Here is a 70616-nt window from a genome sequence, read left to right on the forward strand (position 1 = left end):
TATACTTCAAGATAGAAATAACAACAGGCACAAGGCAAATTACTAAAATTTGTCTTCTGTGGACATGTTAAATAATGCTAATGGCAGGGGCAGAAAGGGGCTAAACCCTGCTTGAGCAAAAGACCAAGAGATCGTCTACTACCCATTCTAGGGATCAGGGAGACTCCAACTCCACATGTGCAGAAAGAGCCCTCTGGGTTAAAAAGGGAGGGGGTGCCAGGCCATAATAAGTCCTGATAACCTCCCCATAACCCTTTGCTCTGAAATCCATCTAGGCCAAAATCACTGCATATCAGGGAGGGCCCAGGTCAGGTGTGAGAAATAAAAGAAGATAATTTGCCATAGATAAAAAAAACACCCAGAAGAACTTTCCTATATAAGTGATTTAAATCACCTCTCTGATGTACTTCTCATTCAGGGGGATGCCCACACCCCCACTCCTCCTTTGGGTTCATCTTAGCACTTTGCTTCTGCCTTAGATAAATAGACTACTTCTCTGTGTGCTTGCCCACATGTTGTACTGGGTTTCTAACAATAAACTTTGTACCTGCTTTTACAGTCTTTGCCCTCGGAATTGTATCGTTCAGGCAAGCTTCCTTCCTCGGCTTCTTGTATTTTCTCGGCTCCCTGCAGTCTTTGACTCCTTGAAACATTCTTGCTTTCAACAGAGGGCAAGAATCAGGGAAATTCTGCTTTTGGAATCTAGTTAGTCTAGTGGCTAGGATTCCTGGTTTTCATCCGGGCTACCCAGTTTCAATTCCTGAGCAGAGAATTAAGATCTTGCTGGCTTCAAGCCATCACTCAACTGCTGTCCCTCTGAGATCATTGGGAGCTTGGTTGTCTCCTTCCTCCTGTCAGTCCCTCCCAAATCCCCTGGTTAGTCTTCAGGGCAGCACCGTGTTCCTCATCAGGACCTCCTTTTTTGAACCGATTCATGCAAGAAGCTATTACCGTGCTTAGCCAAGGTGGGTAGTTTCAGTCCATGGTCCCCTAACACTACGTCAAGCATGCACATCCCACACCAAAGCAGTGGAACCCTCCTGGAACTAGAAGCAAGATGTGAGGGGAGGTGCTGTCAGGTTGCAATGCACCAAGTTATGTAAAGCCTGTGCAGAACTGGTAGCCTCACGAGAGCTGGATTCGGAAGTGGGCTGACAGAATCTGAAGACGCCCACAAGAGGAATCCAGCACATCTAATCTATGACACCCCCTGTTGGTGGACTGGGGAGAGGAGCTGCCCTCCAGTTTCCTTATATGCGTGCTAGCTGTACAAAGGGAACATTGGTCTAGTCCTCCTGTCCTAAGTTTTCCTGGGGCAACACCCCACACTGACAACCTAGGAATCCTTGTGACTAGGCTGTACACTTGTTTCATTCTGGGGACCAGAATCAGAAAACCCATTGTTGGCTCATTCCTAAGTCCTGTCTTTCAACCTATCTTTATCTGCCATAAATATTTTGTCCTCCATCTGCCTGAATTTTGCTATTCCTCAATATTTTTCAGGACTGAGTGAGGTAAGAAGTGTTATTTATTGGACCTCCTCAGCCTGGGACAGGGAGCAGGGGCTGGAGAGCCAAGCATAGTCTGGATTTCTGCCCCCAGCTCTTGCTTATCTTGGGCACCACTAGCACCACCTGTACCTGGTGGCCTTCCTCGGAAGGTAAAGGAGGAGAATTTCAAGAAAGAACCTGGAGGCAGCCAGGAGGGCAAAAATGATCTTAGCAGAAGTTGCTTGAATGGTGTTCTAAGTGAAGAATCCAGGATGCAATGCATTGTAGAACATATTAAAAACACTCCCTTTAAGCAAAGCTGTGACATAAGACAATGTGCAAAGGTGAAGAGACGTCTGCAAATTCAGTTTATTCAGACAGAGGAAAAAAAACAATGAATGGTATGTATTCCCAGCCTCACTCTCTCCCTGACTTCCCAGAGGGAGGAGATCAATGAGAATAGTCAGTTGAGCCAGGACCACTTCTGCGGCTTCAGTAGGGATAATGTGTGAAGGGTGGGTGTGGGGACAGAACAGAGAAGCAAAAGATTTACTGCGGAACTGAGAGTCTCTGGCAGGATGAAGCCAAAGCCAGAATGTAATTAGATAAAGAGGAGGCTGTTTAGACTGAGTTGGTTGTTCTTGGGAGCCTAGAATGGGAGTGAAGGGGAGGTGGGCTTTGAGAGCATCTGCTCATATGTGGGAGACAGAAAAAGATAATGTTCATCTTGGGGGAGTTTTCATTTGCATTATGAATGTCATTTTCTTTTATAGGGTTGTCAAATTTAGCAATTAAAAATACAGGATACCCCAGTTAAGCCTGACTTTCAGGTTAACAATGAATTATTATTCTAGAATAAGTATATCCCCAATATTGCATGGGATGGATCTATACTATGCACAGTACATATTCACACTAAAAGGTTTGTCATGGTTTATCTGAAATTCAAATGTAACTGGGCATTCTGTAATTTATCTGGCAACCCCACCTCTTTGGCATTTTCTTGAGAGGCTATAATAAATAGAAACATTTACTGACTTTTATTTGAACCAGACAAAGAATTTTAAAAGGTCTGCAAGGCAGCTCAATGTGATGCTGGGTACTAAATGTATATACTGAAGGATAGAAAATGAGCAAATGGCTATGAGAGAAAAGAAAGAGAAAAATTGATGAGAAAAGTTACTTCAAGAGATGTGAGGCAGCAAGTCACAACACCAGTGGAAGAACCAACCTTACTCAAATTGAGAGCTGGCCCTTACCCGACACAAGGGTGGAGTAGAGAGGTTGGATATGTATTTAAATAAATTTGCACATATAAGAGTTAAAAGTTTTGTATAGGGAGTTCTCTTCATGGCTTAGTGGTTAACGAACCCTACTAGGATCCATGGAGATGCGGGTTGGATCCCTGACCTCGCTCAGTGGGTTACAGATCCGGCATTGTTGTGAGCCGTGGAGTGGGTCACAGACATGCCTCAGATCCCGCGTTGCTGTGGCTCTGGTGTAGGCCGGCAGCTGCAGCTCTGGGTGGACCTCTAGCCTGGGAACTTTCATATGCCCCAAGTGCAGCCCTCCCCAAAAAAATAATTGTCTACATTGTTAATTCCTCAGGGACAGGGATAATGTCTTTTACATTTTGTAAGCACTCAATAACCATTTGTTACACTAAATTTGTTCCGCTTTTTATTAAATGGAGGGGAAAGGGAGGCCCTTCCAGTTGGGGTGAGGCAAAAGATGAAGATTTGGAAAGGCCAGTTTGGAAACTGGGAGAAGAAACTGCCAAGAACACACGCAAGGCTTTTTCACTGACTGCCGGTTGGGGCTGGAACCACACATGATCAGTAACATAAGGTGAGAACGATATTCTAGCAAGTACATTTTGCTGTGATTCAAAAGTTCCCACCTCCCAGGCTCCCCAAATCCTTAAGATGTAGTCCCCACAATTAACCTCTATTTTTTGCAAAAGTTTGTTTTTCTATCAGGGCATTTTAAAATGATGAGTCTTGATGAAACACTAAAAGTTTCCCATCCATAAAGCAACTCTTTCAAACAAAGCCAGGTCACGTGAAAATTAAGAGTTTTGAAACAACACCTAGAGCACTTTCCACTTAGTCAGAAGAGCTCTTGACAAAGACTCAGTTGCTACAAAATGGAAAGAGTGTTAAGCACAGACCCAAGAAAAATAATCAACAATGCTACTGTTTATCTTCCAGGATGCCCAGAAGGAGCCTTTCAACCATAATAAGCAGCTCCAGGTACTAGAAGGTGGATACTTGAAGCCTTGGATAGGTATCACTACTTTAGTCTACACTTAGATTAAGTCAAGAGGAATTCACTACTTGAAACACAAACTAAAAGAAAATGGGTCTTTTAAAAAAAATCTCTTAAGTCTCATCAAAAAATGCTCTCAAGGAGTTCCCTCATGGCTCAGCAGGTTAAGGATCCAGCATTGTCCCTGCAATGGCTCTGGTTACTGCAGTGGTGCAGGTTCAATTCCTGGCCTTTTATGGATCACAATTTTGATGTCAAGTCTAAGAATTCTTTACCTAGCCCTAGATCCCAAATACTTCTTTTTTCCTAAAAGCTCTGTAGTTTTATATCTACGTTTAAGACTATGATCCATTTTCAGTTATTTTTCTTTTGTATGAGGTTTAAGTCAAGATTCTTTTTTTTTTGGAGAGGTGTGTCTATGGCTATCCAATTTCTCCAACATCATTTGTTGAAAAGCTATCCTTTCTCCACTGCTTTTAATGTTTGTCAAAAATCTGCTTTGTCAAAAATATCACACAGGCTTGATTACTCTACCTATATAATGCCTTATAATAGAGTAGGTTGATCTTTTATACTTTATTCTTCCTCTTCAAAATAGTTTAAAAACATCTCGAAGGGGTGTTAGGCTTAGGGTTAATATTTTATTTTATTTATTTTATTTATTTATTTTTTTTATTTTTATTTATTTATTTATTTTTGTCTTTTTGCCATTTCTTGGGCCACTCCTGTGGCATATGGAGGTTCCCAGGCTAGGGGTCGAGTCGGAGCTGTAGCCACTGGCCTACGCCAGAGCCACAGCAACACAGGATCCAAGCCACATCTGTGACCCACACCGCAGCTCATGGCAAGGCCAGATCCTTAACCCACTGAGCAATACCAGGGATTAAACCCACAACCTCATGGTTCCTAGTCGTATTTGTTAACCGCTGAGCCATGATGGGAACACCTAGGGTTAATATTTTAAATAATACTCTTCCCAGCAGAATTTACAAACCTGGAGAAAGTCACCAAATCTTAGTGGCCCTGGCACAGCAGGAAGCATCTGGAAAATACATTGCAAATTGTAGTTTCTGGAGAGGATTTGGGGCACAGACACCAGTTTGTTTGGACCACATCCACAAGGCTTCCCTCTGCCCACAGTTGAAATTAACTTCAAGTATTTCTTGTAGGGCTTCACCAGTACTGCACAAGCCAGGACATGAATGAAAGGAGGCTCTTGTGCTCTCCTAGTGTTCATGTGTATAAATTACATCTATAGCGTGGGGATCTTTCACATTGGTGGCCCCCAATGAACCTCTCAATATTCAAACCTTCTGTAGCCTCTTCCCCTGTGACTTCCTTTAAATGTTAGAATGTGTCAAAAATGATGTTTTTTATATAAATTGAAATTAATTATTTTCTTTTATCTTTTTATGGCCACATCTGCGGCATACAGAAGTTCCCAGGCTAGGAGTTGAACGGGAGCTGCAGCTATGGGCTTACTCTACAGCTACAGCAATTCAGGATACGATCCTTGTCTGTGACCTACACCATAGTTCACGGCAATGCTGGATCCTTAACCCACTGAATGAGGCCAGAGAATGAACCCACATCTTCATGGAGACTATATGGGGTTCTTAACCCACTATGCCAAAATGGGAACTCTGAAGTTAATTCTTTCTTTCCCATATACTAGCAACGAGCAATTGGAATGAATCCTAAGGTGAATTATGGTGTTTAGTTAATATATTAATATGATCATTGAATGTCACAAACATGCCACACGAAAGCAAGGTGGTAACAATAGGGGAAACTGTACAGAAAGAGGGTGACAAAGGTATATGGGAACCCTCTGTACTTTCTGTTTATTTTTTTCTATAAAACCAAAACTACTCCATAAAATAAGTCTATTTACTAAAAACAACAACAACAACAACAACAACAACAAACTAACAATGCTGTGCCTGTTCTGGGCATAAGCCTTACGAAGATCTGGTAGCCTTGACATCTGGGCTCTGAGGAGCCTTTAGCTGCCATATAAAAAGCCCCACTACCTTGCTGGAGAGAGTGTGGGGACCACATGAAGGGATCAAGTGGCTAGAAAGAGGCCCTGAAACAACAGAGAAGAGCTGGAAAATGCAGCCAACAGCACAACACGAGGTCCAGCTCTTTACCCCGGTTAAGTCTCAGCTGATTCCAGCCCATCTCAGAGATCCCAGCAGAGGTACTGGATGTGGGGGAAAGAGTCAGACTTTTCAGCCGCAGCAGATACCACACAGAGTGGAGCGAGCCATCTCCACTGAGCCCTTCATGCCTTCCTGACTCACACAACCGGGAGCTAAGAAAAGGGTCATGTTAAGGCACTTGGTCTTGGCATCATTTTCTGTTCAGTAGTAGAGAAGTAGAAAGATCAAACAAATGGAAAGCTATGGCAGAGAAGCAGATATTTTCCGTTGCTTCTCTTCCCCATAATGTTTGGCTCTATGCCGTTAGAAAGGAGAATCGATTCATAAAACAGAAGACCCTGTTAAGGCACACGGCCTTCATGCTCTGCCTGTTCTGCCAGAGCCTTGGCGGCAGTCCTTAGGGGAGATGACTCTTAGAACTTAAACTTAGAACTTTATGAGTAGAGCCGAGGAATAAACGATCTCATTCTGTGGCATGAACATATTTAGTTGGCAAACATGACTACATAAAACAAAGGAGGAGTGATGGATGGTGATTCCCAGCCTTCATTTCTTTTTTTTTTTTTTTTTTTTCCCTATGGCCACACCTGAGGCATGTGGAAGCTCCTGGACCAAGGATTGAATCCATACCTGAGGCAACACTGGATACTGGATATTTTAACCCATAGCACTGGACCAGGGATCAAACTGTGTCTCTTAGGCAAACCAAGCTGCTGCAGTTGGATTCCTAACCCACTGCACCTCAGCAAGAACTCCCAGCCTTCATTTCTTCTTCTTTTTTAGAGCCTAACCTTCAGCATATGGAAATTCTCAGGCAAGGGGTCAAATAGGATACAGCTGCCAGCTTACACCACATCCATAGCCACAGCGATGCAGGATCCAAGCCGCATCTGTGACCTACACCACAGTTCACAGCAATGCTGGATTCTCAACCCACTGAGCAAGGCCAGGGATCGAACCCTCAACTTCATTGTTACTAGTCAGATTGTTTCTGATGAGCTATGGGAACTCCCCAGCCTTCATTTCTAATTCTTCCTCACTAGGAATTTGTTAAAAACCTTATTTGGATATTTAACAAATATTTATGGTGCCCACAGATGCCAGCACTGTTCTATCGTGCTGTACACAGCAGGGAATATCAAAAAAAAAAAAAATCTCTCCTATAATGATCATATGGGAATTGATGGATTGGGCTGAACTGAACTATACTGATCATATTGAGACATCTAGGTTTTGTTACTGTCCTTCTGCCCATGTTCCAGGTGGTTCCTGAGGTTCGTATTAACTAAGTAGACAGATAGATAAATGAATAAATAGTTTTAGAAAAGCTCTTATTACTTATTCATTATAAGACATTCCTCTTTTTTCTTTTTTTTTTTTTTTGTCTTTTGTCTTTTTAGTGCCAAATGCTTGGCATATGGAAGTTCCCAGGCTAGGGGTTGAATCGGAGCTACAGCTGCTCAATGCCAAAGCGACAACAACGCTGGATCCGAGCCACAACTGCAACCTACACCACAGCTCACAGCAACAGTGGATCCTTAACCCACTGAGGGAGGCCAAGGATTGAACTAGGATCCTCATGGATCCTAGTCAGATTTATTAACCACTGAGCCACGACGGGAACTCCTCATTATAAGACATTCTGAATTTCCATCTGTAATGCAAATATTCAATGCAGCCTCCTCATCACCTATAAAGATGAGAGCTTTCTCCCCCACCAGCCTAATCCCTGCTGCTAATTATCCTTTATCCTGGGAAAGAACTCTCTTGCCATCTGCAGACCTACAGCTTCTGTCTGGAAACATAATCTTTCATTCAGCTGCTTTTCTGGATGTATCATAGCTAGAGCTGTGGGAGGTTGGGTCTGAAATGAAATGGAACATCCACAGTGATAAAACCTCATGTATTTGCTACTCTGTAGAACCCCACAAAACCCTTCTCTGGTAGCCCAGGCCCTGGATTTTAGAACACACTTGGTGGTTTGCTTACCAAGGCTGATTTGCCTCCTGGGTTTCTCAACCTCTCAAAAAATCCCCTCCATCCTAGCCTGGCACCTCCCTTCTCATCTCCATGTTCCTTAGAAACTGCAGTCCAGTGTTCGTGTTAGGGGGTTCGGGAGGCAAAGTTCAGCTTCTCAAAGAAAGGCTTACCCAGAAAATACACAGCTGGAGAGTTGGGACTTACTGTACACATTCTGTTCATGTTCTGTTTTTTGTTTGTTTGTTTGTTTTTAGTCCCCCACCTGCCACATATGGAAGTTCCTGGGCCAGGCAGTCAAATCAGAGCTACAGGTGCCAGCCTACACCACAGCCATAGCAACTCAGGATCTGAGCCACACCTGCAGCTCACGACAACACCGGATCCCTAACCCACTGAGCAAGGCCAGTGATCAAACCCTCATCCTCACAGACACTATGTCAGGACCCTAACCCACTGAACCACAATTGGAACCCCTACTGCAGATGTTTTGGATTTTCAACCTATGTACTGAGTAATGCTGAGACCAGGAAAGAGTGGACAGTGTGTGCTATAAGCGTCTGAGGTCTGTGTATACAACAGAGACTTATTTGGAGGGTTAAAAAGAAAAGCAACTTCTCCAGGGTAAGATCCAAGAGGAGCATCTGGAGCAGGAAGGGAAAGAGGTACTTTCTAGGGGGTATGAGGAGTGGAGTTTGGTAGTCAAATCACAGAGGACATGCAGGGACACTAAGCAATTTGATTAATGTCCCCTTTTTTAGAAAGACAAGTACAAAATATTTAACATATCCACCTGTAAAATAATAATTAAAAAAAGGATTCAAAACAGAAAACTTGATTTAATTAGTATGAGAATACTAAAAGTCTTCAAAACATACCAGACAATAAAAGAAAGGTGAAAGGGAGTTCACTGGTGGCCTAGTGGTTAAGGATCCAGCATTGTCACTGCTGTGGTGCAGGTTTGATCCCTTGCCTGCAGATGTGGAAAAAAAAAAAATAATGGAAAGTATCATGGTCTATGTACATGGGTTGGAAAGAATAATTTTCTAGATTCAAAGCAAGGTGAAGAAAAGACAAGTTTATTGAGGCAAGAGACACTGTTAACACAGCTGGCTGGCTTCTTGATAATCAGGGAAAGCCAACAACAAGCAAGTGTGTAGTCATGTCTGTTTTTATAGCCCAGGGAGAGGAGAGGTCTCTGGCTACACCTGCTGACCTGCTAATTAGTTGGGGCAAGAGGGGTCTTATGATACACTTGCTGGTTGGTTGGGGGCATAAAAGGCCCTATAGGGGCATGGTGAGGAGAGGGACACATACTTTTCTTAGTAGGGGTAGGAAGGAGTAGGCCAGGTGGCTCAAGGTGGGGGAAGGGACATTATAGTGAGACAGGTGGGGTGATGCTAAGAGTCTGGTCATTCTTGTCTTGGCCAGAGGCTTTGAGTTCTATCTCCTTGAAGGGGACTTGAAGTCCAACAGAAGGAGCCAGAAGTCAGTGTGAAGGGATTTAAACAGAGAGAGGAGGAGGATAGGAGAACCGGAGGAAAAAAGTTAAGTTGGAATATGAGCTCTAGGAAAGCTTGGGAAGGAAGAGCCCACGTCTGTCATGTCCCCCTGGTTGAGGTCAGCGATGAGTCCCAGTGTCCTGAGCAATCTTGAGAAAATCCTCTGGGCCTTGTTTTCTGGGGTTGCAAATCAGGCAGTTGGAGCAAAGGATTTTTTAGAGTCCCTTCCCTGTCCTGATCTCATCCCATCTCTGAGGCCTGAAACTGGCCCCCCGCAGTGGCCAGAGCTCAGCAGACCTACTTGTGCTGCTATTCTTTTCACTAAATGTTTAGCTTGTATATTTTTCATCCCATAAGTATAACTTGTCATTTATTTTATGTTTACTGCTGATTTTGCTTTTAAGGTACTTTTTAGTTCCAAGATGTTGGAGCCAGTGGTTATCTCATTACTTGCTTCTCTGAGGTTATAGTACCAGCTATTATTAATGCTCTTAACCAGGCAAGAGAGTCTATGAAGTGTTGAAACCTGAGATTCTGTCACTGTCCCAGTACAGATGGAGAAGTCGGCTCTGGTGCTCCATAGGGAAGAGGCAAACTAGGATTGTTTCTTCCAATTACACAGCACAATGAATAGTGACAAGGTGACAGCAATTGTACCTCATGTTTGTTGAACTCATTAAAGAACAAAGACTACAGAATCCCTGGAGCTCCTTTATGGGATTCAAATAGTGCAAAGGGTACTCAGGCTTTGAGATGTACTGTGTTTAAACAATGGTCCCAGGTTCCCTAGGCAGCTTCACAGAGAATCCATGTCACTGTCTCGCACTTGAGTCTAACCACGTTCTATGTCTGGGCTTCTCAAGTTACTTACTCACATCACTGAATGCGTACTTATCGGCAGATATTGCCAAATGAGTGGTTGAGCAACATGAGGGCAGAATCTGCCTCTCGTTTTACTTTTCATCTTTTAGAGAACCTCAGATAAAAATAGCACCAAGTAACCAAACAGAACATACTTGATTAATCTGTTGTGAGGTACCGAATGAACCAGTAACTAATTATAAGGAAGTTGTGTTTGTAGTGCAAGCAGATGCACTAGTACTGGTCTCTGTCTCCTGTCTTCCCCAAATCCAGTTGGCTCAAGTGTTGGGAGAAATTTGTGGAGGAAACTTGGCTCATCTCCCTCATTGGACTGTAACTGTAAAATGAATGGATTTCAGCTTATACAAATGAGAGCTGAAAGACACCCCTAAGTTCACTGAGGCCAAACTGCTCATCTTACAGAAGACAAAAAAGAGAAGCTTAAATGTGGCTTATTTGGTTAGGATCTGACTAGGACTAGAACTGGTTAGTAATCAGTTTCCACCTTGACCATTAGAACTCTTTACTTTGTTGACATCTGGATCTTCCTTTCTTTTAACTGGCTACCTGTGCCCAAGCAAATAAATCCCGTATGAAATTCTGGGGGATATTCTACTGCCTTTCTTGCTGAAATACATCAGCATATGCTGCAGTGACAACTCCAGTTCTGTAACCCTCTGGGCCGCAAGAGAACTCCCAGTTTGCTATTACTTTATCAGAACTTTTGTATTACTATTTTAGGAGGTATTGGTATGTGGTTTTCTCTCTGTAGCTTTGATATCAAGGCAAGGCTGCCTCTATAGAACAAGTTAGGAAGTACTCTCTTGTCTTCAGTTTGTTGGAAGAGTTTGACAAGGATTTGTGTTAAGTTTTCGGAATTCACCAGGGAATGCCATTTAGTCCAGTGCTTTTCTTTGTCGGGAGAAACAATGATTTTTTAGTTAATACAGAAAAAGACCACATTCCTTTTCATGATCAGATGAGATAATAATCCATCCACCATCCTATTAAAACATTATTCTTTTTCCCTATATCCTCCCTCTCTTAATAACTTTAAGAACCCTAGGAGGTTTACAAAGTTGGGATGGAGGGAGGAGGGGAGGCGAGAGGGGATCATAATTACTTCATTGGGTTTTGTTTTGTTTTGTTTTTTTGCTTTTTGGGCCACACCCGCAGCATATGGAGGTTCCCAGGCTAAGGGTCAGAGATGCAGCTGCTGGCCTACACCACAGCTTCAGCAACGCCTGACCCTTAACCCACTGAGCGAGGCCAGGAATCGAACACAAAACCTCCTCATGGTTCCTAATCGGATTCATTTCCACTGTGCCATGATGGGAACTCCCCCTTACATTTACTTTAAAGAGGAAACACCAGGAGTCTGTTGTATCCTCAGGAAGTCTTAGACTCCTTGTTGCAGTCACTACCACATGGTGTCACTAAAAGTGTGGCCAGAAGGAGGCAGCACTTGGTAACATACAGCAACTCCATAGCCCTAGATTGAACGCTACAAGAGTGATGTCCAAACTCTTTGCTCAAGAACAGCTCAGAACTTATATTTCAGCCCTCTCACAGTTTTTAGTTGACCTTTAAAATGTTGTCCATAATGGAAATAGTTACAAAAGATATAATTTATGTCCTACTATGAATGCTGCTATTTTAAAATGAAACGGTTATACCACACTTTTAAATGCATCTGGTGAAATCTAACCCTATGATACTCACTATCAAACATTTTCAAAACACATAAGTTGCTTAACTTTTGAATATTGGATATCATTCCTTCTTACATATAAATTGTATTTTCATTCCACCTTCTCCAAAGACTTTTTACATGTTAAAGTCTTTTTTAATATAAATTTGTCATCCTTCTTCCCAATGACAATATTTATAAAATTAAGATATGAAAGATTGTTATTTCCCATGATCCCGTTTCTCTAAATATTTCATAGGTCTCTTTTTTTAAGATTTTTACTTTTTCTATTATAGTTGATTTACAATGTTCGGTCAATTTCTACTGTACAGAAAAGTGACCCAGTCATACACACACACACACAGACACATTATCTTTTCTCACATTATCCTCCATCATGTTCCATCACAAGTGACCAGATATAGTTCCATGTGCTATTCAGCAGGACCTCATTGCTTATCCATGCCAAATGCAATAGTTTACATCTACTAATGCCAAACTCCCAGTCCATCCTACTGCCTCCCTTGGCAACCACAAGTCTGTTCTCCAAGTCCATGAGTTTGTTTCTTTTCTGTAGATATGTTCATTTCTGCTGTATATTAGATTCCAGATATAAGTGAAATCATATAGTATGATGTAAAATGAAACAAGAATGGATTCAGCTGTTGCCAGTAAAATGTCCCCCAGCCCTGAAAGCAGTTAGGACAAAGTGGAAAACAGTAAAGGGTGGAGAGGTAATGGATTATTAATAAATATTAAGGAATAACATACAAGATGGAAGGCAGGCATATGATGAAATACCTGGAGGGCCAGAAACTTAGAGTGTTGGGACAGCTAAATAACAATGGCTAGAAAAGGCAGTAGGAATGAAAAAAAGAGAGAGAAAAGAGCATGTTTCCAGGTTCCATGGCATGAAGATGAGGTAGTAAGAAGCTGCCTCTTAGAAAACGTCAAGTGACATGAAGTCATGGGGAAAATCTATATTTCAGATAAAGCGAGGAAGAAGAAAGACAGTGCTGGGAAAAGGGAGTGCCTGCCTTGGTTTTTCTGGGCAGCAGAGTAGGAGTGGCAAGATGAAACAGGGAGTTATAAGAAACCAACAAGGAACAGCAGTGGGTTTCACTGGAAGCGTGAAGTAGGATGACTATCTTGGGTAGAATTGGAAGCGTGGGAATGGGGGGGAGTTATATGAAATTTTCTCAGTCATCTTTGATAAACCTACATATGAGACCAATACCCTAATGCTTTCTATATCTCACTGTAGTTGGTTCTTCTCTGAGAAAATTAAAGCTTTTTAAATCCCTTCTGATGTTATTCCATGTCTACATGTAGCTATAACAATATCTGTATCTATAGGGAATACAGATATTGGCAGATATTCTATTATTAGTTGCTTAAAGGATCTCCACTAACCAGTTCCCCTATGACAGGCATAACCGCATATGTGGTAAGAAGGAAGAAATGAAATGCCCCCTACGATGTGCAGTTTAATAATGCTGACCCATCTTCATGCCCTTCACAAGGAAGTGAGGTTTAGGAAAACAGAGGCATTATTTCTTAATCAACCTATAAAAGTATTAGAAATTGCAGGATGGTTCCTGAAGGTGTGATTTCCTCTTGAGTTTTATTGGGTTCCTGGATACCTGGGGCCAATGTGTTGGTGTATATTTAGAAAATTCCCAAAGATATAAGTTGGAAATTACTGACTTGCAAAATCTCCTGAGAATGATGAGTCTTCCATGACAATGTATGACATCAGGGTGTCATAATCTTGTCTGTTACATGCCACAATTCAAAGACAGGAGAAGAAAGTATGATATGGTTTCTTTTTGAACCAGCCCAATATCTCCATAAATGTAACCAAACTTCTGGTCTTTATCAATTAGTGCCTTTTCCTCTAAGACAAACTGCATGAAAAATCTGGAAGTTAATTCTCAGAAGAATTCAGTCCTAGTTGAAAGTTCCCCTGAAGTCTGTTTGTCCTACTCTGCTCCCCTGTTTCCTTCCCTGGGCCCAGGCTGAGTGCTTGCTGCTCTCCTATGGGGGACGGATCCCTTTATCTTTGAGCCCAAAGAAACCCATCCTGGCCCAGGAACCTCTTCTCTCTCTGTGACAGTGCCTGGTGATGCTACTTGACTAGAAGCTCCTATTGCTCATGTTTGTGATTTTTTTCATCCTGGGTCTTTTCTCTTATATTTTCTTCTATTTTTGGACTTACTCCTTCATCAGAATTCCAATAGCCTTCATCCTCCCTCAGCTCCATCCAGTATCAACTAGGGAACTTTCATCTATAGCATCATTCAGGGATCACTAGACACATATTGATAGAGGAGACTTAAGCGCAGCAGGGCTTGGAGTCAGGGGATCAGGCAGAAACTTCTTTCACTTTTAGAACAAAGATCCTCTACTCTCTTCACCTCGTTTCTCCACCCCTGTGCTCCTGGAACCTTGTTATAGGTGAATCTTCCTGTGAATACACAGTGGGCTCAGATAGAAACTCTGCTCCTAGCAGGTGTTAAAAAAGACCATAGACAGTAACAAGTGCTGGAGATGTGTAGAGAACCAGAATTCCACACAGACGACTTCTGTCTTATTCTGGTGGGAATATAAATATAAAATGATGCAGAGACTGTGGGAGGCAATCTGGCAGTACTTCTAAATGGAGATGTGCCATAAGACCCAGAGATTTCACTCTTAAGTGTATGTCTAAGAAATTAAAGCATAATGGACACAATGAAATTTCTCCATGAGAGTTCGTGTCAGCATTATTCACAACAGCCAAGGACTAGACACAACCCATGTGTACATCCACATATGAATGGATTTTTGAAAAAGAGGGGTATTACCCAATGGAACATGATGTAGTCATATAAAGAAATGGAGCACAAATACACACTGCAACATGGAGGAACTTTTAGAATCTTATGCTGAGTGAAAGGAGCCTGATATGAAAGGCCACACTCCCATTTATATGAAATATCCAGAATAAACACATCCATGGAGAGAAGCAGACTAGTGGTTTCCAGAGACTGGAGAGAAGGAAGACTATGTTGGGAGAGTCTTTGGGGAGTGATGAAACTGCTCTGAAATAGATCGTGGTAATGATTGCACAACCTTGTCCATGTACTAGAAGCCAGTGATTTACACATGGTTAAAAGATGAATCTTAAACCACAGACATCTCCTGGAATAACAGGGGATTGACTCAAGCACACCGCCAGGATTCCCAAATGCAGAAATGCTCAAGTATCTTATACCAAATGGCAGATACCCTACATACATTCTCCTCTATACTTTAAATTATTTCTAGATTTCTTATAACACCTAATACAATGTAATGGCTTTATAAATAGTTGTAACTGCAATGTCAAATAGATACTGGTGTGGCAAATTTGAGTATCATTTTTTGGAACTTTGTGGAATTTTTTCCAAATGATTTCCATCTGGTGGATTGAATTTGTGGGTGCAGAAGTCCTGGACACAGATGGCTACTGGGTGTGAATTATGTTTCAATTGGAAAGTCAGTCCAGAGTATAAACATCCTGCTCCTGGTGGCAGGGGAGATAATGGGCCAGATGCCCTGGAAATACAGCCCTCTCCCTATGAAAGCCACGTCTCAGGGTGCAGGGTACTCTAGGGGGGGGAATTTTGGGGTTTTTTTTGGCCACCTCTTTTCCCTCTCAAAGTTATTCATTTCTATATATCCCAGCTGGATAGAGCGGTTTGGGAAAATGGAGGGTTGGGTAGGATTTGATTCTTTGTCTGAGATATACACTGAGAGAAAACCACACAGTTCCATTCCCCACTCACTGGTCCTGGTTGTCTCTGGATGGAGCCTGAAAGGGTGTCTGAATCCCCACCTTCCCTCCTACTGACTGGGGGGCCCACAGAGAAGAGTTTTAGAGATACATTCCCGCCCCCTCAGATTTTGTATCAGGACATTATTTCTTTTGAGAGTGAGGAAAAAACAGGTTTTCATTTAGACACAAGAAGATATGTCATTTAAAGCCCAGAGTCTGTCTAACATAGTGTGGGCAGTGAATACACAGTTACTTTCTGAACCAGCTACCTGTCTGGATATCTCAACTGTGCAATTCACTACCCATAGAAACCCAGGCATTTATTCAGCCATTCTGTGCCTCCTTTCTGTCATCCAGCAAGTGGGGAAAACAAAGGTACCAGCCTAAAGAGGGTATTAAAGAGGAATATGTGTAAATACAGATCTCTTCTCAGTAAAATTCAAAAAAATTTAGTATTATTCTGCTACTGGAACACCAAGTACATGAAAAGAATGAGGCTCCAGTGATGAGAGCCTTAACCACGACACACAAAGAACTCCTTTTCCTGCCTTCTCTCACAGGCATTTGACACGGTTGTCCAGACCATGAATCTGAAGCTGGCTTGCTAATTGGCAAGCAGACTGAGAAATGTCATGATTCTGGGGCTCCGATGAATTTTCTCTTTCTTTTATTACTATTATTTTTTTTTGGACTTTTCTAGGGCCACACCCGAAGCATATGGAGGTGCCCAAGCTAGGGGTCGAATGGTAGCTGTAGCTGCCGGCCTACGCCAGTGCCACAGCAATACGGAATCCGAGATACATCTGCGACCTATACCACAGCTCACAGCAACGTAGGATCCTTAACCCACTGAGCCAGTATTGTAATTTTAAATACAAGGATGAATGAGAGGAGTTCCTGTCGTGGAACAGTGGTGAACAAATCCGACTAGGAACCATGAGGTTGAGGGTTTGATCCCTGGCCTCACACAGTGGGCTAAGGATCTGACATTGCCTTGAGCTGTGGTGTAGGTCGTCAATACGGCTCGGATCCCGCGTTGCTGTGGCTCTGGTGTGGGCCGGCAGCTACAGGTACCATTCAACCCCTAGCCTGGGAACCTCCATGTGCCATGGGTGCAGCCCCAGAAAAGACAAAAAAAGAAAAGAAAAGAAAAGAAGATGACTATTGCCACCCAAATGGCCCCTGCTTGTATCAGAAATTCCTCTCACTGAGCACATGTTAGCACTGCAAGGGAAATGGGCTTCCCACTAACTAGAAATCACAGAACACCTGAGAGTGGCGGCAAGGGGTGTGGAGGTGGCGGCGGGGGACGCTGCCAAGGTCCAGCCTTTAGGGGAAGGCAAATCGTACCTGTTCTCCACTCGTTGCTGAGACACTTCGCCCATATCACTCAAGCTGAGACTTCAAACTACCTTCCTGATCCGACAGAACAATGACTGAGGCAAGAGACGGGTTGACCAAGACCTTTCAGAACATAACGTAGAAAATGCAAGCTTTTTAATAGTCTGTGTTGTAAGCGGCCTGAAAGACAATTCCGCACATAAAAGAGGCAGATTTGGTTCAAGGGTTGTTTTCAGTCGAGCGTGGGAACTCAGGGTATGTGAGGAAGCTGGAGATCTAACTTTATTCTCATTGTTATTAGGAAGACACCTACCTGCATTTTCCAGTGAGCCAGTGATTGCAGGTCGCAGTTGCTTCTGCCAGAGAAAAGGAAATACGAGGTCGTCTTTCCTCATGGAGACCTCATGCTCACGAAGGTGACGGTAACCTGGTGAAGAAATCAAAAGTTGATGCACTTGAAATTCCACCTGCTCTGAGGAATGGGAGGTGGCAAGAGGGAGGTATATATTCCGAATCTGACTGTTCACTACGCACAGGCTTACAGGCTCCCTGCCCGCCTCGGCTTCCTCCAGGAATACAGGTAAGGGCTTCCTGCAGCTCTGACAACTACAGGAACCATTTCTGAAAGTAACGCCCATAATGTGTTCTCTATCATGCATCGACATGATTATGCATGACTGTATGTTACTTCTCCTGCCACGACAGTAGTAAAATAATAGTTTCATCTGCTCTAACCTTTAGGGACCTTATTTACTTCCAAAAACCCTCCCAATGCTCCCTTGGGAGCATGGGCGATGGGGCTGGAGCGTGTTCTGCACCCACAGATCCTTCGAGAAAAAGGCGGAGAGGTGCCTGATGAGACGTGGCTGGATATTGTTACATCAACCTTTGTCCTGGTGTCTGTAACAAAGCATTTTCTACCCAGGATGGGCACAACCGGGAAAGAAGAAACGATAAAGATGTTCGATTCGTTTTTCACAAACGTTTACTTTAAATGCCAATTTCAGGAGTCTTCTGGCAATGAGATATTCACATGCACATTTTTAAAGGCTTGAAAAGTAAAGAGAAGAAAAACATTCGTTGCCAGAAGGCCACAACCCCCATGGAAGGCATTTATTTTAGGACAGTTTCATCGCAGGCTAAGCTTCCCTTCAGTAAATTTCATTGTAAAAGGAATCTGATGCTTTTCCAGGAGTTCCAGACCACATCGAGCCACCCACCATGAGCTCTCTCAGTGAATCGATCATCCAGTTTGCAGTCGACCTGTTCCAACAGATCAGACGATCAGAGGGCGGAAACATCTTCTATTCCCCTCTTAGCATTATGTCAGCCTTAGCCATGACTTACTTAGGGTCCCGAGGACACACTGCATCAGAAATTCGAAAGGTGGGTGGCAGCTTCCTTTCCTTTGAACACTTGGCATTGCTTTCTCTGTTGGCTCGTGTGCAGGGATCACAGATCTGGCTGTGCCCAGGGGTCCCCCGGAAGGCTGCAAGCATCCCCATGACTGGGTGGCTCAGAGCCGGGGGGAGGGGGCATACGCTCTCCCCCAGTGGCCCCCCCCCCATCTGCTTCCCCGTGCCCAGCTTCCTTGGAGGAGCTGGGGCGAACGCCTGCAGTTGCCCGACAACCAGTGGTGAGGCTCATCAAATGGAAGTGTCCAGGTAGAAACAGGCATTGGCTAAAGTCCGTGGGTGACATCTTTTCATGTTTCCTCAGTAATGGATGAAACATAAGTGAGGATTCTTTGAAATGGCTGGCGATCAACCAGCTTTGCTCTGTCGTTCAAGGAGCAAATGCTCAAACTGTGATTTATTTTATTCTTCTGTCTTTATGTCTTGATTATTTGTATTCTGGTTTGGCTTGGGCTTTGGCCTTGCTTGTTTGCCTGGCTCCATCCTTCCTTCCTTCCTTCAATCCTTCCTTCCTTTCTTCCTTCATTCCCTTCGTTCTTTCTTTCATGTAAATACAAATTGGCGTAAAATTTCTTTGTCCCTCTTCCTGTCTCCTCCAGGTCCTCCACCTCAAGGAACTCGCGGAGAATGCAGAAGGAGCTACCGCAGACCTTGTGAGTCACAGATCACTTGGGTCTAGAAGGAGGCCACATGTCCAAGAGGGTCAGAGTTTAAACGGAGAATTTCAGATAAACTGGGAAAAGTCTATTTCTAAGGAACTCTTAGGCAAAATAGATTGGATAGTGTTGTTTCTCATTTCACATTACGTATTTATTCATCTCATGTATTTGTTTTCCTGAGAGGAGATTAGCATCTGCTTGACAGCATAAGCTCCAGAGCTGGAAGAGGAAGCCTTCAAATTCCTGCTCTGCTGGTTAAGAATGGGGAATGTGGCAAAATACAATTCCTTTGAGCCACCGTGACCTCATCCCAATGAACTTGGGGCAATAAAAGGTCTGCTTCAGAGTACATGCAGATACGTGCAAAACAGGGACACCGTGCCTGGAGTACTAGACCCCCTGACCAATGTCATGTATTGTTATTATACAACAACCATAATGATCATAATCACAAAAGTGCTGCCCAAAGTGTAGGATTTTAATTAAATCATAAATTGCATCGAGTAGTAATAATACACCCAAGTATAATTTGGGCCATGATTTTGTTCGAAAGGTATGGGTTATCGCCTAAATAACCCAAAACTCTTAGCTAGCGCGGGGCAGCGTCTAGATTCAGGCAGTCCTGAATTGAAAACTCGGCTCCACGGAGAAGTTCCTTAATCCTGTGAGCTCTTACACTTTCATGTAAATGGAATGAAAGGCTTCGAAATGCTGATGGAAAGCCTTAGCAGTGAACCTGCGCAGGGAGTGTGACCACCACAGTGAACAGTCACAGAGCCCAGTCGAGGTGTCTTAGCAGGTAACCCCACCAAGCGTGTGACAGGGCATCATGTCATAACATAGGAAAATGTGCTGTTAAGGACCCAATGTGATCCTCGCCCCCAAGGAGCTTGAGCTCAGCTGGGAAGCGCACTTCCAATCGTTTGAGACAATTACGAGACATCCAGTAGTGGAATGGTGCTGCAGCTCTAGTTCAAGAGAGAAAAGGTGTCAGAGCAGGAAGAAAGAATTACCTGGAAGAGTGAACGTGAGGATGCGGAAAGACATTTTCTGTAAACTACACCACACATCCAGGAATAACAACAGACATCATCCACGGGCATACCAAACGCTAGGCGTGGATCTGACAGATTGATTCAGGTCTAGTCCTTACACCGACAGAGAATCCAATGAACTCATTTGTTTGGTGTTTGAAGGTTGGAAGGGCAGGAACTGTTCACCGTCAGTTTCAAAGGCTCCTGACGGAATTAAACAAACCCACCGATGCCTACGAGCTGAGCGTTGCCAACAGGCTCTATGGGGACAAGGCGGTTTCGTTTTCTCAGGTGAGTTTCATGGCGCGTCGCATCTCCGGTCTGGGTACCGGGTCCTCTGTCCCCGGACCGCCACACGGGGGACGGGGAGGCAGTTGAGCCCGGCTGACCCACATGGGCAGCATTTACCTGAGGTGCATCAGGGTCCCTGACCACAGCCCCACCCAGGGAGGGTCCCAGAGCCTGACAGCCCACCGGCAAAGTGTGGGGTTAGCCATTGTTTTACGTAATCTACTTGGTCATGGCTGAACATAATTGAATTTGGGGGTAGTTACCTAGTTACCGATCAGTTGCCCTCAATTCCTCTTTTCGTCCTTCCCACATCAAAGGACTACCTGGAAAACATCAAGAAATTCTACCTAGCCAGTGTGGCATCTGTTGATTTTGTAAACGCTGCAGAAGAAAGTCGACAGATGATCAATTCCTGGGTGGAAAGCCAAACTAAAGGTACAGCATAAGAGAATCTCTCACCGAAGAGCCCCTTTCGAGTCCGGAGGTGTGTGAACCCGGTGCTGGCCGCTGCATGGGGAGCCAGGAGATGGAGTGAGATGACACTGCGGCAACTGCTTCCGCATGTTGAGTTCAAATGCGAGGCGTTAGGAAGAAAGAGAGGAAGGAAGGAGAGGAGAATGAACGGAGGGTGGAGGACCAGAGAGAGAGAACAAGCTAACTGAGGAGGCTAGGGAGGAAGACAAAGTGGGAGGCAGGGAGGGAGGGGGGGGAGGAGGAAGGAAGAAAATTGGTTTGTGGAAAGACGAGCCGAAGCCAGTTCGTTCGTGTTCAGAGTGAGGTGGCTCCTGGCCCCCCAGACAGAGACTCAGACCCTCCCAGTCAGAAGAAGACGTGTCAGCCTGAGGGCGACGCCATCAGGCTGGTGCCCCGAGGAAAGCTTCACCTGGTGAACTCCTGGGCCTTGTTCCCTAATGCAATGACCTGTGTGAATACTCCATGCTCAGCTGTAACGTCCAGAGCATCTTCCAGACAAACCGCTTGTGCCGTTCATGGCAGACCTTTGATTTTCTTTCTTTGGCAGGAAAAATCAAGGATCTGTTTCCCAAAGGCACTCTGAGCAGCTCCACCACTCTGGTTCTGGTCAACGCGATCTATTTCAAAGGGCGGTGGCTCCAGGAATTTAAGAAAGAAAACACTTTGAAAGAAAAATTTTGGCTGAACAAGGTATTGTCTATAAGTTATTTACAGTAATGTCAACATAGCTAGTCGTGAAAGCTGAAAGTTACACACAATATTTGACTACTGTAGAAACCCTCGTGGAAAGTCACATTTGTTGAGGCTGTATTTTATTCTCTTTTCAAAACACTTTCGTTTTTTAGGCTGTGAGTCTTGGTGAGACTCTTGTCTCTGATTCACAAATTTCCCAGAACATCTGTTAGAAGGTGAAGGTGTTTGGTATCTCGATACTATGTTGTTGTTGTTGTTGTTGTTGTTGTTACTTACTCTCCCTTGGCATTTTTGTGCCACATCGATCTATTTCAGGATACAAGCAAATCTGTGCAGATGATGAGAGAAACCAGAGCTTTCAAATTTGCCTCACTGGAGCACTTGCATGTCAAGATCCTGGAAATACCGTACACAGGCCAAGAGCTAAGCATGCTGTTGCTGCTGCCAGATGAAGTAGACGGTCTGCGGAAGGTAAGACCTCGTTCCTCCAATGCCCCTACCACTGTTTAACGTCCTCGTGGCACAATGCTGGTACCGGCTGTTCGTGGAAGCAGAACTCAAAAGAACTGAGGTCTGCAAAGGAAATATGTCGTGATCGGGCAGCTTGAGACACAAAGAGATATGTATATATACAGTCATGTTTTTACAAAATAAGTTTATTTAATGGTTCTGCTGATAATATGTATAAAACACAGATGATTCAGTTTATTACATGCAGTAGCACTGTGTAAAATACATGATAAGTGTATATATGTAATATATATAAAATATCACTGAATCTCCTGTACTTACTACATTTATTGTTAAAGCAAAGGTTCTGCTCATGATTCGATCCAATGTTAAGCTGGTTCCACGTCCACTGAGAGTTTGGCCGGTTGTTCCTTTTTTCCATTGTTACAGCTTGAAGATGGACTCACTGCTGAGAAGTTGCTAGAGTGGACGAGCTCGCAGAATATGAAGGAAAGCCAAGTGGATTTACACCTCCCTCGGTTCAAAGTGGAAGAGAGCTATGATCTCAAGGCCACGCTGAAAGCCCTGGGGATGGTGAGCGCCTTCAGCGCAGATGCCGACTTCTCGGGCATGACCGGGAGACGCGGGCTGGCGATATCCAGCGTGGTCCACAAGTCTTTTGTGGAGGTGACTGAGGAGGGCACGGAGGCCGCTGCAGCTACAGGCGTTGTTAATGGCAAAACATCAGCACCATTTAATAACCATTTCCATTGTGATCACCCTTTCCTGTTCTTCATCAGGCACAATAAGACCAACAGCATCCTCTTCTGTGGCAGAGTCTCCTCCCCTTAGATGTGATTAGCCAGCGGCTCCTCTAGGGTGATAGTCACAGGGTTGTTCTGGTCCAGCGATCGCTGAAAATGACAGGTGCTCTTTGATTCCTGCTCCTTCCCATCTCATGGCATCACTAAGAATGTAAAGGTTGAAACGGCGTGCCTGTCTGTCTCTCTCTTTCTACAAACCCATGTAAACCTCCTTTATTTCCCAACAATAACTCCCCTCTGGACAAAATGTTCCAGACATGATAAAAAGGATGTTTCAGCACGCTGTCTTCACCTCGATTTGAAATAACATATCTGCTCTCTCAAAAATCGTATCTACTACTCCAACCTACTCACCTAGACACCCACAGTTATTTGAATCTAGGTGATACCTGGGACTCTTACTTGTCAAACTTGTTTGGTTTTATGAAGTACATGATCAATAAAACAGTGACTTAAGCATATCGCTTGTTGCCTTTCCCTTTTTTGTGTTTGCTTTCTTTCATGTCAACCAAGTGGACGTGGTCCACCACACATAGTACAGATAACTGGGAGGTAACATCAAACCATAAACAGAAAAATTCAAAAGAAGGGTAGAGCATGATGATGCTGAAGAGGTAGGCTGCAGGCTGCTACCGGAACATGAGAGGCTTTGTAGCCCATGTTAGGCACTTTGCATTTTTATCCTTAAGAAGTTAAATAAGGAGTTCCTGTTGTGGCTTCGTGGGAACAAACCTGACTAGTATCCACGAGGACATGGGCCTTGGTCAGGAGGTTAAGGATCTGGTGTGGCTGTGTCTGTGGCACAGGCTGGTGGCTACAGCTCAGATTAGATCCCTAGCCTGGGAACTTCCCCATGCCTCAGGTGTAACCCTAAAAAGACAAAAGACAAAACAAAAAAGGTAGCTAGCGGCAAGAATAAGATCCTCAAGAGACAGTGTAAAGAATAATAAGAAAGGGGGGCCTAGAACTGATCTTGAACTATGCCAACAGATGAAGCTCAAGTACCGACGATTTTTATTTTCTAGAATGTTGGTTTCCTTAGGGGACTCATTCCAAATCCTTCCCAGCCAGTACTCAATGCCAGCTGATTTCATAAACCATGAATTTTGGAGCATTTGGAGCAAGGTCTAAATTTTCTTCAGTAGAATTCGGCAGCCCACGAACAGAGCAGAGGAAGCAGATGCTTCCTCATTAAGTGTGAGATGTGTGGTCAAGGGAACTGACAGATGGCCAAGAGAGTAAACCAGGCCATGAGCGGGCTGGGCGGGGAATGAAGGGCAGGGAGAGTTGCCTTGATGAACAGAGAGGCCTGGGGACATTTAATGAGGTAGAAACAAAGAAATGACGGGAATGAACTTGTGAGAGAGATGAGAGAACCAGAAGTTTGGCCCGGGACATGGGATTTTCAAGGGTACTGTGAATTAGAACACTTTAGGTAATAAAGGTCAGAGTGTGACTATGTGTGGGAATTAATTTCTAAGGGCTCAATGAACTTGAAACTGGTATGGAGTTGTTGCGTTTTTAGGGGGGGATGGTTGCGGGGGAATTCCTTTTGAAAAAGTGATTGTTAGAAGGTCTTATACCGCAACTTTCAACTACTTTTTATTTTAGTTGGGCTTTCAAAGGAACGTTGTAAGTGCAGACGAGTGAGGACAAAGGCCCACAGGCATCTGCGTCACATCAGGTAGAGGGCAAGTTCGGCATCTCTCTCTGGGAACTGAAGAGCTTCGCCTTTGTTCTAGGCCCGTCCGCAGAACCAACCGTTTGCCCGACATGGCGGCCATGTGAGAGAAATCGAAGGGAAGTCCAACGCCTGTGTATCTTTCTTTTTAAAGCACTAGATGACAATGCATGGACTAAAACAATACGACGAGGCCATACCGATACAAAACAAATAAGTGACTCTATTGAAAGTTTTAGAAGGAATGGATGTTTACCTGCTGTCCAAGTTCCTCCCCACAGAATACAACGTCATGGCTACTAGAGTGGCCAAAATTTAAGTTTAAATTTTAAAAACTGGCTATAGCAGAGTTCCCGTTGTGACTCAGGGGTTGGGGACATGACGTTGTCTCTAGGGAGGATGCAGGTTCGATCCCTGGCCTTGCTCAGGGGGTTAAGGATCTGGCGTTGCCAGAAGCTGTGGTGTGGGCCACGGATGTGGCTCCAATTTGACCCCTGGCCAGGGAACTTCCATGTGCTACTGGTGCAGCCATTTAAAAAAGGAAAAGGGGACTTCCTGTCATGGCCCAGTGGAAGCGAACCTGACTGGCATCCATGAGGACACGGGTTTGATCCTTGGCCTCGCTCAGTGGCTTCAGGATCTGGTGTTGCTGTGAGCTGGGGTGTAGTTCACAGGTGCGGCTCGGATCCCCCATTGCTGTGGCTGTGGTGTAGGCCAGCAACTACAGTTCTGATTGGACCCCTAGCCTGGGAACCTCCATATGCCATGGGTATGGCCCTAAAGAGACAGAAAAAGAAAAAATCTGGCTGTATCAATTATTGGAGGGAATGGGCAACAACAAGAACCCTACCACACTGCTGGTGGGAAAACAAAAAGGTGTAGACATTTGGGAAATACAGTATGGTAATTTCTTGTAAAAATTAAACATTTGCTTAACATGTGATCCAGCAATGCCACGCCTTCATAGTCACCTAAGAGGACTGAAAACATGTCTACACAGGTCCTTCCTGTGTACAGATGTTCAAAGCACCTTTACTGATAACGGCCAAAATTTGGGAAACAAACAAACAAACAAACCAAAATCCCCTCAAATCGGCATCAGCGGGTGAATGGAAAAACAGTGGAATGTTACTAAGCAATTAAAGGGAAGAAATTACTGATTCCTGCAGAGGCATGGAGGAAGCTTCTAAGCACTATGCTGTGTGAAAGAAGCTCCAGAGAAGGAGGACACGTTACCTAAATCCACTTGCATGAAGTCCAACCTGACAGCTGAGTGGTGCTTTCCCGGGGGCTGGAGTTGAGGAGGAAATTGATTATAAAAGAGTCGGTGGGGAATTTCTGGTTGAGGTGAACACTCCATAGCCTGCCTGAGTGGTGATTAAACAGGTGTTTGCATTTGTCAAAAGTCTTTGATGTGTACACCTCACAATGTGTCACCCTCATTTTATGTAAATTGTGCCTCAAAAAGTGGACAGCGAAGGAGGAAGAGGAAGAGAATTGGACAAAACGCACATGGTTGCCATTGCCTCTGGAAGTACTTGAGTGGAAAGAAAAAAACAAAAACTTCTTAATATGTTTTTAAGAACACGCCATTCTTACCGACTTTTGACCCATCTTCAATTTACATGTATATTTAACCATATTTAATTATATGCCAATATCCCTATCTTAAAGATCAAGAACTATCATGAAACTGCAAATTAAACAATAAATTTCATAAAAAATAACATCAGATGAAATTCTGTAATTTGAAATCTATCCAGTTGCATTGACCGATAGTCAAGAGGCTAAAAAATACCTATGCTTAAAATTTAGTTGGAGAAGGGGTTCCTGTCATGGCTCAGTGCTTAACAAATCCGACTAGGAACCATGAGGTTGAGGGTTCGATCCCGGGCCTCGCTCAGTGGGCTAAGGATCCGGCATTGCCTTGAGCTGTGGTGTAGGTCGCAGATGCGGCTCGGATCCCGCGTTGCTGTGGCTCTGGCGTGGGCCGGCAGCTACAGGTACCATTCAACCCCTAGCCTGGGAACCTCCATGTGCCATGGGTGCAGCCCCAGAAAAGACAAAAAAAGAAAAGAAAAGAAAAGAAAAGAAGATGACTATTGCCACCCAAATGGCCCCTGCTTGTATCAGAAATTCCTCTCACTGAGCACATGTTAACACTGCAAGGGAAATGGGCTTCCCACTAACTAGAAATCACAGAACACCTGAGAGTGGCGGCAAGGGGTGTGGAGGTGGCGGCGGGGGACGCTGCCAAGGTCCAGCCTTTAGGGGAAGGCAAATCGTACCTGTTCTCCACTCGTTGCTGAGACACTTCGCCCATATCACTCAAGCTGAGACTTCAAACTACCTTCCTGATCCCACAGAACAATGACTGAGGCAAGAGACGGGTTGACCAAGACCTTTCAGAACATAACGTAGAAAATGGAAGCTTTTTAATAGTCTGTGTTGTAAGCGGCCTGAAAGACAATTCCGCACATAAAAGAGGCAGATTTGGTTCAAGGGTTGTTTTCAGTCGAGCGTGGGAACTCAGGGTATGTGAGGAAGCTGGAGTCTAACTTTATTCTCATTGTTATTAGGAAGACACCTACCTGCATTTTCCAGTGAGCCAGTGATTGCAGGTCGCAGTTGCTTCTGCCAGAGAAAAGGAAATACGAGGTCGTCTTTCCTCATGGAGACCTCATGCTCACGAAGGTGACGGTAACCTGGTGAAGAAATCAAAAGTTGATGCACTTGAAATTCCACCTGCTCTGAGGAATGGGAGGTGGCAAGAGGGAGGTATATATTCCGAATCTGACTGTTCACTACGCACAGGCTTACAGGCTCCCTGCCCGCCTCGGCTTCCTCCAGGAATACAGGTAAGGGCTTCCTGCAGCTCTGACAACTACAGGAACCATTTCTGAAAGTAACGCCCATAATGTGTTCTCTATCATGCATCGACATGATTATGCATGACTGTATGTTACTTCTCCTGCCACGACAGTAGTAAAATAATAGTTTCATCTGCTCTAACCTTTAGGGACCTTATTTACTTCCAAAAACCCTCCCAATGCTCCCTTGGGAGCATGGGCGATGGGGCTGGAGCGTGTTCTGCACCCACAGATCCTTCGAGAAAAAGGCGGAGAGGTGCCTGATGAGACGTGGCTGGATATTGTTACATCAACCTTTGTCCTGGTGTCTGTAACAAAGCATTTTCTACCCAGGATGGGCACAACCGGGAAAGAAGAAACGATAAAGATGTTCGATTCGTTTTTCACAAACGTTTACTTTAAATGCCAATTTCAGGAGTCTTCTGGCAATGAGATATTCACATGCACATTTTTAAAGGCTTGAAAAGTAAAGAGAAGAAAAACATTCGTTGCCAGAAGGCCACAACCCCCATGGAAGGCATTTATTTTAGGACAGTTTCATCGCAGGCTAAGCTTCCCTTCAGTAAATTTCATTGTAAAAGGAATCTGATGCTTTTCCAGGAGTTCCAGACCACATCGAGCCACCCACCATGAGCTCTCTCAGTGAATCGATCATCCAGTTTGCAGTCGACCTGTTCCAACAGATCAGACGATCAGAGGGCGGAAACATCTTCTATTCCCCTCTTAGCATTATGTCAGCCTTAGCCATGACTTACTTAGGGTCCCGAGGACACACTGCATCAGAAATTCGAAAGGTGGGTGGCAGCTTCCTTTCCTTTGAACACTTGGCATTGCTTTCTCTGTTGGCTCGTGTGCAGGGATCACAGATCTGGCTGTGCCCAGGGGTCCCCCGGAAGGCTGCAAGCATCCCCATGACTGGGTGGCTCAGAGCCGGGGGGAGGGGGCATACGCTCTCCCCCAGTGGCCCCCCCCCCCATCTGCTTCCCCGTGCCCAGCTTCCTTGGAGGAGCTGGGGCGAACGCCTGCAGTTGCCCGACAACCAGTGGTGAGGCTCATCAAATGGAAGTGTCCAGGTAGAAACAGGCATTGGCTAAAGTCCGTGGGTGACATCTTTTCATGTTTCCTCAGTAATGGATGAAACATAAGTGAGGATTCTTTGAAATGGCTGGCGATCAACCAGCTTTGCTCTGTCGTTCAAGGAGCAAATGCTCAAACTGTGATTTATTTTATTCTTCTGTCTTTATGTCTTGATTATTTGTATTCTGGTTTGGCTTGGGCTTTGGCCTTGCTTGTTTGCCTGGCTCCATCCTTCCTTCCTTCCTTCAATCCTTCCTTCCTTTCTTCCTTCATTCCCTTCGTTCTTTCTTTCATGTAAATACAAATTGGCGTAAAATTTCTTTGTCCCTCTTCCTGTCTCCTCCAGGTCCTCCACCTCAAGGAACTCGCGGAGAATGCAGAAGGAGCTACCGCAGACCTTGTGAGTCACAGATCACTTGGGTCTAGAAGGAGGCCACATGTCCAAGAGGGTCAGAGTTTTAAACGGAGAATTTCAGATAAACTGGGAAAAGTCTATTTCTAAGGAAACTCTTAGGCAAAATAGATTGGATAGTGTTGTTTCTCATTTCACATTACGTATTTATTCATCTCATGTATTTGTTTTCCTGAGAGGAGATTAGCATCTGCTTGACAGCATAAGCTCCAGAGCTGGAAGAGGAAGCCTTCAAATTCCTGCTCTGCTGGTTAAGAATGGGGAATGTGGCAAAATACAATTCCTTTGAGCCACCGTGACCTCATCCCAATGAACTTGGGGCAATAAAAGGTCTGCTTCAGAGTACATGCAGATACGTGCAAAACAGGGACACCGTGCCTGGAGTACTAGACCCCCTGACCAATGTCATGTATTGTTATTATACAACAACCATAATGATCATAATCACAAAAGTGCTGCCCAAAGTGTAGGATTTTAATTAAATCATAAATTGCATCGAGTAGTAATAATACACCCAAGTATAATTTGGGCCATGATTTTGTTCGAAAGGTATGGGTTATCGCCTAAATAACCCAAAACTCTTAGCTAGCGCGGGGCAGCGTCTAGATTCAGGCAGTCCTGAATTGAAAACTCGGCTCCACGGAGAAGTTCCTTAATCCTGTGAGCTCTTACACTTTCATGTAAATGGAATGAAAGGCTTCGAAATGCTGATGGAAAGCCTTAGCAGTGAACCTGCGCAGGGAGTGTGACCACCACAGTGAACAGTCACAGAGCCCAGTCGAGGTGTCTTAGCAGGTAACCCACCAAGCGTGTGACAGGGCATCATGTCATAACATAGGAAAATGTGCTGTTAAGGACCCAATGTGATCCTCGCCCCCAAGGAGCTTGAGCTCAGCTGGGAAGCGCACTTCCAATCGTTTGAGACAATTACGAGACATCCAGTAGTGGAATGGTGCTGCAGCTCTAGTTCAAGAGAGAAAAGGTGTCAGAGCAGGAAGAAAGAATTACCTGGAAGAGTGAACGTGAGGATGCGGAAAGACATTTTCTGTAAACTACACCACACATCCAGGAATAACAACAGACATCATCCACGGGCATACCAAACGCTAGGCGTGGATCTGACAGATTGATTCAGGTCTAGTCCTTACACCGACAGAGAATCCAATGAACTCATTTGTTTGGTGTTTGAAGGTTGGAAGGGCAGGAACTGTTCACCGTCAGTTTCAAAGGCTCCTGACGGAATTAAACAAACCCACCGATGCCTACGAGCTGAGCGTTGCCAACAGGCTCTATGGGGACAAGGCGGTTTCGTTTTCTCAGGTGAGTTTCATGGCGCGTCGCATCTCCGGTCTGGGTACCGGGTCCTCTGTCCCCGGACCGCCACACGGGGGACGGGGAGGCAGTTGAGCCCGGCTGACCCACATGGGCAGCATTTACCTGAGGTGCATCAGGGTCCCTGACCACAGCCCCACCCAGGGAGGGTCCCAGAGCCTGACAGCCCACCGGCAAAGTGTGGGGTTAGCCATTGTTTTACGTAATCTACTTGGTCATGGCTGAACATAATTGAATTTGGGGGTAGTTACCTAGTTACCGATCAGTTGCCCTCAATTCCTCTTTTCGTCCTTCCCACATCAAAGGACTACCTGGAAAACATCAAGAAATTCTACCTAGCCAGTGTGGCATCTGTTGATTTTGTAAACGCTGCAGAAGAAAGTCGACAGATGATCAATTCCTGGGTGGAAAGCCAAACTAAAGGTACAGCATAAGAGAATCTCTCACCGAAGAGCCCCTTTCGAGTCCGGAGGTGTGTGAACCCGGTGCTGGCCGCTGCATGGGGAGCCAGGAGATGGAGTGAGATGACACTGCGGCAACTGCTTCCGCATGTTGAGTTCAAATGCGAGGCGTTAGGAAGAAAGAGAGGAAGGAAGGAGAGGAGAATGAACGGAGGGTGGAGGACCAGAGAGAGAGAACAAGCTAACTGAGGAGGCTAGGGAGGAAGACAAAGTGGGAGGCAGGGAGGGAGGGGGGGGAGGAGGAAGGAAGAAAATTGGTTTGTGGAAAGACGAGCCGAAGCCAGTTCGTTCGTGTTCAGAGTGAGGTGGCTCCTGGCCCCCCAGACAGAGACTCAGACCCTCCCAGTCAGAAGAAGACGTGTCAGCCTGAGGGCGACGCCATCAGGCTGGTGCCCCGAGGAAAGCTTCACCTGGTGAACTCCTGGGCCTTGTTCCCTAATGCAATGACCTGTGTGAATACTCCATGCTCAGCTGTAACGTCCAGAGCATCTTCCAGACAAACCGCTTGTGCCGTTCATGGCAGACCTTTGATTTTCTTTCTTTGGCAGGAAAAATCAAGGATCTGTTTCCCAAAGGCACTCTGAGCAGCTCCACCACTCTGGTTCTGGTCAACGCGATCTATTTCAAAGGGCGGTGGCTCCAGGAATTTAAGAAAGAAAACACTTTGAAAGAAAAATTTTGGCTGAACAAGGTATTGTCTATAAGTTATTTACAGTAATGTCAACATAGCTAGTCGTGAAAGCTGAAAGTTACACACAATATTTGACTACTGTAGAAACCCTCGTGGAAAGTCACATTTGTTGAGGCTGTATTTTATTCTCTTTTCAAAACACTTTCGTTTTTTAGGCTGTGAGTCTTGGTGAGACTCTTGTCTCTGATTCACAAATTTCCAGAACATCTGTTAGAAGGTGAAGGTGTTTGGTATCTCGATACTATGTTGTGTTGTTGTTGTTGTTGTTGTTACTTACTCTCCCTTGGCATTTTTGTGCCACATCGATCTATTTCAGGATACAAGCAAATCTGTGCAGATGATGAGAGAAACCAGAGCTTTCAAATTTGCCTCACTGGAGCACTTGCATGTCAAGATCCTGGAAATACCGTACACAGGCCAAGAGCTAAGCATGCTGTTGCTGCTGCCAGATGAAGTAGACGGTCTGCGGAAGGTAAGACCTCGTTCCTCCAATGCCCCTACCACTGTTTTAACGTCCTCGTGGCACAATGCTGGTACCGGCTGTTCGTGGAAGCAGAACTCAAAAGAACTGAGGTCTGCAAAGGAAATATGTCGTGATCGGGCAGCTTGAGACACAAAGAGATATGTATATATACAGTCATGTTTTTACAAAATAAGTTTATTTAATGGTTCTGCTGATAATATGTATAAAACACAGATGATTCAGTTTATTACATGCAGTAGCACTGTGTAAAATACATGATAAGTGTATATATGTAATATATATAAAATATCACTGAATCTCCTGTACTTACTACATTATTGTTAAAGCAAAGGTTCTGCTCATGATTCGATCCAATGTTAAGCTGGTTCCACGTCCACTGAGAGTTTGGCCGGTTGTTCCTTTTTTCCATTGTTACAGCTTGAAGATGGACTCACTGCTGAGAAGTTGCTAGAGTGGACGAGCTCGCAGAATATGAAGGAAAGCCAAGTGGATTTACACCTCCCTCGGTTCAAAGTGGAAGAGAGCTATGATCTCAAGGCCACGCTGAAAGCCCTGGGGATGGTGAGCGCCTTCAGCGCAGATGCCGACTTCTCGGGCATGACCGGGAGACGCGGGCTGGCGATATCCAGCGTGGTCCACAAGTCTTTTGTGGAGGTGACTGAGGAGGGCACGGAGGCCGCTGCAGCTACAGGCGTTGTTAATGGCAAAACATCAGCACCATTTAATAACCATTTCCATTGTGATCACCCTTTCCTGTTCTTCATCAGGCACAATAAGACCAACAGCATCCTCTTCTGTGGCAGAGTCTCCTCCCCTTAGATGTGATTAGCCAGCGGCTCCTCTAGGGTGATAGTCACAGGGTTGTTCTGGTCCAGCGATCGCTGAAAATGACAGGTGCTCTTTGATTCCTGCTCCTTCCCATCTCATGGCATCACTAAGAATGTAAAGGTTGAAACGGCGTGCCTGTCTGTCTCTCTCTTTCTACAAACCCATGTAAACCTCCTTTATTTCCCAACAATAACTCCCCTCTGGACAAAATGTTCCAGACATGATAAAAAGGATGTTTCAGCACGCTGTCTTCACCTCGATTTGAAATAACATATCTGCTCTCTCAAAAATCGTATCTACTACTCCAACCTACTCACCTAGACACCCACAGTTATTTGAATCTAGGTGATACCTGGGACTCTTACTTGTCAAACTTGTTTGGTTTTATGAAGTACATGATCAATAAAACAGTGACTTAAGCATATCGCTTGTTGCCTTTCCCTTTTTTGTGTTTGCTTTCTTTCATGTCAACCAAGTGGACGTGGTCCACCACACATAGTACAGATAACTGGGAGGTAACATCAAACCATAAACAGAAAAATTCAAAGAAGGGTAGAGCATGATGATGCTGAAGAGGTAGGCTGCAGGCTGCTACCGGAACATGAGAGGCTTTGTAGCCCATGTTAGGCACTTTGCATTTTTATCCTTAAGAAGTTAAATAAGGAGTTGCTGTTGTGGCTTCGTGGGAACAAACCTGACTAGTATCCACGAGGACATGGGCCTTGGTCAGGAGGTTAAGGATCTGGTGTGGCTGTGTCTGTGGCACAGGCTGGTGGCTACAGCTCAGATTAGATCCCTAGCCTGGGAACTTCCCCATGCCTCAGGTGTAACCCTAAAAGACAAAAGACAAAACAAAAAAGGTAGCTAGCGGCAAGAATAAGATCCTCAAGAGACAGTGTAAAGAATAATAAGAAAGGGGGGCCTAGAACTGATCTTGAACTATGCCAACAGATGAAGCTCAAGTACCGACGATTTTTATTTTCTAGAATGTTGGTTTCCTTAGGGGACTCATTCCAAATCCTTCCCAGCCAGTACTCAATGCCAGCTGATTTCATAAACCATGAATTTTGGAGCATTTGGAGCAAGGTCTAAATTTTCTTCAGTAGAATTCGGCAGCCCACGAACAGAGCAGAGGAAGCAGATGCTTCCTCATTAAGTGTGAGATGTGTGGTCAAGGGAACTGACAGATGGCCAAGAGAGTAAACCAGGCCATGAGCGGGCTGGGCGGGGAATGAAGGGCAGGGAGAGTTGCCTTGATGAACAGAGAGGCCTGGGGACATTTAATGAGGTAGAAACAAAGAAATGACGGGAATGAACTTGTGAGAGAGATGAGAGAACCAGAAGTTTGGCCCGGGACATGGGATTTCAAGGGTACTGTGAATTAGAACACTTTAGGTAATAAAGGTCAGAGTGTGACTATGTGTGGGAATTAATTTCTAAGGGCTCAATGAACTTGAAACTGGTATGGAGTTGTTGCGTTTTTAGGGGGGGATGGTTTGCGGGGGAATTCCTTTTGAAAAAGTGATTGTTAGAAGGTCTTATACCGCAACTTTCAACTACTTTTTATTTTAGTTGGGCTTTCAAAGGAACGTTGTAAGTGCAGACGAGTGAGGACAAAGGCCCACAGGCATCTGCGTCACATCAGGTAGAGGGCAAGTTCGGCATCTCTCTCTGGGAACTGAAGAGCTTCGCCTTTGTTCTAGGCCCGTCCGCAGAACCAACCGTTTGCCCGACATGGCGGCCATGTGAGAGAAATCGAAGGGAAGTCCAACGCCTGTGTATCTTTCTTTTTAAAGCACTAGATGACAATGCATGGACTAAAACAATACGACGAGGCCATACCGATACAAAACAAATAAGTGACTCTATTGAAAGTTTTAGAAGGAATGGATGTTTACCTGCTGTCCAAGTTCCTCCCCACAGAATACAACGTCATGGCTACTAGAGTGGCCAAAATTTAAGTTTAAATTTTAAAAACTGGCTATAGCAGAGTTCCCGTTGTGACTCAGGGGTTGGGGACATGACGTTGTCTCTAGGGAGGATGCAGGTTCGATCCCTGGCCTTGCTCAGGGGGTTAAGGATCTGGCGTTGCCAGAAGCTGTGGTGTGGGCCACGGATGTGGCTCCAATTTGACCCCTGGCCAGGGAACTTCCATGTGCTACTGGTGCAGCCATTTAAAAAAGGAAAAGGGGACTTCCTGTCATGGCCCCAGTGGAAGCGAACCTGACTGGCATCCATGAGGACACGGGTTTGATCCTTGGCCTCGCTCAGTGGCTTCAGGATCTGGTGTTGCTGTGAGCTGGGGTGTAGTTCACAGGTGCGGCTCGGATCCCCCATTGCTGTGGCTGTGGTGTAGGCCAGCAACTACAGTTCTGATTGGACCCCTAGCCTGGGAACCTCCATATGCCATGGGTATGGCCCTAAAGAGACAGAAAAAGAAAAATCTGGCTGTATCAATTATTGGAGGGAATGGGCAACAACAAGAACCCTACCACACTGCTGGTGGGAAAACAAAAAGGTGTAGACATTTGGGAAATACAGTATGGTAATTTCTTGTAAAAATTAAACATTTGCTTAACATGTGATCCAAGCAATGCCACGCCTTCATAGTCACCTAAGAGGACTGAAAACATGTCTACACAGGTCCTTCCTGTGTACAGATGTTCAAAGCACCTTTACTGATAACGGCCCAAAATTTGGGAAACAAACAAACAAAACAACAACCAAAATCCCCTCAAATCGGCCATCAGCGGGTGAATGGAAAAACAGTGGAATGTTACTAAGCAATTAAAGGGAAGAAATTACTGATTCCTGCAGAGGCATGGAGGGAAGCTTCTAAGCACTATGCTGTGTGAAAGAAGCTCCAGAGAAGGAGGACACGTTACCTAAATCCACTTGCATGAAGTCCAACCTGACAGCTGAGTAGGTGCTTTCCCGGGGCTGGAGAGTTGAGGAGGAAATGATTATAAAAGAGTCGGTGGGGAATTTCTGGTTGAGGTGAACACTCCATAGCCTGCCTGAGTGGTGATTAAACAGGTGTTTGCATTTGTCAAAAGTCTTTGATGTGTACACCTCACAATGTGTCACCCTCATTTTATGTAAATTGTGCCTCAAAAAGTGGACAGCGAAGGAGGAAGAGGAAGAGAATTGGACAAAACGCACATGGTTGCCATGCCTCTGGAAGTACTGAGTGGAAAGAAAAAAACAAAAACTTCTTAATATGTTTTTAAGAACACGCCATTCTTACCGACTTTTGACCCATCTTCAATTTACATGTATATTTAACCCTATTTAATTATATGCCAATATCCCTATCTTAAAGATCAAGAACTATCATGAAACTGCAATATTAAACAATAAATTTCATAAAAATAACATCAGATGAAATTCTGTAATTTGAAATCTATCCAGTTGCATTGACCGATAGTCAAGAGGACTAAAAATACCTATGCTTAAAATTTAGTTGGAGAAGGGGTCCTGTCATGGCTCAGTGCTTAACAAATCCGACTAGGAACCATGAGGTTGAGGGTTCGATCCGGGCCTCGCTCAGTGGGCTAAGGATCCGGCATTGCCTTGAGCTGTGGTGTAGGTCGCAGATGCGGCTCGGATCCCGCGTTGCTGTGGCTCTGGCGTGGGCCGGCAGCTACAGGTACATTCAACCCCTAGCCTGGAACCTCCATGTGCCATGGGTGCAGCCCCAGAAAAGACAAAAAAAGAAAAGAAAAGAAAAGAAAGAAGATGACTATTGCCACCCAAATGGCCCCTGCTTGTATCAGAAATTCCTCTCACTGAGCACATGTTAACACTGCAAGGGAAATGGGCTTCCCACTAACTAGAAATCACAGAACACCTGAGAGTGGCGGCAAGGGGTGTGGAGGGTGGCGGCGGGGGACGCTGCCAAGGTCCAGCCTTTAGGGGAAGGCAAATCGCTACCTGTTCTCACTCGTTGCTGAGGACACTTCGCCCATATCACTCAAGCTGAGACTTCAAACTACCTTCCTGATCCCACAGGAACAATGACTGAGGCAAGAGACGGGTTGACCAAGACCTTTCAGAACATAACGTAGAAAATGGAAGCTTTTTAATAGTCTTGTGTTGTAAGCGGCCTGAAAGACAATTCCGCACATAAAGAGGCAGATTTGGTTCAAGGGTTGTTTTCAGTCGAGCGTGGGAACTCAGGGTATGTGAGGAAGCTGGAATCTAACTTTATTCTCATTGTTATTAGGAAGACACCTACCTGCATTTTCCAGTGAGCCAGTGATTGCACGTCGCAGTTGCTTCTGCCAGAGAAAAGGAAATACGAGGTCGTCTTTCCTCATGGAGACCTCATGCTCACGAAGGTGACGGTAACCTGGTGAAGAAATCAAAAGTTGATGCACTTGAAATTCCACCTGCTCTGAGGAATGGGAGGTGGCAAGAGGGAGGTATATATTCCGAATCTGACTGTTCACTACGCACAGGCTTACAGGCTCCCTGCCCGCCTCGGCTTCCTCCAGGAATACAGGTAAGGGCTTCCTGCAGCTCTGACAACTACAGGAACCATTTCTGAAAGTAACGCCCATAATGTGTTCTCTATCATGCATCGACATGATTATGCATGACTGACTGTATGTTACTTCTCCTGCCACGACAGTAGTAAAATAATAGTTTCATCTGCTCTAACCTTTAGGGACCTTATTTACTTCCAAAAACCCTCCCAATGCTCCCTTGGGAGCATGGGCGATGGGGCTGGAGCGTGTTCTGCACCCACAGATCCTTCGAGAAAAAGGCGGAGAGGTGCCTGATGAGACGTGGCTGGATATTGTTACATCAATCTTTGTCCTGGTGTCTGTAACAAAGCATTTTCTACCCAGGATGGGCACAGCCGGAAAGAAGAAACGATAAAGATGTTCGATTCGTTTTTCACAAACGTTTACTTTAAATGCCAATTTCAGGAGTCTTCTGGCAATGAGATATTCACATGCACATTTTTAAAGGCTTGAAAAGTAAAGAGAAGAAAAACATTAGTTGCCAGAAGGCCACAACCCCCATGGAAGGCATTTATTTTAGGACAGTTTCATCGCAGGCTAAGCTTCCCTTCAGTAAATTTCATTGTAAAAGGAATCTGATGCTTTTCCAGGAGTTCCAGACCACATCGAGCCACCCACCATGAGCTCTCTCAGTGAATCGATCATCCAGTTTGCAGTCGACCTGTTCCAACAGATCAGACGATCAGAGGGCGGAAACATCTTCTATTCCCCTCTTAGCATTATGTCAGCCTTAGCCATGACTTACTTAGGGTCCCGAGGACACACTGCATCAGAAATTCGAAAGGTGGGTGGCAGCTTCCTTTCCTTTGAACACTTGGCATTGCTTTCTCTGTTGGCTCGTGTGCAGGGATCACAGATCTGGCTGTGCCCAGGGGTCCCCCAGAAGGCTGCAAGCATCCCCATGACTGGGTGGCTCAGAGCCGGGGGGAGGGGGCATACGCTCTCCCCCAGTGGCCCCCCCCATCTGCTTCCCCGTGCCCAGCTTCCTTGGAGGAGCTGGGGCGAACGCCTGCAGTTGCCCGACAAACCAGTGGTGAGGCTCATCAAATGGAAGTGTCCAGGTAGAACAGGCATTGGCTAAAGTCCGTGGGTGACATCTTTCATGTTTCCTCAGTAATGGATGAAACATAAGTGAGGATTCTTTGAAATGGCTGGCGATCAACCAGCTTTGCTCTGTCGTTCAAGGAGCAAATGCTCAAACTGTGATTTATTTTATTCTACTGTCTTTATGTCTTGATTGTTTGTATTCTGGTTTGGCTTGGGCTTTGGCCTTGCTTGTTTGCCTGGCTCCATCCTTCCTTCCTTCCTTCAATCCTTCCTTCCTTTCTTCCTTCATTCCCTTCGTTCTTTCTTCATGTAAATACAAATTGGCGTAAAATTTCTTTGTCCCTCTTCCTGTCTCCTCCAGGTCCTCCACCTCAAGGAACTCGCGGAGAATGCAGAAGGAGCTACCGCAGACCTTGTGAGTCACAGATCACTTGGGTCTTAGAAGGAGGCCACATGTCCAAGAGGGTCAGAGTTTAAACGGAGAATTTCAGAGATAAACTGGGAAAAGTCTATTTCTAAGGAACTCTTAGGCAAAATAGATTGGATAGTGTTGTTCTCATTTCACATTACGTATTTATTCATCTCATGTATTTGTTTTCCTGAGAGGAGATTAGCATCTGCTTGACAGCATAAGCTCCAGAGCTGGAAGAGGAAGCTTCAAATTCCTGCTCTGCTGGTTAAGAATGGGGAATGTGGCAAAATACAATTCCTTTGAGCCACCGTGACCTCATCCCAATGAACTTGGGCAATAAAAGGTCTGCTTCAGAGTACATGCAGATACGTGCAAAACAGGGACACCGTGCCTGGAGTACTAGACCCCCTGACCAATGTCATGTATTGTTATTATACAACAACCATAATGATCATAATCACAAAAGTGCTGCCCAAAGTGTAGGATTTAATTAAATCATAAGTTGCATCGAGTAGTAATAATACACCCAAGTATAATTTGGGCCCATGATTTTGTTCGAAAGGTATGGGTTATCGCCTAAATAACCCAAAACTCTTAGCTAGCGAGGGGGCAGCGTCTAGATTCAGGCAGTCCTGAGTTGAAAACTTGGCTCCACGGAGAAGTTCCTTAATCCTGTGAGCTCTTTACACTTTCATGTAAATGGAATGAAAGGCTTCGAAATGCTGATGGAAAGTCTTAGCAGTGAACCTGCACAGGGAGTGTGACCACCCACAGTGAACAGTCACAGAGCCCAGTCGAGGTGTCTTAGCAGGTAACCCCACCAAGCGTGTGACAGGGCATCATGTCATAACATAGGAAAATGTGCTGTTAAGGACCCAATGTGATCCTCGCCCCCAAGGAGCTTGAGCTCAGCTGGGAAGCGCACTTCCAATCGTTTGAGACAATTACGAGACATCCAGTAGTGGAATGGTGCTGCAGCTCTAGTTCAAGAGAGAAAAGGTGTCAGAGCAGGAAGAAAGAATTACCTGGAAGAGTGAACGTGAGGATGCGGAAAGACATTTTCTGTAAACTACACCACACATCCAGGATAACAACAGACATCATCCACGGGCATACCAAACGCTAGGCGTGGATCTGACAGATTGATTCAGGTCTAGTCCTTACACCGACAGAGAATCCAATGAACTCATTTGTTTGGTGTTTGAAGGTTGGAAGGGCAGGAACTGTTCACCGTCAGTTTCAAAGGCTCCTGACGGAATTAAACAAACCCACCGATGCCTACGAGCTGAGCGTTGCCAACAGGCTCTATGGGGACAAGGCGGTTTCGTTTCTCAGGTGAGTTTCATGGCGCGTCGCATCTCCGGTCTGGGTACCGGGTCCTCTGTCCCCGGACCGCCACACGGGGGACGGGGAGGCAGTTGAGCCCGGCTGACCCACATGGGCAGCATTTACCTGAGGTGCATCAGGGTCCCTGACCACAGCCCCACCCATGGAGGGTCCCAGAGCCTGACAGCCCACCGGCAAAGTGTGGGGTTAGCCATTGTTTTACGTAATCTACTTGGTCATGGCTGAACATAATTGAATTTGGGGGTAGTTACCTAGTTACCGATCAGTTGCCCTCAATTCCTCTTTTTCGTCCTTCCCACATCAAAGGACTACCTGGAAAACATCAAGAAATTCTACCTAGCCAGTGTGGCATCTGTTGATTTTGTAAACGCTGCAGAAGAAAGTCGACAGATGATCAATTCCTGGGTGGAAAGCCAAACTAAAGGTACAGCATAAGAGAATCTCTCACCGAAGAGCCCCCTTTCGAGTCCGGAGGTGTGTGAACCCGGTGCTGGCCGCTGCATGGGGAGCCAGGAGATGGAGTGAGATGACACTGCGGCAACTGCTTCCGCATGTTGAGTTCAAATGCGAGGCGTTGGGAAGAAAGAGAGGAAGGAAGGAGAGGAGCATGAACGGAGGGTGGAGGACCAGAGAGAGAGAACAAGCTAACTGAGGAGGCTAGGGAGGAAGACAAAGTGGGAGGCAGGGAGGGAGGGAGGGAGGGGAGGAGGAAGGAAGAAAATTGGTTTGTGGAAAGACGAGCCGAAGCCAGTTCGTCCGTGTTCAGAGTGAGGTGGCTCATGGCCCCCCAGACAGAGACTCAGACCCTCCCAGTCAGAAGAAGACGTGTCAGCCTGAGGGCGACGCCATCAGGCTGGTGCCCCGAGGAAAGCTTCACCTGGTGAACTCCTGGGCCTTGTTCCCTAATGCAATGACCTGTGTGAATACTCCATGCTCAGCTGTAACGTCCAGAGCATCTTCCAGACAAACCGCTTGTGCCGTTCATGGCAGACCTTTGATTTTCTTTCTTTGGCAGGAAAATCAAGGATCTGTTTCCCAAAGGCACTCTGAGCAGCTCCACCACTCTGGTTCTGGTCAACGCGATCTATTTCAAAGGGCGGTGGCTCCAGGAATTTAAGAAAGAAAACACTTTGAAAGAAAAATTTTGGCTGAACAAGGTATTGTCTATAAGTTATTTACAGTAATGTCAACATAGCTAGTCGTGAAAGCTGAAAGTTACACACAATATTTGACTACTGTAGAAACCCTCGTGGAAAGTCGCATTTGTTGAGGCTGTATTTTATTCTCTTTTCAAAACACTTTAGTTGTTTAGGCTGTGAGTCTTGGTGAGACTCTTGTCTCTGATTCACAAATTTCCCGGAACATCTGTTAGAAGGTGAAGGTGTTTGGTATCTCGATACTATGTTGTTGTTGTTGTTGTTACTTACTCTCCCTTGGCATTTTTGTGCCACATCGATCTATTTCAGGATACAAGCAAATCTGTGCAGATGATGAGAGAAACCAGAGCTTTCAAATTTGCCTCACTGGAGCACTTGCATGTCAAGATCCTGGAAATACCGTACACAGGCCAAGAGCTAAGCATGCTGTTGCTGCTGCCAGATGAAGTAGACGGTCTGCGGAAGGTAAGACCTCGTTCCTCCAATGCCCCTACCACTGTTTAACATCCTCGTGGCACAATGCTGGTACCGGCTGTTCGTGGAAGCAGAACTCAAAAGAACTGAGGTCTGCAAAGGAAATATGTCGTGATCGGGCAGCTTGAAACACAAAGAGATATGTATATATATATATAGAGAGAGAGAGAGAGAGAGACAGAGACAGAGACAGAGAGAGTCATGTTTTTACAAAATAAGTTTATTTAATGGTTCTACTGATCATATGTATAAAACACAGATGATTCAGTTTATTACATGCAATAGCACTGTGTAAAATACATGATAAGTGTATATATGTAATATATATGAAATATCACTGAATCTCCTGTACTTACTACATTTATTGTTAAAGCAAAGGTTCTGCTCATGATTCGATCCAATGTTAAGCGGGTTCCACGTCCACTGAGAGTTTTGCCGGTTGTTCCTTTTTTCCATTGTTACAGCTTGAAGAGGGACTCACTGCTGAGAAGTTGCTAGAGTGGACGAGCTCGCAGAATATGAAGGAAAGCCAAGTGGATTTACACCTCCCTCGGTTCAAAGTGGAAGAGAGCTATGATCTCAAGGCCACACTGAAAGCCCTGGGGATGGTGAGCGCCTTCAGCGCAGATGCCGACTTCTCGGGCATGACCGGGAGACGCGGGCTGGCGATATCCAGCGTGGTCCACAAGTCTTTTGTGGAGGTGACTGAGGAGGGCACGGAGGCCGCTGCAGCTACAGGCGTTGTTATTGGCATAACATCAGCACCAGTTAATAACCATTTCCATTGTGATCACCCTTTCCTGTTCTTCATCAGGCACAATAAGACCAACAGCATCCTCTTCTGTGGCAGAGTCTCCTCCCCTTAGATGTGATTAGCCAGCGGCTCCTCTAGGGTGATAGTCACAGGGTTGTTCTGGTCCAGCGATCGCTGAAAATGACAGGTGCTCTTTGATTCCTGCTCCTTCCCATCTCATAGCATCACTAAGAATGTAAAGGTTGAAACGGCGTGCCTGTCTGTCTCTCTCTTTCTACAAACCCATGTAAACCTCCTTTATTTCCCAACAATAACTCCCCTCTGGACAAAATGTTCCAGACATGATAAAAAGGATGTTTCAGGCACGCTGTCTTCACCTCGATTTGAAATAACATATCTGCTCTCTCAAAAATCGTATCTACTACTCCAACCTACTCACCTAGACACCCACAGTTCTTTGAATCTAGGTGATACCTGGGACTCTTACTTGTCAAACTTGTTTGGTTTATGAAGTACATGATCAATAAAACAGTGACTTAAGCATATCGCTTGTTGCCTTTCCCTTTTTTGTGTTTGCCTTCTTTCATGTCAACCAAGTGGACGTGGTCCACCACACATAGTACAGATAACTTGGAGGTAACATCAAACCATAAACAGAAAAATTCAAAAGAAGGGTAGAGCATGATGATGCTGAAGAGGTAGGCTGCAGGCTGCTACCGGAACATGAGAGGCTTTGTAGCCCATGTTAGGCACTTTGCATTTTTATCCTTAAGAAGTTAAATAAGGAGTTCCTGTTGTGGCTTCGTGGGAACAAACCTGACTAGTATCCACGAGGACATGGGCCTTGGTCAGGAGGTTAAGGATCTGGTGTGGCTGTGTCTGTGGCACAGGCTGGTGGCTACAGCTCAGATTAGATCCCTAGCCTGGGAACTTCCCCATGCCTCAGGTGTAACCCTAAAAAGACAAAAGACAAAACAAAAAAGGTAGCTAGCGGCAAGAATAAGATCCTCAAGAGACAGTGTAAAGAATAATAAGAAAGGGGGGCCTAGAACTGATCTTGAACTATGCCAACAGATGAAGATCAAGTACCGACGATTTTTATTTTCTAGAATGTTGGTTTCCTTAGGGGACTCATTCCAAATCCTTCCCAGCCAGTACTCAATGCCAGCTGATTTCATAAACCATGAATTTTGGAGCATTTGGAGCAAGGTCTAAATTTTCTTCAGTAGAATTCGGCAGCCCACGAACAGAGCAGAGGAAGCAGATGCTTCCTCATTAAGTGTGAGATGTGTGGTCAAGGGAACTGACAGATGGCCAAGAGAGTAAACCAGGCCGTGAGCGGGCTGGGCGGGGAATGAAGGGCAGGGAGAGTTGCCTTGATGAACAGAGAGGCCTGGGGACATTTAATGAGGTAGAAACAAAGAAATGACGGGAATGAACTTGTGAGAGAGATGAGAGAACCAGAAGTTTGGCCCGGGACATGGGATTTTCAAGTGTACTGTGAATTAGAACACTTTAGGTAATAAAGGTCAGAGTGTGACTATGTGTGGGAATTAATTTCTAAGGGCTCAATGAACTTGAAACTGGTATGGAGTTGTTGCGTTTTTAGGGGGGGATGGTTGCGGGGGAATTCCTTTTGAAAAAGTGATTGTTAGAAGGTCTTATACCGCAACTTTCAACTACTTTTTATTTTAGTTGGGCTTTCAAAGGAACGTTGTAAGTGCAGACGAGTGAGGACAAAGGCCCACAGGCATCTGCGTCACATCAGGTAGAGGGCAAGTTCGGCATCTCTCTCTGGGAACTGAAGAGCTTCGCCTTTGTTCTAGGCCCGTCCGCAGAACCAACCGTTTGCCCGACATGGCGGCCATGTGAGAGAAATCGAAGGGAAGTCCAACGCCTGTGTATCTTTCTTTTTAAAGCACTAGATGACAATGCATGGACTAAAACAATACGACGAGGCCATACCGATACAAAACAAATAAGTGACTCTATTGAAAGTTTTAGAAGGAATGGATGTTTACCTGCTGTCCAAGTTCCTCCCCACAGAATACAACGTCATGGCTACTAGAGTGGCCAAAATTTAAGTTTAAATTTTAAAAACTGGCTATAGCAGAGTTCCCGTTGTGACTCGGGGGTTGGGGACATGACGTTGTCTCTAGGGAGGATGCAGGTTCGATCCCTGGCCTTGCTCAGGGGGTTAAGGATCTGGCGTTGCCAGAAGCTGTGGTGTGGGCCACGGATGTGGCTCCAATTTGACCCCTGGCCAGGGAACTTCCATGTGCTACTGGTGCAGCCATTTAAAAAAGGAAAAGGGGACTTCCTGTCATGGCCCAGTGGAAGCGAACCTGACTGGCATCCATGAGGACACGGGTTTGATCCTTGGCCTCGCTCAGTGGCTTCAGGATCTGGTGTTGCTGTGAGCTGGGGTGTAGTTCACAGGTGCGGCTCGGATCCCCCATTGCTGTGGCTGTGGTGTAGGCCAGCAACTACAGTTCTGATTGGACCCCTAGCCTGGGAACCTCCATATGCCATGGGTATGGCCCTAAAAAGACAGAAAAAGAAAAAATCTGGCTGTATCAATTATTGGAGGGAATGGGCAACAACAAGAACTCTACCACACTGCTGGTGGGAAAACAAAAAGGTGTAGACATTTGGGAAATACAGTATGGTAATTTCTTGTAAAATTAAACATTTACTTAACATGTGATCCAGCAATGCCATGCCTTCATAGTCACCTAAGAGGACTGAAAACATGTCTACACAGGTCCTTCCTGTGTACAGATGTTCAAAGCACCTTTACTGATAACGGCCAAAATTTGGGAAACAAACAAACAAACAAACAAACCAAAAAACCCCTCAAATCGGCATCAGCGGGTGAATGGAAAAACAGTGGAATGTTACTAAGCAATTAAAGGGAAGAAATTACTGATTCCTGCAGAGGCATGGAGGAAGCTTCTAAGCACTATGCTGTGTGAAAGAAGCTCCAGAGAAGGAGGACACGTTACCTAAATCCACTTGCATGAAGTCCAACCTGACAGCTGAGTAGTGCTTTCCCGGGGCTGGAGTTGAGGAGGAAATTGATTATAAAAGAGTCGGTGGGGAATTTCTGGTTGAGGTGAACACTCCATAGCCTGCCTGAGTGGTGATTAAACAGGTGTTTGCATTTGTCAAAAGTCTTTGATGTGTACACCTCACAATGTGTCACCCTCATTTTATGTAAATTGTGCCTCAAAAAGTGGACAGCGAAGGAGGAAGAGGAAGAGAATTGGACAAAACGCACATGGTTGCCATTGCCTCTGGAAGTACTTGAGTGGAAAGAAAAAAACAAAAACTTCTTAATATGTTTTTAAGAACAACGCCATTCTTACCGACTTTTGACCCATCTTCAATTTACATGTATATTTAACCATATTTAATTATATGCCAATATCCCTATCTTAAAGATCAAGAAATATCATGAAACTGCAAATTAAACAATAAATTTCATAAAAAATAACATCAGATGAAATTCTGTAATTTGAAATCTATCCAGTTGCATTGACCGAGAGTCAAGAGGCTAAAAAATACCTATGCTTAAAATTTAGTTGGAGAAGGGGTTCCTGTCATGGCTCAGTGCTTAACAAATCCGACTAGGAACCATGAGGTTGAGGGTTCGATCCCGGGCCTCGCTCAGTGGGCTAAGGATCCGGCATTGCCTTGAGCTGTGGTGTAGGTCGCAGATGCGGCTCGGATCCCGCGTTGCTGTGGCTCTGGCGTGGGCCGGCAGCTACAGGTACCATTCAACCCCTAGCCTGGGAACCTCCATGTGCCATGGGTGCAGCCCCAGAAAAGACAAAAAAGGAAAAGAAAAGAAAAGAAAAGAAAAGAAGATGACTATTGCCACCCAAATGGCCCCTGCTTGTATCAGAAATTCCTCTCACTGAGCACATGTTAACACTGCAAGGGAAATGGGCTTCCCACTAACTAGAAATCACAGAACACCTGAGAGTGGCGGCAAGGGGTGTGGAGGTGGCGGCGGGGGACGCTGCCAAGGTCCAGCCTTTAGGGGAAGGCAAATCGTACCTGTTCTCCACTCGTTGCTGAGACACTTCGCCCATATCACTCAAGCTGAGACTTCAAACTACCTTCCTGATCCGACAGAACAATGACTGAGGCAAGAGACGGGTTGACCAAGACCTTTCAGAACATAACGTAGAAAATGGAAGCTTTTTAATAGTCTGTGTTGTAAGCGGCCTGAAAGACAATTCCGCACATAAAAGAGGCAGATTTGGTTCAAGGGTTGTTTTCAGTCGAGCGTGGGAACTCAGGGTATGTGAGGAAGCTGGAATCTAACTTTATTCTCATTGTTATTAGGAAGACACCTACCTGCATTTTCCAGTGAGCCAGTGATTGCACGTCGCAGTTGCTTCTGCCAGAGAAAAGGAAATACGAGGTCGTCTTTCCTCATGGAGACCTCATGCTCACGAAGGTGACGGTAACCTGGTGAAGAAATCAAAAGTTGATGCACTTGAAATTCCACCTGCTCTGAGGAATGGGAGGTGGCAAGAGGGAGGTATATATTCCGAATCTGACTGTTCACTACGCACAGGCTTACAGGCTCCCTGCCCGCCTCGGCTTCCTCCAGGAATACAGGTAAGGGCTTCCTGCAGCTCTGACAACTACAGGAACCATTTCTGAAAGTAACGCCCATAATGTGTTCTCTATCATGCATCGACATGATTATGCATGACTGACTGTATGTTACTTCTCCTGCCACGACAGTAGTAAAATAATAGTTTCATCTGCTCTAACCTTTAGGGACCTTATTTACTTCCAAAAACCCTCCCAATGCTCCCTTGGGAGCATGGGCGATGGGGCTGGAGCGTGTTCTGCACCCACAGATCCTTCGAGAAAAAGGCGGAGAGGTGCCTGATGAGACGTGGCTGGATATTGTTACATCAATCTTTGTCCTGGTGTCTGTAACAAAGCATTTTCTACCCAGGATGGGCACAGCCGGGAAAGAAGAAACGATAAAGATGTTCGATTCGTTTTTCACAAACGTTTACTTTAAATGCCAATTTCAGGAGTCTTCTGGCAATGAGATATTCACATGCACATTTTTAAAGGCTTGAAAAGTAAAGAGAAGAAAAACATTAGTTGCCAGAAGGCCACAACCCCCATGGAAGGCATTTATTTTAGGACAGTTTCATCGCAGGCTAAGCTTCCCTTCAGTAAATTTCATTGTAAAAGGAATCTGATGCTTTTCCAGGAGTTCCAGACCACATCGAGCCACCCACCATGAGCTCTCTCAGTGAATCGATCATCCAGTTTGCAGTCGACCTGTTCCAACAGATCAGACGATCAGAGGGCGGAAACATCTTCTATTCCCCTCTTAGCATTATGTCAGCCTTAGCCATGACTTACTTAGGGTCCCGAGGACACACTGCATCAGAAATTCGAAAGGTGGGTGGCAGCTTCCTTTCCTTTGAACACTTGGCATTGCTTTCTCTGTTGGCTCGTGTGCAGGGATCACAGATCTGGCTGTGCCCAGGGGTCCCCCAGAAGGCTGCAAGCATCCCCATGACTGGGTGGCTCAGAGCCGGGGGGAGGGGGCATACGCTCTGCCCCAGTGGCCCCCCCCACCATCTGCTTCCCCGTGCCCAGCTTCCTTGGAGGAGCTGGGGCGAACGCCTGCCGTTGCCCGACAACCAGTGGTGAGGCTCATCAAATGGAAGTGTCCAGGTAGAAACAGGCATTGGCTAAAGTCCGTGGGTGACATCTTTTCATGTTTCCTCAGTAATGGATGAAACATAAGTGAGGATTCTTTGAAATGGCTGGCGATCAACCAGCTTTGCTCTGTTGTTCAAGGAGCAAATGCTCAAACTGTGATTTATTTTATTCTTCTGTCTTTATGTCTTGATTGTTTGTATTCTGGTTTGGCTTGGGCTTTGGCCTTGCTTGTTTGCCTGGCTCCATCCTTCCTTCCTTCCTTCAATCCTTCCTTCCTTTCTTCCTTCATTCCCTTCGTTCTTTCTTTCATGTAAATACAAATTGGCGTAAAATTTCTTTGTCCCTCTTCCTGTCTCCTCCAGGTCCTCCACCTCAAGGAACTCGCGGAGAATGCAGAAGGAGCTACCGCAGACCTTGTGAGTCACAGATCACTTGGGTCTAGAAGGAGGCCACATGTCCAAGAGGGTCAGAGTTTAAACGGAGAATTTCAGATAAACTGGGAAAAGTCTATTTCTAAGGAACTCTTAGGCAAAACAGATTGGATAGTGTTGTTTCTCATTTCACATTACATATTTATTCATCTCATGTATTTGTTTTCCTGAGAGGAGATTAGCATCTGCTTGACAGCATAAGCTCCAGAGCTGGAAGAGGAAGCTTCAAATTCCTGCTCTGCTGGTTAAGAATGGGGAATGTGGCAAAATACAATTCCTTTGAGCCACCGTGACCTCATCCCAATGAACTTGGGGCAATAAAAGGTCTGCTTCAGAGTACATGCAGATACGTGCAAAACAGGGACACCGTGCCTGGAGTACTAGACCCCCTGACCAATGTCATGTATTGTTATTATACAACAACCATAATGATCATAATCACAAAAGTGCTGCCCAAAGTGTAGGATTTTAATTAAATCATAAATTGCATCGAGTAGTAATAATACACCCAAGTATAATTTGGGCCATGATTTTGTTCGAAAGGTATGGGTTATCGCCTAAATAACCCAAAACTCTTAGCTAGCGAGGGGCAGCGTCTAGATTCAGGCAGTCCTGAGTTGAAAACTTGGCTCCACGGAGAAGTTCCTTAATCCTGTGAGCTCTTACACTTTCATGTAAATGGAATGAAAGGCTTCGAAATGCTGATGGAAAGCCTTAGCAGTGAACCTGCACAGGGAGTGTGACCACCACAGTGAACAGTCACAGAGCCCAGTCGAGGTGTCTTAGCAGGTAACCCCACCAAGCGTGTGACAGGGCATCATGTCATAACATAGGAAAATGTGCTGTTAAGGACCCAATGTGATCCTCGCCCCCAAGGAGCTTGAGCTCAGCTGGGAAGCGCACTTCCAATCGTTTGAGACAATTACGAGACATCCAGTAGTGGAATGGTGCTGCAGCTCTAGTTCAAGAGAGAAAAGGTGTCAGAGCAGGAAGAAAGAATTACCTGGAAGAGTGAACGTGAGGATGCGGAAAGACATTTTCTGTAAACTACACCACACATCCAGGAATAACAACAGACATCATCCACGGGCATACCAAACGCTAGGCGTGGATCTGACAGATTGATTCAGGTCTAGTCCTTACACCGACAGAGAATCCAATGAACTCATTTGTTTGGTGTTTGAAGGTTGGAAGGGCAGGAACTGTTCACCGTCAGTTTCAAAGGCTCCTGACGGAATTAAACAAACCCACCGATGCCTACGAGCTGAGCGTTGCCAACAGGCTCTATGGGGACAAGGCGGTTTCGTTTTCTCAGGTGAGTTTCATGGCGCGTCGCACCTCCGGTCTGGGTACCGGGTCCTCTGTCCCCGGACCGCCACACGGGGGACGGGGAGGCAGTTGAGCCCGGCTGACCCACATGGGCAGCATTTACCTGAGGTGCATCAGGGTCCCTGACCACAGCCCCACCCATGGAGGGTCCCAGAGCCTGACAGCCCACCGGCAAAGTGTGGGGTTAGCCATTGTTTTACGTAATCTACTTGGTCATGGCTGAACATAATTGAATTTGGGGGTAGTTACCTAGTTACCGATCAGTTGCCCTCAATTCCTCTTTTCGTCCTTCCCACATCAAAGGACTACCTGGAAAACATCAAGAAATTCTACCTAGCCAGTGTGGCATCTGTTGATTTTGTAAACGCTGCAGAAGAAAGTCGACAGATGATCAATTCCTGGGTGGAAAGCCAAACTAAAGGTACAGCATAAGAGAATCTCTCACCGAAGAGCCCCTTTCGAGTCCGGAGGTGTGTGAACCCGGTGCTGGCCGCTGCATGGGGAGCCAGGAGATGGAGTGAGATGACACTGCGGCAACTGCTTCCGCATGTTGAGTTCAAATGCGAGGCGTTGGGAAGAAAGAGAGGAAGGAAGGAGAGGAGCATGAACGGAGGGTGGAGGACCAGAGAGAGAGAACAAGCTAACTGAGGAGGCTAGGGAGGAAGACAAAGTGGGAGGCAGGGAGGGAGGGAGGGAGGGGAGGAGGAAGGAAGAAAATTGGTTTGTGGAAAGACGAGCCGAAGCCAGTTCGTCCGTGTTCAGAGTGAGGTGGCTCATGGCCCCCCAGACAGAGACTCAGACCCTCCCAGTCAGAAGAAGACGTGTCAGCCTGAGGGCGACGCCATCAGGCTGGTGCCCCGAGGAAAGCTTCACCTGGTGAACTCCTGGGCCTTGTTCCCTAATGCAATGACCTGTGTGAATACTCCATGCTCAGCTGTAACGTCCAGAGCATCTTCCAGACAAACCGCTTGTGCCGTTCATGGCAGACCTTTGATTTTCTTTCTTTGGCAGGAAAAATCAAGGATCTGTTTCCCAAAGGCACTCTGAGCAGCTCCACCACTCTGGTTCTGGTCAACGCGATCTATTTCAAAGGGCGGTGGCTCCAGGAATTTAAGAAAGAAAACACTTTGAAAGAAAAATTTTGGCTGAACAAGGTATTGTCTATAAGTTATTTACAGTAATGTCAACATAGCTAGTCGTGAAAGCTGAAAGTTACACACAATATTTGACTACTGTAGAAACCCTCGTGGAAAGTCGCATTTGTTGAGGCTGTATTTTATTCTCTTTTCAAAACACTTTAGTTGTTTAGGCTGTGAGTCTTGGTGAGACTCTTGTCTCTGATTCACAAATTTCCCGGAACATCTGTTAGAAGGTGAAGGTGTTTGGTATCTCGATACTATGTTGTTGTTGTTGTTGTTACTTACTCTCCCTTGGCATTTTTGTGCCACATCGATCTATTTCAGGATACAAGCAAATCTGTGCAGATGATGAGAGAAACCAGAGCTTTCAAATTTGCCTCACTGGAGCACTTGCATGTCAAGATCCTGGAAATACCGTACACAGGCCAAGAGCTAAGCATGCTGTTGCTGCTGCCAGATGAAGTAGACGGTCTGCGGAAGGTAAGACCTCGTTCCTCCAATGCCCCTACCACTGTTTAACATCCTCGTGGCACAATGCTGGTACCGGCTGTTCGTGGAAGCAGAACTCAAAAGAACTGAGGTCTGCAAAGGAAATATGTCGTGATCGGGCAGCTTGAAACACAAAGAGATATGTATATATATATATAGAGAGAGAGAGAGAGAGAGACAGAGACAGAGACAGAGAGAGTCATGTTTTTACAAAATAAGTTTATTTAATGGTTCTACTGATCATATGTATAAAACACAGATGATTCAGTTTATTACATGCAATAGCACTGTGTAAAATACATGATAAGTGTATATATGTAATATATATGAAATATCACTGAATCTCCTGTACTTACTACATTTATTGTTAAAGCAAAGGTTCTGCTCATGATTCGATCCAATGTTAAGCGGGTTCCACGTCCACTGAGAGTTTTGCCGGTTGTTCCTTTTTTCCATTGTTACAGCTTGAAGATGGACTCACTGCTGAGAAGTTGCTAGAGTGGACGAGCTCGCAGAATATGAAGGAAAGCCGAGTGGATTTACACCTCCCTCGGTTCAAAGTGGAAGAGAGCTATGATCTCAAGGCCACACTGAAAGCCCTGGGGATGGTGAGCGCCTTCGGCGCAGATGCCGACTTCTCGGGCATGACCGGGAGACGCGGGCTGGCGATATCCAGCGTGGTCCACAAGTCTTTTGTGGAGGTGACTGAGGAGGGCACGGAGGCCGCTGCAGCTACAGGCGTTGTTATTGGCAAAACATCAGTACAGGTTAATAACCATTTCCATTGTGATCACCCTTTCCTGTTCTTCATCAGGCACAATAAGACCAACAGCATCCTCTTCTGTGGCAGAGTCTCCTCCCCTTAGATGTGATTAGCCAGCGGCTCCTCTAGGGTGATAGTCACAGGGTTGTTCTGGTCCAGCGATCGCTGAAAATGACAGGTGCTCTTTGATTCCTGCTCCTTCCCATCTCATAGCATCACTAAGAATGTAAAGGTTGAAACGGCGTGCCTGTCTGTCTCTCTCTTTCTACAAACCCATGTAAACCTCCTTTATTTCCCAACAATAACTCCCCTCTGGACAAAATGTTCCAGACATGATAAAAAGGATGTTTCGGCACGCTGTCTTCACCTCGATTTGAAATAACATATCTGCTCTCTCAAAAATCGTATCTACTACTCCAACCTACTCACCTAGACACCCACAGTTCTTTGAATCTAGGTGATACCTGGGACTCTTACTTGTCAAACTTGTTTGGTTTTATGAAGTACATGATCAATAAAACAGTGACTTAAGCATATCGCTTGTTGCCTTTCCCTTTTTTGTGTTTGCCTTCTTTCATGTCAACCAAGTGGACGTGGTCCACCACACATAGTACAGATAACTTGGAGGTAACATCAAACCATAAACAGAAAAATTCAAAAGAAGGGTAGAGCATGATGATGCTGAAGAGGTAGGCTGCAGGCTGCTACCGGAACATGAGAGGCTTTGTAGCCCATGTTAGGCACTTTGCATTTTTATCCTTAAGAAGTTAAATAAGGAGTTCCTGTTGTGGCTTCGTGGGAACAAACCTGACTAGTATCCACGAGGACATGGGCCTTGGTCAGGAGGTTAAGGATCTGGTGTGGCTGTGTCTGTGGCACAGGCTGGTGGCTACAGCTCAGATTAGATCCCTAGCCTGGGAACTTCCCCATGCCTCAGGTGTAACCCTAAAAAGACAAAAGACAAAACAAAAAAGGTAGCTAGCGGCAAGAATAAGATCCTCAAGAGACAGTGTAAAGAATAATAAGAAAGGGGGGCCTAGAACTGATCTTGAACTATGCCAACAGATGAAGATCAAGTACCGACGATTTTTATTTTCTAGAATGTTGGTTTCCTTAGGGGACTCATTCCAAATCCTTCCCAGCCAGTACTCAATGCCAGCTGATTTCATAAACCATGAATTTTGGAGCATTTGGAGCAAGGTCTAAATTTTCTTCAGTAGAATTCGGCAGCCCACGAACAGAGCAGAGGAAGCAGATGCTTCCTCATTAAGTGTGAGATGTGTGGTCAAGGGAACTGACAGATGGCCAAGAGAGTAAACCAGGCCGTGAGCGGGCTGGGCGGGGAATGAAGGGCAGGGAGAGTTGCCTTGATGAACAGAGAGGCCTGGGGACATTTAATGAGGTAGAAACAAAGAAATGACGGGAATGAACTTGTGAGAGAGATGAGAGAACCAGAAGTTTGGCCCGGGACATGGGATTTTCAAGTGTACTGTGAATTAGAACACTTTAGGTAATAAAGGTCAGAGTGTGACTATGTGTGGGAATTAATTTCTAAGGGCTCAATGAACTTGAAACTGGTATGGAGTTGTTGCGTTTTTAGGGGGGGATGGTTGCGGGGGAATTCCTTTTGAAAAAGTGATTGTTAGAAGGTCTTATACCGCAACTTTCAACTACTTTTTATTTTAGTTGGGCTTTCAAAGGAACGTTGTAAGTGCAGACGAGTGAGGACAAAGGCCCACAGGCATCTGCGTCACATCAGGTAGAGGGCAAGTTCGGCATCTCTCTCTGGGAACTGAAGAGCTTCGCCTTTGTTCTAGGCCCGTCCGCAGAACCAACCGTTTGCCCGACATGGCGGCCATGTGAGAGAAATCGAAGGGAAGTCCAACGCCTGTGTATCTTTCTTTTTAAAGCACTAGATGACAATGCATGGACTAAAACAATACGACGAGGCCATACCGATACAAAACAAATAAGTGACTCTATTGAAAGTTTTAGAAGGAATGGATGTTTACCTGCTGTCCAAGTTCCTCCCCACAGAATACAACGTCATGGCTACTAGAGTGGCCAAAATTTAAGTTTAAATTTTAAAAACTGGCTATAGCAGAGTTCCCGTTGTGACTCGGGGGTTGGGGACATGACGTTGTCTCTAGGGAGGATGCAGGTTCGATCCCTGGCCTTGCTCAGGGGGTTAAGGATCTGGCGTTGCCAGAAGCTGTGGTGTGGGCCACGGATGTGGCTCCAATTTGACCCCTGGCCAGGGAACTTCCATGTGCTACTGGTGCAGCCATTTAAAAAAGGAAAAGGGGACTTCCTGTCATGGCCCAGTGGAAGCGAACCTGACTGGCATCCATGAGGACACGGGTTTGATCCTTGGCCTCGCTCAGTGGCTTCAGGATCTGGTGTTGCTGTGAGCTGGGGTGTAGTTCACAGGTGCGGCTCGGATCCCCCATTGCTGTGGCTGTGGTGTAGGCCAGCAACTACAGTTCTGATTGGACCCCTAGCCTGGGAACCTCCATATGCCATGGGTATGGCCCTAAAAAGACAGAAAAAGAAAAAATCTGGCTGTATCAATTATTGGAGGGAATGGGCAACAACAAGAACTCTACCACACTGCTGGTGGGAAAACAAAAAGGTGTAGACATTTGGGAAATACAGTATGGTAATTTCTTGTAAAAATTAAACATTTACTTAACATGTGATCCAGCAATGCCATGCCTTCATAGTCACCTAAGAGGACTGAAAACATGTCTACACAGGTCCTTCCTGTGTACAGATGTTCAAAGCACCTTTACTGATAACGGCCAAAATTTGGGAAACAAACAAACAAACAAACAAACCAAAAAACCCCTCAAATCGGCATCAGCGGGTGAATGGAAAAACAGTGGAATGTTACTAAGCAATTAAAGGGAAGAAATTACTGATTCCTGCAGAGGCATGGAGGAAGCTTCTAAGCACTATGCTGTGTGAAAGAAGCTCCAGAGAAGGAGGACACGTTACCTAAATCCACTTGCATGAAGTCCAACCTGACAGCTGAGTAGTGCTTTCCCGGGGCTGGAGTTGAGGAGGAAATTGATTATAAAAGAGTCGGTGGGGAATTTCTGGTTGAGGTGAACACTCCATAGCCTGCCTGAGTGGTGATTAAACAGGTGTTTGCATTTGTCAAAAGTCTTTGATGTGTACACCTCACAATGTGTCACCCTCATTTTATGTAAATTGTGCCTCAAAAAGTGGACAGCGAAGGAGGAAGAGGAAGAGAATTGGACAAAACGCACATGGTTGCCATTGCCTCTGGAAGTACTTGAGTGGAAAGAAAAAAACAAAAACTTCTTAATATGTTTTTAAGAACAACGCCATTCTTACCGACTTTTGACCCATCTTCAATTTACATGTATATTTAACCATATTTAATTATATGCCAATATCCCTATCTTAAAGATCAAGAAATATCATGAAACTGCAAATTAAACAATAAATTTCATAAAAAATAACATCAGATGAAATTCTGTAATTTGAAATCTATCCAGTTGCATTGACCGAGAGTCAAGAGGCTAAAAAATACCTATGCTTAAAATTTAGTTGGAGAAGGGGTTCCTGTCATGGCTCAGTGCTTAACAAATCCGACTAGGAACCATGAGGTTGAGGGTTCGATCCCGGGCCTCGCTCAGTGGGCTAAGGATCCGGCATTGCCTTGAGCTGTGGTGTAGGTCGCAGATGCGGCTCGGATCCCGCGTTGCTGTGGCTCTGGCGTGGGCCGGCAGCTACAGGTACCATTCAACCCCTAGCCTGGGAACCTCCATGTGCCATGGGTGCAGCCCCAGAAAAGACAAAAAAAGAAAAGAAAAGAAAAGAAAAGAAGATGACTATTGCCACCCAAATGGCCCCTGCTTGTATCAGAAATTCCTCTCACTGAGCACATGTTAACACTGCAAGGGAAATGGGCTTCCCACTAACTAGAAATCACAGAACACCTGAGAGTGGCGGCAAGGGGTGTGGAGGTGGCGGCGGGGGACGCTGCCAAGGTCCAGCCTTTAGGGGAAGGCAAATCGTACCTGTTCTCCACTCGTTGCTGAGACACTTCGCCCATATCACTCAAGCTGAGACTTCAAACTACCTTCCTGATCCGACAGAACAATGACTGAGGCAAGAGACGGGTTGACCAAGACCTTTCAGAACATAACGTAGAAAATGGAAGCTTTTTAATAGTCTGTGTTGTAAGCGGCCTGAAAGACAATTCCGCACATAAAAGAGGCAGATTTGGTTCAAGGGTTGTTTTCAGTCGAGCGTGGGAACTCAGGGTATGTGAGGAAGCTGGAATCTAACTTTATTCTCATTGTTATTAGGAAGACACCTACCTGCATTTTCCAGTGAGCCAGTGATTGCACGTCGCAGTTGCTTCTGCCAGAGAAAAGGAAATACGAGGTCGTCTTTCCTCATGGAGACCTCATGCTCACGAAGGTGACGGTAACCTGGTGAAGAAATCAAAAGTTGATGCACTTGAAATTCCACCTGCTCTGAGGAATGGGAGGTGGCAAGAGGGAGGTATATATTCCGAATCTGACTGTTCACTACGCACAGGCTTACAGGCTCCCTGCCCGCCTCGGCTTCCTCCAGGAATACAGGTAAGGGCTTCCTGCAGCTCTGACAACTACAGGAACCATTTCTGAAAGTAACGCCCATAATGTGTTCTCTATCATGCATCGACATGATTATGCATGACTGACTGTATGTTACTTCTCCTGCCACGACAGTAGTAAAATAATAGTTTCATCTGCTCTAACCTTTAGGGACCTTATTTACTTCCAAAAACCCTCCCAATGCTCCCTTGGGAGCATGGGCGATGGGGCTGGAGCGTGTTCTGCACCCACAGATCCTTCGAGAAAAAGGCGGAGAGGTGCCTGATGAGACGTGGCTGGATATTGTTACATCAATCTTTGTCCTGGTGTCTGTAACAAAGCATTTTCTACCCAGGATGGGCACAGCCGGGAAAGAAGAAACGATAAAAGATGTTCGATTCGTTTTTCACAAACGTTTACTTTAAATGCCAATTTCAGGAGTCTTCTGGCAATGAGATATTCACATGCACATTTTTAAAGGCTTGAAAAGTAAAGAGAAGAAAAACATTAGTTGCCAGAAGGCCACAACCCCCATGGAAGGCATTTATTTTAGGACAGTTTCATCGCAGGCTAAGCTTCCCTTCAGTAAATTTCATTGTAAAAGGAATCTGATGCTTTTCCAGGAGTTCCAGACCACATCGAGCCACCCACCATGAGCTCTCTCAGTGAATCGATCATCCAGTTTGCAGTCGACCTGTTCCAACAGATCAGACGATCAGAGGGCGGAAACATCTTCTATTCCCCTCTTAGCATTATGTCAGCCTTAGCCATGACTTACTTAGGGTCCCGAGGACACACTGCATCAGAAATTCGAAAGGTGGGTGGCAGCTTCCTTTCCTTTGAACACTTGGCATTGCTTTCTCTGTTGGCTCGTGTGCAGGGATCACAGATCTGGCTGTGCCCAGGGGTCCCCCAGAAGGCTGCAAGCATCCCCATGACTGGGTGGCTCAGAGCCGGGGGGAGGGGGCATACGCTCTGCCCCAGTGGCCCCCCCCACCATCTGCTTCCCCGTGCCCAGCTTCCTTGGAGGAGCTGGGGCGAACGCCTGCCGTTGCCCGACAACCAGTGGTGAGGCTCATCAAATGGAAGTGTCCAGGTAGAAACAGGCATTGGCTAAAGTCCGTGGGTGACATCTTTTCATGTTTCCTCAGTAATGGATGAAACATAAGTGAGGATTCTTTGAAATGGCTGGCGATCAACCAGCTTTGCTCTGTTGTTCAAGGAGCAAATGCTCAAACTGTGATTTATTTTATTCTTCTGTCTTTATGTCTTGATTGTTTGTATTCTGGTTTGGCTTGGGCTTTGGCCTTGCTTGTTTGCCTGGCTCCATCCTTCCTTCCTTCCTTCAATCCTTCCTTCCTTTCTTCCTTCATTCCCTTCGTTCTTTCTTTCATGTAAATACAAATTGGCGTAAAATTTCTTTGTCCCTCTTCCTGTCTCCTCCAGGTCCTCCACCTCAAGGAACTCGCGGAGAATGCAGAAGGAGCTACCGCAGACCTTGTGAGTCACAGATCACTTGGGTCTAGAAGGAGGCCACATGTCCAAGAGGGTCAGAGTTTAAACGGAGAATTTCAGATAAACTGGGAAAAGTCTATTTCTAAGGAACTCTTAGGCAAAACAGATTGGATAGTGTTGTTTCTCATTTCACATTACATATTTATTCATCTCATGTATTTGTTTTCCTGAGAGGAGATTAGCATCTGCTTGACAGCATAAGCTCCAGAGCTGGAAGAGGAAGCTTCAAATTCCTGCTCTGCTGGTTAAGAATGGGGAATGTGGCAAAATACAATTCCTTTGAGCCACCGTGACCTCATCCCAATGAACTTGGGGCAATAAAAGGTCTGCTTCAGAGTACATGCAGATACGTGCAAAACAGGGACACCGTGCCTGGAGTACTAGACCCCCTGACCAATGTCATGTATTGTTATTATACAACAACCATAATGATCATAATCACAAAAGTGCTGCCCAAAGTGTAGGATTTTAATTAAATCATAAATTGCATCGAGTAGTAATGATACACCCAAGTATAATTTGGGCCATGATTTTGTTCGAAAGGTATGGGTTATCGCCTAAATAACCCAAAACTCTTAGCTAGCGAGGGGCAGCGTCTAGATTCAGGCAGTCCTGAGTTGAAAACTTGGCTCCACGGAGAAGTTCCTTAATCCTGTGAGCTCTTACACTTTCATGTAAATGGAATGAAAGGCTTCGAAATGCTGATGGAAAGCCTTAGCAGTGAACCTGCACAGGGAGTGTGACCACCACAGTGAACAGTCACAGAGCCCAGTCGAGGTGTCTTAGCAGGTAACCCCACCAAGCGTGTGACAGGGCATCATGTCATAACATAGGAAAATGTGCTGTTAAGGACCCAATGTGATCCTCGCCCCCAAGGAGCTTGAGCTCAGCTGGGAAGCGCACTTCCAATCGTTTGAGACAATTACGAGACATCCAGTAGTGGAATGGTGCTGCAGCTCTAGTTCAAGAGAGAAAAGGTGTCAGAGCAGGAAGAAAGAATTACCTGGAAGAGTGAACGTGAGGATGCGGAAAGACATTTTCTGTAAACTACACCACACATCCAGGAATAACAACAGACATCATCCACGGGCATACCAAACGCTAGGCGTGGATCTGACAGATTGATTCAGGTCTAGTCCTTACACCGACAGAGAATCCAATGAACTCATTTGTTTGGTGTTTGAAGGTTGGAAGGGCAGGAACTGTTCACCGTCAGTTTCAAAGGCTCCTGACGGAATTAAACAAACCCACCGATGCCTACGAGCTGAGCGTTGCCAACAGGCTCTATGGGGACAAGGCGGTTTCGTTTTCTCAGGTGAGTTTCATGGCGCGTCGCACCTCCGGTCTGGGTACCGGGTCCTCTGTCCCCGGACCGCCACACGGGGGACGGGGAGGCAGTTGAGCCCGGCTGACCCACATGGGCAGCATTTACCTGAGGTGCATCAGGGTCCCTGACCACAGCCCCACCCATGGAGGGTCCCAGAGCCTGACAGCCCACCGGCAAAGTGTGGGGTTAGCCATTGTTTTACGTAATCTACTTGGTCATGGCTGAACATAATTGAATTTGGGGGTAGTTACCTAGTTACCGATCAGTTGCCCTCAATTCCTCTTTTCGTCCTTCCCACATCAAAGGACTACCTGGAAAACATCAAGAAATTCTACCTAGCCAGTGTGGCATCTGTTGATTTTGTAAACGCTGCAGAAGAAAGTCGACAGATGATCAATTCCTGGGTGGAAAGCCAAACTAAAGGTACAGCATAAGAGAATCTCTCACCGAAGAGCCCCTTTCGAGTCCGGAGGTGTGTGAACCCGGTGCTGGCCGCTGCATGGGGAGCCAGGAGATGGAGTGAGATGACACTGCGGCAACTGCTTCCGCATGTTGAGTTCAAATGCGAGGTGTTGGGAAGAAAGAGAGGAAGGAAGGAGAGGAGCATGAACGGAGGGTGGAGGACCAGAGAGAGAGAACAAGCTAACTGAGGAGGCTAGGGAGGAAGACAAAGTGGGAGGCAGGGAGGGAGGGAGGGAGGGGAGGAGGAAGGAAGAAAATTGGTTTGTGGAAAGACGAGCCGAAGCCAGTTCGTCCGTGTTCAGAGTGAGGTGGCTCATGGCCCCCCAGACAGAGACTCAGACCCTCCCAGTCAGAAGAAGACGTGTCAGCCTGAGGGCGACGCCATCAGGCTGGTGCCCCGAGGAAAGCTTCACCTGGTGAACTCCTGGGCCTTGTTCCCTAATGCAATGACCTGTGTGAATACTCCATGCTCAGCTGTAACGTCCAGAGCATCTTCCAGACAAACCGCTTGTGCCGTTCATGGCAGACCTTTGATTTTCTTTCTTTGGCAGGAAAAATCAAGGATCTGTTTCCCAAAGGCACTCTGAGCAGCTCCACCACTCTGGTTCTGGTCAACGCGATCTATTTCAAAGGGCGGTGGCTCCAGGAATTTAAGAAAGAAAACACTTTGAAAGAAAAATTTTGGCTGAACAAGGTATTGTCTATAAGTTATTTACAGTAATGTCAACATAGCTAGTCGTGAAAGCTGAAAGTTACACACAATATTTGACTACTGTAGAAACCCTCGTGGAAAGTCGCATTTGTTGAGGCTGTATTTTATTCTCTTTTCAAAACACTTTAGTTGTTTAGGCTGTGAGTCTTGGTGAGACTCTTGTCTCTGATTCACAAATTTCCCGGAACATCTGTTAGAAGGTGAAGGTGTTTGGTATCTCGATACTATGTTGTTGTTGTTGTTGTTGTTGTTGTTGTTGTTGTTGTTACTTACTCTCCCTTGGCATTTTTGTGCCACATCGATCTATTTCAGGATACAAGCAAATCTGTGCAGATGATGAGAGAAACCAGAGCGTTCAAATTTGCCTCACTGGAGCACTTGCATGTCAAAATCCTGGAAATACCGTACACAGGCCAAGAGCTAAGCATGCTGTTGCTGCTGCCAGATGAAGTAGACGGTCTGCGGAAGGTAAGACCTCGTTCCTCCAATGCCCCTACCACTGTTTAACGTCCTAGTGGTACAATGCTGGTACCGGCTGTTCGTGGAAGCAGAACTCAAAAGAACTGAGGTCTGCAAAGGAAGTATGTCGTGATCGGGCAGCTTGAGACACAAAGAGATATATATAGAGAGAGAGAGAGAGACAGAGACAGAGACAGAGAGAGTCATGTTTTTACAAAATAAGTTTATTTAATGGTTCTGCTGATCATATGTATAAAACACAGATGATTCAGTTTATTACATGCAGTAGCACTGTGTAAAATACATGATAAGTGTATATATGTAATATATATGAAATATCACTGAATCTCCTGTACTTACTACATTTATTGTTAAAGCAAAGGTTCTGCTCATGATTCGATCCAATGTTAAGCTGGTTCCACGTCCACTGAGAGTTTGGCCGGTTGTTCCTTTTTTCCATTGTTACAGCTTGAAGATGGACTCACTGCTGAGAAGTTGCTAGAGTGGACGAGCTCGCAGAATATGAAGGAAAGCCAAGTGGATTTACACCTCCCTCGGTTCAAAGTGGAAGAGAGCTATGATCTCAAGGCCACACTGAAAGCCCTGGGGATGGTGAGCGCCTTCGGCGCAGATGCCGACTTCTCGGGCATGACCGGGAGACGCGGGCTGGCGATATCCAGCGTGGTCCACAAGTCTTTTGTGGAGGTGACTGAGGAGGGCACGGAGGCCGCTGCAGCTACAGGCGTTGTTATTGGCATAACATCAGTACAGGTTAATAACCATTTCCATTGTGATCACCCTTTCCTGTTCTTCATCAGGCACAATAAGACCAACAGCATCCTCTTCTGTGGCAGAGTCTCCTCCCCTTAGATGTGATTAGCCAGCGGCTCCTCTAGGGTGATAGTCACAGGGTTGTTCTGGTCCAGCGATCGCTGAAAATGACAGGTGCTCTTTGATTCCTGCTCCTTCCCATCTCATAGCATCACTAAGAATGTAAAGGTTGAAACGGCGTGCCTGTCTGTCTCTCTCTTTCTACAAACCCATGTAAACCTCCTTTATTTCCCAACAATAACTCCCCTCTGGACAAAATGTTCCAGACATGATAAAAAGGATGTTTCGGCACGCTGTCTTCACCTCGATTTGAAATAACATATCTGCTCTCTCAAAAATCGTATCTACTACTCCAACCTACTCACCTAGACACCCACAGTTCTTTGAATCTAGGTGATACCTGGGACTCTTACTTGTCAAACTTGTTTGGTTTTATGAAGTACATGATCAATAAAACAGTGACTTAAGCATATCGCTTGTTGCCTTTCCCTTTTTTGTGTTTGCCTTCTTTCATGTCAACCAAGTGGACGTGGTCCACCACACATAGTACAGATAACTTGGAGGTAACATCAAACCATAAACAGAAAAATTCAAAAGAAGGGTAGAGCATGATGATGCTGAAGAGGTAGGCTGCAGGCTGCTACCGGAACATGAGAGGCTTTGTAGCCCATGTTAGGCACTTTGCATTTTTATCCTTAAGAAGTTAAATAAGGAGTTCCTGTTGTGGCTTCGTGGGAACAAACCTGACTAGTATCCACGAGGACATGGGCCTTGGTCAGGAGGTTAAGGATCTGGTGTGGCTGTGTCTGTGGCACAGGCTGGTGGCTACAGCTCAGATTAGATCCCTAGCCTGGGCAACTCCATTTGCCTCACGTCCGGCCCTAGAAAATACAAAAACAAAAAGACCAAAAAAAATTTATTTTGAGAATTTAAAGAATTTAATGAGAAAATTCATTTCCAGGTAATTTTCCATTAAATATCATTGGCTAAAATGTGGTATTTAAAACTATTTTTGAAGTTCCTGTAGTGGCTCAGAGGAAATGAATCTGACTAGCATCCATAAGAACTCATGTTCATCCCTGGCCTCACTCAGTGGGTTAATTATCTGGCATTGCTCTGAACTGTGGTATAGGTCACAGATGCGGCTCACATCTGATGTTGCTGTGGCTGTGGCACAGGCTGGCAGCTACAGCTCCAATTTGACCCCTAGCCTGGGAACCTCCATGTGCCGTGGATATAGCCCTAAATAGACAAATTAAATAAAATAAAATAAAATAAAATAAAATAAATAAAATAAGCTATTTTCATGTTGGGTTTTGAGACAATTTTCAATAGTCTCAGATGAAAGCCATGCCTCACAAATCACTTATGTTGTATACATGACGCATGCCTTCTTCCTTTATGAAATGATAGTATCCTCTTCTGGGAAAATCCCTCAGTGTATCATCAGTTTGTTCCAGCAGAACAGGGACCTGTCGGAATTACTTATGCTGTCCACCTAGTCAGCACACCTATGGTCAGTAATTGTATGACAAATGAATGAATAAGTTATTCCCCTTAAGTCACTCAGGAGCCTATTATTTGTTCTATAAGGACTCACTTGTATTTCTATTATAAAATATATATAAACAACAACAAAAAAATGCATTATCTGTCTCACTGTATGTAGTGGAGTGTAGTTTAGGCCATTCAACAATTATTTTGCACCTACTATGCCCCGCCCTGTATTAGGCAATGGCTTCTTAGATATAGGGTTACAAAAATATAAAGAGAGAAACCCAGCATCCTGAAGGCAGGGGAACCAAATCCAGAAACAAGCAGACAACAACTGGGGAAGATACCCCAACGTTGATGGCCAAGGCAGAGTTCAAGGTCTTGAGCTAGAGTAGCAGTAGGGGTACAATATAAACATGGAATTACCTGAGCTCTGTTAGAAAAAATATCACAAAACTTGGGATCCCAGTAAAAGAGGCAAACTCAGAAATTTAGGAAGACACTTAGCAATAGACAAAAGAGACCAGAAGTCACCGAAGGCTTCTGCCCTCCCAAGAAGAGGTGTGTGTGTGTGTGTGTGTGGGTGGGTGGTGGGTGGGTGGGTGCTGTGTGGGTGTGTGTGTGTGTGAGATTTCCCCAGAGATCCCAGGGTGTAGAAACCCAGGGCCAGGCCCTGGCCTTCTAGTATCGTAACATCTAAGTCTCAGTGTTGTCTCAATTCTGATAATTATCTACCTAAATGAATAGAAACCAGAAATCCACATAATTAAAAATCTGGCCTAAGATGATTCACATTTCACTTGACACTAGTAATGCAATTCTTTCCTTCTCAGAAGGATATTTTGTCCTTTTGTCTTTTGCCTTTTTAGGGCCATTCCCAGGCTAGGGGTGAATGGGATCTACAACTGCCGGCCCATGCCACAGCCACAGCAACTCAGGGATCCGAGCCACGTCTGCGACCTACACCACAGCTCATGGCAACACCGGATCCATAACCCACTGAGCAGGGCCAGGGATGGAACCAGCGTCCTCATGGATACTAATCAGGTTCGTAAACCACGGAGGAACAACAGGAACTACCAGAAGGATTTTTTTTTTAACTAATGTTTTTGTCTGGCAATAATTTTAAGAAAAACAAAAGCCTTTTTTTAGTATATTCCTACTTAGACAGTGGTCAGGCTAAAGTGAAGTGAAAATCAATTGCCCACGATAAACAGAGGGTAGCTGTTATGTTCACCTCCCTGCAGTGACATTCGTGGCTGTTCCAGGAGTGGCAAATCAATGACCTCAAGGCCATGCTGAGGGGGCTGCCACAAAGGATCCCCCTCCACAGGGAAGCTCTGCATCCCAGGGCCAATGAACCTACCACAACATCCCCTACCTCTTACTCTCCAGAGTACAGCCCAAGTTGCACATACAGTGGTCACCTTTCCCATTCCAAGCCCCCATCCTCCAAATACACATCCACACAAATGCAGCAGTTCTGTAAGAACTCAGAGGTCCTGGGGCCTTCTGCTGACCCCCAGAGAATGGTATGGAAAGGCAGCTTAGACATATGTCAATTTGAGAACTGGTTATCCTACCAGAACCTCCTGCAGGGACAGGCTTTGGGTGTGGCAATGAGATAAAATCTGCTTGGAGATGCAGAATACAGTACAAATCAAGGATCATACATGAATTTTTTTTTTTTTTTTGCTTTTTTGTTTAGGGCCACACCCGCGGCATATGGAGGTTCCCAGGCTAGGGATCTAATCGGAGCTGTAGCTGCTGGCCTATACCACAGCCACAGCAACACCAGATCCAAGCTGCATCTGAGACCTACACCACAGCTCAAGGCAACCCCAGATCCTTAACCCACTGAGCAAGGCCAGGGATTGAACCTGAAACTTCGTAGTTCCTAGTCGGATACATTTCCACTGTGCCACAATGGGAACTCCCATACATGAGTGTTTTTAAAACCGGGAGGATGAGTTCCCCGGCAGCTCAGTGAGTTAAGGATCGGGCATCATCACTGCTGTGCCTCAGGTCACTGCTGAGTCGTGGGTTCTGGCCTGGGAGCTTCCACATGCCGCGGGTGTGGCAAAAAATCAATCAATTATTAAAACCCTCAACCCAGGATAACAATCACTCAGCAGGAAGAAAGGCCTCCTCCAAGGTCAAGGAGCAAAGGAAGGCTGAACTTTGAAGAGCAAGAACATGGGGAAAACCTTCCAGCAGTGAGGCATCCATCCCAAACACAAAATAACCATAGAAATTGAAAGCCAGGGTAGCCCTGGAGGCAACCATTGCAACAACAAAATCCGAAGTTGTTAGACTTCAAGGCCCTTCAAAAAGATAGAACTCAAAGCTTCTGGCCAAGACAAGAATGACCAGACTTCTTGCCATTACCTTACTCGTCTCATTATAATGCTTTTTCTCCCACTGAGAGCCACCTGGCCTATTCCTTCCTACCCTTACTAAGAAAGGTATGTGGCCCACTCCTCATCCCACCCTTATAGAGCCCCCAACCAACCAGCAAGTGTATCATAAGACCCCTCTTTCCCCAAAAAATCATCAGGTCAGTGGGTATATGATGAGACCTCTCCTCTCCCTAAGCTATAAAAACAGATACAACCCCTGGCTCATTGCCAGCTCTCCCTGATTATCAGAAAGTCATTCCTCTGTGCTAGCAGCATCCATCTCATATCTCAATAAACTCTTTCTTCTTCTCACCTCACCGTGCCAGAAAATTCTTCTTTCTGACCCACATGCACAGACCACAACAAAATCATATCTAGAATGACTCCATATCCCACACTAATTGTATAGCAAAAGAAGGGTCATGCTAGTTATAAAGGCTATTCCCTCAGTCTCTGCCATACCACACACAAAACTGGATGTTCAATAAGAATTGTGTGGCACACTCACCCACAAACACATACACAAAGAAGAAAATAACCCACTATTCAGAGAGACAAAGCAATCAACAGAACCAGACTCAGATGATACAGATGTAGGAACTTTCACAGATCAAATTTTAAAATAACTGTGATTAAATATATCAAAGTCTCTAGTGTGACCTTACTTTGGCTTTTAGAGCAATATTGTGATTTGTTAATAGACTTATCCACTGGCTAGGAACACAGAGTACCTCATACATCACTGCTGTTGGAATAAGCCATGACTCATTTTAAACAAAGAAGAATACTCTGCAATTATCCTACTGTCTACAAAGATTCACTATTTTCCATACTCTGTAATTCTAATAAGTGGTTTTGGTGACTGCTATTTCCAAACATCTGGTAATACTAGCTCAAGACAGTAAAAACAATGATAAAGAAAACAATGTAATGGGTTCAAAATGAGAAGTGAAAGTATATTCATGACCACATTATTTTACATACATTTTTGAGTAAGATACGACAGCTATGTAAATCAGATGGTGGTTAACCGCCCTAATGTTAAATGAAAAAACTCAGCGTCCATGTAGCAATTGTAAGGATAAATACAAATTAAAAATAAAAGGTTTAATTCTTCCCGTTGAAAATAAGAGATTCTCCTCCCCTCCTTTTCTCACAGCATTTACTTTAGGCAATTTGTAATTCTAAGCATGTTCTTCTGTTTGAAATATATATATTGTCCTTTCGAAGACAGTAAGACTTTGGTCAGCTTTCTGGGAGAGGAATGTCTTTTCTCCAAGACTGAGACTCGTCTCTTTGAAATGGACTCTTCAAGGGAGCTAGTGCCCCTACTGGCCAGTGTCTGTCATGGAGCCAAGTTGCAAAACCATCACCCATCCTAAAGATGATACAAGTTTGTTTTTCCTCTGGATAAAGCCAGTTAGCTAACACAGATGGTCACCCCACAATTACCAGGTGAATTGGGGATGAACTCTGTGTGACAAATGGTGCTGTCAAGTCTCTTACCTGAGAACTCATTATTGAATATTGTTTGAGAATATGTATGTAATGGGTTGTGTCTGATGGGCTATCTAACAGGATGAGATTTCCTTTGGTCTTTGCAATTTTTTAGCGAATTGCCAGGATTTAATGCATACTCAATAATAAAAGTGTTTTCTCTTTGGGAAAAGGAGTTCTGGCTTGGAAGAAGATTTTGTTTTTAATTATATCTCTCCAACACATTCCACTATTATCAAGAATAGGCTTTGTCCCACTGAAACTGACAGCACTAATGGCTTGAACCCATCTTCCGGGACTCAAACCCAGGCTAAACGAAGATTGGGAATTGAACCCATGGTTTTTCATTCACCCACTGTCAGGACTTAATGAGGTTCATGTTCTTTGTGCCTCAGCACAGAAAGAATTCAGGGAGAGGCAAGGTGATAGGCAAGAAATAGATTTATTAAGACAGGATGCTTGTGAGAGATGCAAGCGGACAGGCAAGGCTCTGCCCTGAGGATTAGGTGGGCTACAGTTTTATAACCCAAGGGGAGTGGGGGTGGGAAAAGACCACCTCTTCCTCCTTGGTATCTGGTAAGAGAGCATTTGGCCCCATAAGTTCAGACCAAGACTATCAAGGTGCCTATTCAAATCAGCAGAAGTGTGGTCCTTAAACTCCTGCCCTGTGTCTGAACCTGAATGTGGACAACCTCCCCTGATCCCCTACCCAATGACCTGAGGTAAATCTCAAGCCTCCACTGGTCAAGTGAGCCTGCCTCTTTTTTTTTTTTTTTTTTTTTTGGCTTTTTAGGGCCACACCCGAGGCATATGGAGGTTCCCAGCCTAGGGGTCTAATCAGAGCTGTAGCTGCCGCCTACGCCAGGGCCACAGCAACACAGGATCCGAGCCGCGTCTGCAACCTACACCACAGCTCACGGCAACGCCGGATCGTTAACCCACTGAGCAAGGGCAGGGATCAAACCCGCAACCTCATGGTTCCTAGTCGGATTCGTTAACCACTGCACCACGACGGGAACTCCCCCTGCCTCTTTTTGATGGCCCTCTTGAGCAATTATTAACTTACAGTGGTCTTCCAGAATTCCCTAGGTTTCCTTCTCTATCTATGGTCCCTTATTGGGACTTCCACAAGTACCTGTGTAACTATCCTACTCCATCCCTATCACCTCCAGAATCCTGCCAGGGAAGCTAAAAGAAAACGTGTGTGGTAATTGTAACTTGGAAGTGAAACCAATAAGACCCTGTGGGTCCTCCTGGGCGCAAAAGCCTTTCCAAGTCCACTTTTCTTATTTGCTATTTGTGGCAGGGGGTGGAGGGCGTTAGTTTTCAGCCTCCTAGACCTTCCTGAATACCAAAGGACAGATTCAAACAGTTGCTACTCAGGGAAGTGAGGTAATACAGAAACAAAAGAGGAAACTATAGTGCAGATTAAAGCAGGATCTTGGTTCCCCCTCAAAGAATATACATAGCAATATCCTTGAGCTCTTCTGCAAGAACTGAAGCCCCATCCAAGTGGAGGAAGGTAACTTCAGGCTGAGCCCAGGATTCCTGGAGCACCTCCCCCCACCCCCCACCCCACCCCCGTTACCTCACCACCAACCAATCAAGAGAAAGACACATCCCCTGCAGCCTTCACCATAAATTTTGCCTGTAAAAACTTCTTCCGGAAAATCATCAGGCTCAAGCCACTCATTCTCCTCATTCGGCCCAGCAGTAACCCTTTCTCTTCTCCAAACTCCAAAATTTCAATTTGTTTGGACTCACTGTGCTTCCGCCACAGGCACTTGTGTTCAGTAACAGAATAGAGAAGGTTCTGTTTTCTTATAAGCACCTGAGGCTAAGCTCTGCCCAGATTCCTGACCCACAGGAAATGGGAGTTCAGAAATGCTTATCGTTTTTTAGCTGCCACATTTTAGTATAATTTTTTTATGAACCAATACATAACTAACACAGAGGATGAATTTTTAATTTAATTAACTTAAATGTTATGTAGCCGCATGTGGTTGGTGGCTATACTATTGAATACCACAGGTTTAAAAATTAGACCTGCTTATAGCTTTCTGTTTCTATTGGGAATATGAGTATCAAGCAAGGTAAGAAAAGTCTACTTGTATGACCCCATGGGTCCATCATATGTGACTTAGGAGTCAGATCAGCTCCATACTTCTTATCAAGGAGTTAGCTGAATTCTCCCACAAAACTTCATCAAGCAGTCAGAAAATGAAACCAAAGAGAAACTCAGATTTACACAAAGAAATGAAGGGTGACCAAAATGATAAATTTGAAGTAAATGTAAAAGACATGTTTGCTCATTTTTAAAAGATAATTGCAAAAGGAATAGCAATCTATTGTGGGGTTTATAAGAAATGTGGAACTCAAGTCTATAATTATAATAGCACAAAGGACAGCAGAAGGACACCATCATGAAGTTGTACTAAAAATTAAGCAGCACAGTATTTTCTTAAGATAGCCTGTGAGAGGTTAAATATGCATGGTATTAACTCTAAAGCAACCACGAGTAAGTCAGTAGTAGAGAGGAAATGGAACACTAAAAATACTCAATCAGAAAGAAGTTGGGAAAAGAAGAAAAGGGGAACCAAATGAGAAAAGCAGAAAATATATGGCAGTGTGATAGATTTAAACACAAAATAGTTACAGCAAATGGCTAATGGCCTAAACACACTATTTAAAGGATAGAAGCTGTTAGACTACATTAAAAAGCAAGACCCAGAGTTCCCATTGTGGCTCACCAGTAATGAGTGTGTGGGTTCAATCCCTGGCCTCGCTCAGTGGGTTAAGGATCCGGCATTGTCATGAGCTGTACTGTACCTCACAGACATGGCTTGGATCTGGCATTGCTATGGCTGTGGCATAGGCCATCTGTAGCTCCAACTCAAAGCCTAGCCTGGGAACTTCCATATGCTGCAAGTGCAGCCCTAAAAAGAGAAAAAACAAACA

General features: G+C 45.2%; 4 protein-coding genes and 1 pseudogene across 4 annotated transcripts; all 5 read left to right on the forward strand.

The window, feature by feature from the left end:
• The first annotated feature begins 17636 nt into the window (after positions 1-17636).
• Positions 17637-23394, forward strand: LOC125119679 (serpin B3-like). Its single transcript, XM_047766998.1, has 8 exons — positions 17637-17673; positions 18286-18479; positions 19108-19161; positions 20364-20492; positions 20810-20927; positions 21514-21656; positions 21975-22130; positions 22560-23394. Exons 2-8 carry the CDS (start codon positions 18315-18317, stop codon positions 22959-22961), a joined length of 1167 nt encoding a protein of 388 aa, XP_047622954.1. The 5' UTR covers positions 17637-17673; positions 18286-18314; the 3' UTR covers positions 22962-23394.
• A 4041-nt stretch (positions 23395-27435) lies between these two features.
• LOC125119678 (serpin B3-like) lies at positions 27436-33193 on the forward strand. Its single transcript, XM_047766997.1, has 8 exons — positions 27436-27472; positions 28085-28278; positions 28908-28961; positions 30165-30293; positions 30611-30728; positions 31315-31457; positions 31774-31929; positions 32359-33193. Exons 2-8 carry the CDS (start codon positions 28114-28116, stop codon positions 32758-32760), a joined length of 1167 nt encoding a protein of 388 aa, XP_047622953.1. The 5' UTR covers positions 27436-27472; positions 28085-28113; the 3' UTR covers positions 32761-33193.
• Positions 33194-37236: 4043 nt separating this feature from the next.
• LOC125121216 (serpin B3-like) lies at positions 37237-42843 on the forward strand (annotated as a pseudogene).
• Positions 42844-47084: 4241 nt separating this feature from the next.
• Positions 47085-52885, forward strand: LOC125121217 (serpin B3-like). The gene is made up of 8 exons (XM_047769484.1): positions 47085-47121; positions 47738-47931; positions 48561-48614; positions 49816-49944; positions 50262-50379; positions 50970-51112; positions 51422-51577; positions 52051-52885. Exons 2-8 carry the CDS (start codon positions 47767-47769, stop codon positions 52450-52452), a joined length of 1167 nt encoding a protein of 388 aa, XP_047625440.1. The 5' UTR covers positions 47085-47121; positions 47738-47766; the 3' UTR covers positions 52453-52885.
• Positions 52886-56931: 4046 nt separating this feature from the next.
• On the forward strand, positions 56932-62740 carry LOC125121218 (serpin B3-like). The gene is made up of 8 exons (XM_047769485.1): positions 56932-56968; positions 57586-57779; positions 58409-58462; positions 59664-59792; positions 60110-60227; positions 60818-60960; positions 61291-61446; positions 61906-62740. The coding sequence occupies exons 2-8, from the start codon at positions 57615-57617 to the stop codon at positions 62305-62307; spliced, it is 1167 nt and encodes a 388-aa protein (XP_047625441.1). The 5' UTR covers positions 56932-56968; positions 57586-57614; the 3' UTR covers positions 62308-62740.
• The last annotated feature ends 7876 nt before the right edge of the window (positions 62741-70616 follow it).

The sequence above is a fragment of the Phacochoerus africanus genome, chromosome 2 (genome assembly GCF_016906955.1).
Source record: "Phacochoerus africanus isolate WHEZ1 chromosome 2, ROS_Pafr_v1, whole genome shotgun sequence".
Classification (NCBI taxonomy): Eukaryota; Metazoa; Chordata; class Mammalia; order Artiodactyla; family Suidae; genus Phacochoerus; species Phacochoerus africanus.

Coding starts and splice junctions, on each gene's coding strand:
- LOC125121217 (XM_047769484.1), top strand. CDS start 47,767: ATGAGCTCTCTCAGTGAATCGATCATCCAGTTTGCAGTCGACCTGTTC. Junction 49,945..50,261: donor AGGCGGTTTCGTTTTCTCAG/GTGAGTTTCATG, acceptor CCCACATCAAAG/GACTACCTGGAAAACATCAA. Junction 51,578..52,050: donor AAGTAGACGGTCTGCGGAAG/GTAAGACCTCGT, acceptor CCATTGTTACAG/CTTGAAGATGGACTCACTGC.
- LOC125119679 (XM_047766998.1), top strand. CDS start 18,315: ATGAGCTCTCTCAGTGAATCGATCATCCAGTTTGCAGTCGACCTGTTC. Junction 19,162..20,363: donor AAGGAGCTACCGCAGACCTT/GTGAGTCACAGA, acceptor TGGTGTTTGAAG/GTTGGAAGGGCAGGAACTGT. Junction 21,657..21,974: donor AAAAATTTTGGCTGAACAAG/GTATTGTCTATA, acceptor GATCTATTTCAG/GATACAAGCAAATCTGTGCA.
- LOC125119678 (XM_047766997.1), top strand. CDS start 28,114: ATGAGCTCTCTCAGTGAATCGATCATCCAGTTTGCAGTCGACCTGTTC. Junction 30,294..30,610: donor AGGCGGTTTCGTTTTCTCAG/GTGAGTTTCATG, acceptor CCCACATCAAAG/GACTACCTGGAAAACATCAA. Junction 30,729..31,314: donor GGTGGAAAGCCAAACTAAAG/GTACAGCATAAG, acceptor TTTCTTTGGCAG/GAAAAATCAAGGATCTGTTT.
- LOC125121218 (XM_047769485.1), top strand. CDS start 57,615: ATGAGCTCTCTCAGTGAATCGATCATCCAGTTTGCAGTCGACCTGTTC. Junction 60,228..60,817: donor GGTGGAAAGCCAAACTAAAG/GTACAGCATAAG, acceptor TTTCTTTGGCAG/GAAAAATCAAGGATCTGTTT. Junction 61,447..61,905: donor AAGTAGACGGTCTGCGGAAG/GTAAGACCTCGT, acceptor CCATTGTTACAG/CTTGAAGATGGACTCACTGC.